General features: G+C 45.2%; 1 protein-coding gene across 4 annotated transcripts; it reads right to left on the minus strand.

Annotated features, from left to right (window-relative positions):
- Nucleotides 1-8,294: 8,294 nt before the first annotated feature.
- LOC119660190 (protein bride of sevenless) lies at nt 8,295-39,209 on the minus strand. Of its 4 annotated transcripts, none has more exons than XM_038068607.1 (7): nt 39,125-39,209; nt 38,539-38,842; nt 23,478-23,699; nt 18,599-18,949; nt 10,440-10,889; nt 8,883-10,321; nt 8,295-8,828 (listed from the first exon to the last, which is right to left on the minus strand). In XM_038068607.1, the coding sequence occupies exons 3-7, from the start codon at nt 23,506-23,508 to the stop codon at nt 8,574-8,576; spliced, it is 2,526 nt and encodes an 841-aa protein (XP_037924535.1). In that variant the 5' UTR covers nt 23,509-23,699; nt 38,539-38,842; nt 39,125-39,209; the 3' UTR covers nt 8,295-8,573. The 4 variants fall into 4 exon arrangements, with proteins under 4 accessions (XP_037924535.1, XP_037924533.1, XP_037924534.1 ...); XM_038068605.1 differs by having other exon boundaries at nt 38,898-39,203; XM_038068606.1 differs by having other exon boundaries at nt 38,621-39,203.
- Nucleotides 39,210-60,948: the final 21,739 nt, after the last annotated feature.

The following is a 60,948-nucleotide window of genomic DNA, read 5'->3' on the forward strand; positions in this document are numbered from 1 at the left end:
TAAATAATTTAACCCTGGTCTTGATAATTTCAACCTTAAGGAGATTTAAGGTCAGACGCCAAATCTGCGAAAACATTCATCATTAAAGAGTATTTCTACAATAATAAAGTCACTAAATAGTTGTTTATTACAAATTAATTTCACGCCTGCTATCTATTTGATAGACGGGCATGGAACCACTTGAATGGACCTAGGGTTCCTCCACCCCATCTATCGAAATAATCTGTGATGTGCTCCATGATTTGCGAAAGATCGAGCGCTCCCCATAATTTCATTATAAAGGACCACATAATTCTTCCTTCTTTTCCTATCACGCAGTAGTCCAGTGGCAGACTCCACGAGTCCTTCTTGCCTTTCCGTGCATATGTGCCATTTGGAAAGTTCCCCTAACAGTTACGTTTCCCAAAATAAATCCTATTGATTTTCACGCTAGGAAAACATTATCTCAGCACTTTGCCGTTTCGCAGGATCCTCGGAGGTTCAGTCACTTCGTTCAGTCCAAAGAATGCTTTCGGGTAAGCTCATAAATTATTTTCAGTATAAATTCGAGACCATAAAGTAGGGAGACTGAAGATTTAACTAAACGTGAGGATACTTACCCACAGTTTAGTTGGGACGACATTTCATTTAATTTGGGGTGGATTAAGTGATTAGTGGGACAGCCTCCATATTTGCGGCCGTTCACTGCAGGCGATTTTATTGACAATTTAGAGGCTAATTTTTCAATTATCACGTTTGTTGTAAATTTAAATTTTGGTTTCATCATCATTTGTTCCAGTTTATGGCCAGAAGGTCGTGTTGTCACTGGTAATGTTTGTTTACAGGGAAATTGCCAGGACGTGGAAAGGGTCAAATGGGTAGGGGACGGAACATAAAGTGAATTGAATGGCTATTAAATTAGTCGTATAATTTGCTGAACAGCATCAGGGATTAGCAGTAACAAAGTGGTTTTAATTTACTTTTCCTTCTGATGTTTTCGTCGTTAATGGGTAGTCGAAATTGCTCCTGTTGGCACTTACGCCATTTGTAGAAGAGCGTAGTGCTATCAACCTTTGGAAACTGTCACTGATGACAGCAGCTTCCTTTTTGATTCATTCTCCATCGTTAGAATATACTTCATCAGACCTGATCTTGGCAATCACATTTAAAACGCAAGATAGGAAGCTATCACTCCCATTCAGTGCATCAACGTGAAAGCCCCAATTTCGTTGTTGATCTCCAATAACGACATCCAATCAATCATTATCTGCTTAGATCCACAATTGATAAGTCCGCCCGTCAATAAATTTCAAAATTTGCTGCTACTGTTTTCTAAACATTTTGCATGAGATTATGGTAATAACCATTATCGTGAACAACATGGACGTTTCCACATCGCCATCGACATCTCCTCCTTGCATGCGTCAGATAGCAGGCATCGTGTAAAAGACATGAAGTACCCAACAGTCTGGTCCCCATCCGTAAAGTGATAAATCTTTCGTAAATCTGCAAAGTAGTTTGGAGCTAGAGGCTAAAGTATCTCGCTATCTATCATCAGCACGGAAATCACGTCGTGTGATGAATACTTCAAAACTTCAGATACGTATCACCGAATCGATGTTGGAACTGGAAGTTTTTTTGTGAAAATCTGTCTCAGGAAGCCAGAGTACGTGAAAAGCGATTGGTGTCAAGGAACTAATAGAAAAGATTGAAAATGATATTAAAGTGAAAATGGAAAGTCGTTTCATGGCAAGTGCCGTCCGCACATCTTTTGCTGAAAAAGAATGAAGTCTTGATTTGATTTTTTAAAAGGATGAGAAGATGGTATGGTTCATTAATTGGAGTTGAAGAAGAAGTCTGTACATTTCTTTGCCTTCCGCAAAGCCTATCGTCAACTGTGAATGCAGTATCCAACTATCGCTAACGATAAAGTGGACTCCGGACATCAAATTGATATCAAGATTCTAGGACAGGACAGAGAGGATCTCGTTATCCAGTAACCAAGATTTCTAATACAGACAAGTTATGAGATACGGAATAGATTCTAGGCGGAGCGTCCTGAAGTGGTGTCTGATAACACCTTGATGAGGTATTGAGTTCCATAGAAACATCGGTGGAAGTTTGTAAATCTCATCAGATTGCACCGCTCTTCCATGATCCACCATAGGGTATGGTGGTCATGCAGGAGCCCCGGATTGGAGACAAAAAATCGTCAAAGAGCTCCAAATTTATTTCACAGCACTAAAAGCAACAAAAGGGAAAAGCCTCACCAGGAAGAGCGCTCATGCATTACAATATCTAAGGCATACCATCCCATCGAGAATGCCCCCTTGGGACAGCTGTGGAACAGGGGCAGGACACCAACCTTCCATTTCCCAAGCTCGGAGATCTTTAACGGTTGAAAACCCTACTAACCGACAACGGGGCTTTCAGAGGACTGGAGCGTGTCAGAACAGAGATCCTGTTCAAATAAATGTTGAATACTTTCTTCTCTGTCTAAATCACCAACCGTTTCACAGACCCTAGATACATCAACTGCAGGAAGTTTAGCTGAAATATTCAAAATAAATTCCTTAGCGCACGAATTGGCAACAGAAAGCCAAAGGTCGGAACTCTGGAAAACACGTTCGAAAAAAATTTTAACTGCAGGGACAGCCTTCTATGGAAATACAGCAAAAAAGTATTACCACCTTTACGAAGTCCGGAAGGAACTGATCAGGGAGGTTTTCAACATCTGCTAAAGGCAAAATACTCTCATACAAGGCTTACCTGAGGAAGTGCAAACTGGCACTCAAGGCCGCCAAGAAGCGAGGAGGAGGGTTTGAGACAACATACTCTGTACTATCCTCAGTAAAACAAAAATAAAATGCTGAGATCAGGGAAAGAGCTAAATAGAGTAGTTGGAGTTATTCGACTATGTTAAATCCTACCTGATCCCTCTTGGTGAGAGGTCCCGCGACGAGCCGACCAAGAAAATGCATACAATGTCATTACGAACAAGATAATTGGATTGAGTCACAAGCCTCGGAGAAATGCTAGGGTGTCCACCTCAGTCGACGCGGCAGGACGGACCCCGGTCATGTCGAGAAATGGGCAAGGGTTCTTGACGCATGGACGGCGTCAGGACTTAAGAAAGTTAGTCCGAACAATACATGTCTGCACGCTAAATCTTGGTACCCTAACTAGAAAGACCGAGGAACTCGCAAGAGCCCTTCGGAAAAGGCCGATGGTCTGGTGCCAAAAGGTGCAACATTAAACGCGAACACGGTAAAAATGGCTATGAACTCTCTCTCACACTCAATATGGTGTTGGCATTGCCATCTCAGAGGGTTTCCGTCATCCTATTAAAGAAGAAGAACAATTTGATGATCGGTTGATGAAGTTCACTATTATATCAGCTGATCGCACTATTCACTTCTTCACCGCGTACGTACCACAGACAGGTCGACCTGATGCCGAGAAAGATGCGTCCTGGCAACTTCTTGATTAAAAGACTTGTCACGTGCCTGCTGACGACTATATCATCATTGCCGGCGACCTTAATGGTGAAAAGCAGACGGTAACAGGTGCCATGGGGGAAAGGGGTTCGAAACGCGCAATGAGAGTGACAAGCGTATAATCGATTCTGTGGACACCCATGACCTGGTACTTATGAATAAATGGTTCATCAAACGATTGTCTCATCTTCCTACATTTTATAGTGGGAATAGCAAAACGTAAATCGACTATATTCTCATAAGACGAAGAAAAGAAAAATGATTTCACTAACACGATTATCGACCATTACAAATGTGAAAGAATCGTAAAACCAAGTTAAATACACGATCCACAAAGCGGCCTCTGGAACCCTTGGCGTCACCAAGCGGTACATCAACCGAGATACTTGGTTTTGGAATGACGATGTTAAAATGAAGGTCCATGAAAAGAAACGCCTCTACCACAAGTTTCTCGACGATAAAACGCTCGCCAAATTACAAATTTATAAGAATGCCAACCGGAAAGCAAAGAAAGCAAACTCTATACTATAAACTAGACACTCGTGATGACGAGAGAGATCTGTATCGACTTGTCAAAAGCCGAAACGAACGCTCACGGGATATCGAACACTTTTGTTGCGTTAATAATAAGGACGCTACTTTGCTTACCAATCGTCGGGCCGCGACAGATAGATGGCGAGAATACTTCGAGCAGATTTCAACTCAAGAATTTGTTCATCCTCCACTTTCACAATCATTTCCGACATTTGGAACAGTTTCACCTGTCGGTGTAAATATGAAACTCAGAGGTGGCGGTGAGGAAGACGGGGCGGCAACCCTGTTGGCCAAACCAAAACAAGTGGCCAAGAGAACCTCCATAGTGGTGGCACCGGGAGACGCTGTACTTATTTTGGCTTGCCAGCCGTGATGCAGTAGGCGAATGCTCCGAAGGCCTAATCAGGGCGATCAGACCCGAGTCTGGACGGGGACTCATCTGAAGTGGCAAATTGGTCACGAAACCTTACCAGGGGTATACTGGTACCATGGGAACCCAGATAGCCCCTGGACTCTAATACTTCGGATGAACTCCCGTTGTATGTGAGTACAGCTCGGTTGTTTACGGTTGGCCCCCTAGTGAGAGTTTCATGGGGGTTGTAGCTATGCTCAAGCAAGAAGGGACCTTCGGGCCTCAGCGTGGTGTTGCGTTTCAACACGGGTGCTGTACTCCTTAGTTCGGTAGAGATTTAGGTAGGTCTTGCATCCAGCAGTATAAATGTTAAGCCATGCACTTGGTATAGACTGGCATCGTTGCTGCTTGTCTCAGCGGGGCTTTGATTGTGGTCACAAAATCAATCCGTGTCCTAAGAAGACTGTGGGATTAAGTCTTCCAGGCAGGTGCTCACGTAAAACCCTCAAGGACTTAACTGTCAGCGCAACTGAAGTCGAAAAAGCAATAAAACGAATGAAATCTGGAAAGCGAATAGCTGGGACCCAACAGTGTGGCTCAGGGAATTCTTTAATCGGGTTATTGAGGAAGGTAGAACACCATCTGACTGACAAGAAAGTACCACTGTCCTAATATGGAAAAAGAAAGGTAGTCCAACAGAATGTTCAAATTACCGTCCATACCATGAAGATTTTTGAACGCACTCTTGACAACCATATTCACGAAATCATTGAAGTAACCGTGAATTTGCCAGAAACTGCGGAACTACTGACGCAATACACGTTGCGCGGTTAATCATGGAGAAACACCGTGAGAAGCATCGCCCTCACATTGCGTTTCTTGAGCTAGAGAAAGCATTTGACCGTGTGCCGCACGAACCCATCTAGTATGCTCTACGACAACGCCTAGTGCCAAAAGAGCTCATGCGCTGGGTTCAATTGCTCTAGCCCGATCCGAAAGTTCGAAGTGGGGCGGGTATATCAAAACCGCTACGTATACCTGTTGGTGTTCATCAAGGAAGCGTCATCTCACCACTCCTCTTTGTTCTTGTTATAGACGCCGTCACACGGGATATCCATCCAACATCCAGCGCCTTATACACTGCTTTATACAGGTAATGCTTTCCTAGCACCTAATAGCAAAAATTACTTCGAGACACTTGTCCAAAAATGTAATGATCGCCTCATGCAATGCGGTCTCAGATTGAATGTGAATAAAACAGAGTTTTTGACGACCGGTCCTTATGAAAAAGGCACAATCACTGTCAGCGGGAGTGATTTACCCAGAACTGAGTGATTTAAATACCTTGGCTCAACGCTATCAGTCAATGGAGAACTGCGGAATGAAACTGCTTCACGTATTAACGCAACCTGGATGAAGTGGCGTTCCACACCTGGTGTTTTTTTAGGTCAACATATCAACGAACGTCTCAAATCTAAAATTTACCGTAATGTCGTCCGTCCAGTCGCCCTCTATGCTTCTGAGTGTTGGCCGACTACATGGGACAATGAACGGCGATTTGCGGTAATAAGGATGAAGATGTTGTGCTGGACTAGTGTCATGACATCCGAAATGAGGATATCAACAATCGTTATGGGATTGCACCGACCATGGAAAAATTCAATGGTATGGTCATGTAATTCGTGCTAACGAGAATTCACTTGCTAAGATTGGTCTGAACATCGATGTGGATGGTAAGGGACAAAAAGGCGGCGAAAACGGTGACTTGATACACTGACTGGGGATTTAAAAGTCTCGAGATTGCATCCAGATCGGGCATTTGATAAAATAAAGTGGCGAACCCGATCACCTCGAACCGACCCCGCTTGTGACTGAAGAGAAAGCCGAAGATAACAATGATAACGGACTGCGAATTAGTCAATTACCAGTGTCACACGAAATGGTTGTTGGAAGTTCCTGATCTGTGCGGAAAGCGGTTCACAAACAAACGTGGGGACGCAACCACTTTCAACTAAATTAACCACGTTTTGAAGGTCAGTCCATATAGGGGAGTTAACATAGAGTCAGATCACTATCTGGATTGCATGGTACTCCGATAACAACACTGCCTAAAATTCCCTCTGACAACCAGATGAGAGTTAACACTGAAATCATCCCCAGCACAACCCTCTGAAACAGCTATAAAGGGAAAATGGATGCCGCAATAGCTGCAGTCAACAGAGACCCTGGAGGCGAAATATCAACGAATAATCTTCGCAATCACCTGAAGAACGTTATCACTGCACACCCGCAAGAAAAGTTGGAATGGCCGGTACGACGATGACTGTAAGCTAGTATTGCAACGGAGGAATGCTGCATACCGAGTAACGTTGCATTCTCAAAAAACACATGCATGCGCAGAGACTTACCACGAATTCCGTTAACCGGAGTAGCTACTTCCTGGATGGAAAAAGAAAGCCTTAGAGAAGCAGCAGGTCTGTGAACTCGAAAAGTACAGGGAGCAACCGCACCAGACGCGGACGTTTTACCAACAAGTCAGTAGGATGAAGCTGAACGCTTCATCATCAACAACGGTCTAAGACAAGGGGATGGCCTATCATCTGCCGTCTTTTACCTGGCTCTGAAGAAAGTGATTCACGATGCAGATGCCAATGCAAGAGACACCATCCTCTTCAAGTCCACTCAACTACTGGCCTATGCTGACGATATTGACATTATGGGAAGAGCAACCCGAGATATACAGTCTACCTTCATCCAGATCGATCAGGCGGCGCGAGATCTCGGGCTGCACATTAGTGAAGGCAAGACAAGGTACATGTGGCAATATTAGCGTCAAAAGCCAAAGAACCAACAGGTCAAGCGAAAACATCCAATCTAGAGTGGAAGATCACAACCGATAACAGCTACGACGATCAAATCCGCGCACGGTTGGTGACAGCCAGTCTATTTCACCACAAGGTCAAAGCTCTTACTGTACAAGACAGTGATCTTGCCAGTCCTCATGTGTTCCTTGGAAACCTAGGTTCTTAGCAAGAAAAATTGGAAACTCTTGGCCGCGTTTCGGAGAAGAATCCTCCGAAAACTGTTTGGCCCCTAGATGAGAATGGACGAATCTGTAGCCTACGTAACGACGAAATCTATGAGCGATACCATGACCGTCCGTTTGTGAATAAAATCCGACTAAACAGGTTGCGTTGAGCGGGTCACCTAGTCCATATGGATGAGGATGATCCAGCCAGGGAAGTCTATAAACGCAATATGTATATTAGAAAAACAAGACGAGACAGACCCAGCCTGAGATGGAGCGATGGGATAGGTCAGGACGCAGACAGCTTTTAGGGATATCGAATTGGTAGGCCTCGGTGCGAAACGGGGATGTCTAGAGTTCCTTATTAAGGCAGCCCTAGACCGGATACTGGTTTCTGCGTATGATGTATCGACCTGATAAAGTTCGCGAAGGTCGCTAGGTTGCAATATAGCCGAGCTAATATCGATCGATTTTACTGATCGTAATTCTTCTGGAGACGAGTGAGCTCTGACAGTCGTCAGCCCCCTGTTTTCACTTTGGATTTATGTTTTCGGTTCGCCACTCAAAGCGGCGAAGCTCCTCAGGGCAAGGTGCTTCCAGGAGGAATACCTTTAGTTCTCACAAGCTGAGGTGTTTTTCAAAACGAGACAAATACGGCACTGATGTCAAGGGCAAAAACCGAAATCACCAACACGTCCTGGGTCTGCTTTTCCGAAGCTCGCAACGAATAGAAGATGTAAGCAATCCTCAAGCTTCCCGACCAGAAATCTGTGTTTCCTAATTTATTCGTATATATATCATATAACTGGTGACAAATCAGCAGAACAAACGAAAGCGGAGTAGTCTTTATAGATATTGAGGTAAAAGACACCGCAAGCCTTTGCCAAAAAAATAAAAATTCATCTTAAGAACTTGCATAAATAATATTTATTAATCTACTTAAAGATATGCAAATCGTGACTAGATTTCCAACCTAGAGATGACTGGATACAAGATTATCTAAGAAATATGATATTAAAACGATGAAAATTCAATAATAAATATGATTTCTGGGGACTAAAATCGACATCTTGATATTTTCTCATAAATCAAATTAATTTAACGTAAATCATTGTTATTTAGAATTAATTTGGTGGTACGAATTTTCTCCTTAAAATAATTTTAGTTAGGTATTTGGTGTACTTTAGAATCTGGTGATCTTATTTGGCGACGGTGGCAATGAGGACTGAGAGCTCGAATAGCTTCGTCTCATATTTGCTGTGTTATTATTACGTAAATTGCCAAACAGTTGGCGACGTCCGGCACTGGTTACTCCACCACCCCTTAAGGGTAAGGTTGGCATTTCGCTGGGAGACTGAACATGCCCAGTAATCTCACACATTCCATCTTCTCGCGAAGAACAGTGACGCATCGCTGGATTAACGCATTCATATACGCTCTGAAACCAAAATATTGAAAATTTATCTAGAAAGCTGATATCGCTAGTCATTACCTGTTCTGATGCATATTGATTCTGCGCGAATGCCAACGAAGTCAACGATGGAAGTGCTTGTGCAATATCCGATCTTTCAATCCCGCGCACTATCAAGAACGACCGGGGTATTAGTATCCCCGATAAGATAGCCCAGCCTGTAGCTTGCGCGCCAAGTGGCAGGGCAGCGTCCCTCCACTCATCCCCGATCACACTCATCGGGATCCACACTAGCCAGATTATAAGAATTAAAATGCTCCCCACCACCAGCAGAATTCCTTCTTTATAGTTCCGCTGCGAGTGCACTATCAACGGAGATAGAATCACAGTGAAAATCAGGAGCAACAAATCATAAGCTAACAACCCCCACAGCCAATGTCCATAAAATAAATTTTCACAGGACACGCTTTCATTTGCTATGTGCATCACAATCAGGAGTTGGGTGGATAGGCCGATCTGTACGAGGGTACTGAAGAGGCAAATAACACTTTGAATGTACCCGTTCACATGCGACAAGAAGCCTCCTTCGCTTCCTATGGACGCGAGCATCATTGCCCGGCTCAATAGCAATGAGAAGGTCAGACAATAGCATAGGGTCACTAGAAAAATTCTCACTGCACACAGAGTGTTCATGGTATCCGCATCGTCGAATGTGATTTGTGCATTTTTATGGTCCGCCACGTATTCTATAGAGAACGGCACAAACGACCCGAACTGAATCACTAATGCAAGCAATAGCATTATCGTGCTCATTGGATTTCCCTCGAATACATCCCCAATGGTAATCCTGATCACAATAAAAATCAAAATAGCGATAGCGACGATGACGCCTAAAACACATGCCGTCAGCCCCGCAGCAACCCAAGCTTCAGGCTTAATTCGCCAGTACATAACCGACTCTCCCTCAAACAGGAACGGATATTTCTTGTTAGTCCCATCCGCATAAAGGCACGTGAATACTTGACCGAATTTATGTTTGACCTCCTGCACCACCCCGCCTCCGTCCACTATATTATAGACCACATTCTGGATGTTCGATAAGAAGTTCAACATTGCAATCGGATGCAGTTGCACAGAAACCTCTGTGCCATTTTTCTTGAGAACAACCTTCTGGAACATTTGAAAAGTCATATAGTGCTCCAGGCTGCGAAGTTTCAACATATCCGTTATATTCTTGGGACGATAGGAATGACGGTCGGCCTCCCAGTCATCGACGAAATTCATAAAATGACCACATAATTCCAAGTCAAAGACTCCTTGGGTTTTGTTGCAGTTCGCTCGAAGAGAGTCATTTAGCCGCTTTGTCAAATGCAGGAGAGGGCCACCCATGGCTAACAACTCCGATGAAAGGATATTCTTGCCCATTAGCTGGGCGTCCAGAGGTGTATCCGTGCTGTTATCGTTTAACGGCTGCAATTCAACCTCGGACTCCATGAGCACGTATGAGTTACTGGGGAGGTCTGCAAAGTCAGAAATAAATCACTTCAATCATTTCTACGAGTAATAGCTGGTCTACAAAGAAGTCCATTATATTTCATGCTCGAGGGCAGCTCAAAGCAATAGGAACAAGGACATTACCTGCAATGAATGACTTGTCTGTCCTTCCTGTGGGTATCACAAATATGGTCCCGTTCTCCTTGAAGTTCGCTATGAGCCTATTTCCTATGACGAGGTAAATGTTGTCGCGTGTTCGAAAGTACATCAAACACAAATGTTGGTTTCTGGCCGCTTCCATGAATTCGTTGTAGTCGTCAGGATTTTCTGCCAGAATTTCGACCGAAGCAGTTTTGTTGGTCCACGGCATTGAGTATAGCAAACTGGTGGCTTTTTCGAATAGCAATGTTCGCGATGAGGGGAGGGGCCATATATTATAACCCAGGTCCAGGATGAGGTCCTCCACTCTCTCAAACAGCTCCTTGTCAATGAAAATTCCTAGAGGATATGTGACACAATCGTTCAGATACTCCACTTCTTGGATAAGAATTTGTTCAAGGAATTCGAACTCGCGAACTTCTATGGCTCGTACTCCTGAAAAATGAAAAATGTCGTTTCAGTTCTTTCTCGTTTAATTTTAAATAATATTTACACTTATGTGTCCCGTTTTTCTCGCAAAGGATATACACATGTAGTTTAGCTTTGTTTACTAGGGGAACCTCAACACAATCGTCATTGACGCATATGAGGCCAGCTGTCCGGCTAAGACAGTTAACTCACCAAGGGATGTACCATGGTGGAACAAGAACCTGGCCAGAATGACAACAGAGGCACGAAAACTCTTCAACCGGGCAAAACAAACCGGGCACTGGCAGAGGTATAAAAATGCACTGACGTATAGCAACGCGATCAGGAAAGCGAAACGGAACAGCTTCAGGGAATTCTGTGAAGGGATCATACAGATCACAGAAGCAACCAGGCTGTACAAGGCTGTAGCCAAAGACGGGGCAATATCCTCTGTCTGCTTTAAAAAGAAATATGGGACATTTACCGAGAATGAGGAGGACACCCGCTTCTCAAAACTCATTTCCCGGGGTCCTACCCCACGGTGGCAGGCGACAACATTCTGCCTGACACCCCAATAACGAATAAAAGGGGAAGGAAGGGGAACTGGAAGCTAGCAAAAGAAGTATGCTCAGAAGCTAGTGTAAGGTGGGCAGTGGGAACTTTTAAAGCACTGAAATCTCCCGGAGTAGATGGCATTTTCCCAGCACTTATCCAGAGAGGCCTAGGAATTATCTTAGAGGCTCTTCTAAGGGTGGTAAAGGGGATACTGGGATACATACCAAGGGCATGGAGACGGGCAAAAGTGGGTAAAAAGGATCCTTTTCACCCTAAATCTTCCAGACCAATTTGCCTAACATCGTTCGTACTCAAAACTCAAATATTAGAACTAACGTTATAAAGCTTACCGGGCAGGACGATCAACTAAAACTGCTCTGTATCAACTGACAGAGGTACTACGAGATGCCACAAAAACAAAAGAAATTGCACTGTGTGCGTTTTTGAATATCGAAGGAGCATTCGACAACACATCGCACACAAAGATACAAGATTCCCTGAGCCGCAAGGGAGTGGAAAACACCCTGGCATTCTGGATGGGCAAAATGCTAGAAGGCTGGCAAATAGAAGTACCGACCCCACAGGGTGGGGTACTATCGCCGCTGATGTGAAGTATGGTAGTGGATGAACTCCTGGACGTGTTAACAAATACTGGAATACAAGTCCAGGGTTACGCGGACGACATTGTTTTAATCTGTAAGGGCAAATATGAAGATACCCTATGTGATAGAAACCAAACTGGATTAAGGGTTACTAATGCCTGGTGTAGGAAGGTGGGGCTGTGAATCGACCCAGCCAAAACCACCATAGCACCATTCACTAGGAGGCGTAAACTTGATCACCTGAGAGCCATAATATTACATGATATGGAGGTGAAACGAGGAACAGAGGTCAAATATTTGGGAATTACACTAGACCAAAAATTACTCGGCAAACACTTGTCGAAAAGCCACGAGAGCTCTGATGACTTGCAGATACATAGTAGGAAAAAAATGGTTTTGCCGCCCGAAGATACTACTTTGGATATATACTGCAATAGTAAGGCCAATTGTTATCTATGGAGCGGTAATCTGGACAGAAAGAACCAAACTCAGTACACAGGCCAGGGAATTACATAAGCTCCAAAGGCTGGCTTGCGTGGGTAGCAGTGGGGCAATGAGGACATGCCCAACGGCATCCCTGCCGGTCCTTCTGGGATTAACCCCTCTCCACCTGCGCATACAGATGCAGGCAAGGAGGGCTATATTCAGGATGGCCGGGAGTATCAGTGAGGCGGCGAGCTGCCTAAATCGAAGGAAAATTGATATTCTTTCTAGGCGGTATCCCGATAAGAAGTTTGAAACACGTTGGAGTAACAAGGCAAACTGGGAGAGCGTGACTGCGACATACGGCTTAAACCAGCAACTGATTACTTGGTACACTGACGGATCCCTCACAGCAGAGGGAGCGGGTGCCGGTGTCATTGGTCCAAGGAAAATGTACTTTGAGCCAATGGCCAGGTACATTAGCATATTCCAGGCGGAAATATACGCCATAGACAAATGCACCTCCTTTAATCTGCAAAGGAACTATGGGGGCAGAACATAGCTATTCTCACTGATAGCCAAGCAGCGATCAAGGCACTTAGGTTCAACCAGGTGAACTCTAAACTGGTATGAGAATGTCTTGAGAGACTGAATACACTCAGCTCGTCCAACAAGGTCTGGATACTTTGGGTTCCAGGCCATGCTGGGCTGGAAGGCAATGAGGCAGCGGACGAACTTGCCAAGAAGGGAGCAGGGACACCTTTACACGAGCCAGAACCATTCTGTGGAATCGGAAACGGTTTCGTGGCTATGAACCTAAGAAATGAAGAGGAACGGTTGAGAGAACTATACTGGGCGGGCCTACCAGGGATGGAGCAGTCCAGGGTGCTTATTGGGGGATACGAACCCATACCCACAAAAGATTGCTTAAACCTCACCAAAAAGAACCTCCGAATCATAATGTGAATTCTGACTGGTCATTGTCGGCTGAACTATCACCTAGGAAAGCTAGGAATATCTTCGGACACTGCCTGCAGATTTTGTGAGGAAGATGACGAAACCTCTATACATGTCCTGAGACAGTGTCCGCCACTTGTGCAAAGTAGGTCGAGGCTTCTGGGAGAACACTTAATACCAGATGCACAGCTGAAAGATCTGGAAGTAGGGAACATACTAAAGTTCCTAATGGTTATAGACCTGCTTGATCAATAGGTACACTATAAACAGTAAAAGGGGCACAATAGTTAAGGACGCGGTGCGACTTTCCCTTAACAGAATAATAATACAGCTCCAACCACTCATGCCTTTGTTTGGCCCATTATACCATCCGCGTAAACCAGCTATTCAATAGTTTCCCGCCTACAGCGTTCACGGACTTTCGCGAATCTGAGAACATTCTCCAGAGGCAGAGAGTGAAGAAAACCTTACCAAAATGTTATCGTGTGAAATCTGAGGAGGCCGAAGAGCTGTATATCAATTGAAGGGCTGTCTCTTCCTCCTCCTCATATTCGCTGCATATGGCTGAGAACATCACTCCGATGTTTTCCATGTGGTAGTTTAAGGAGCATTGTCCCGTCAAAAGCCCTACCGGGGTTTCCGTGTCCCAGTTCTTGAGGAACAACAAAAATGCCATTAGCGACCCCAAGTTCTTTCACAACAGCAGAGCTCAGCAAGAGTTCAAATTTCTTCATTCGGGTGCGTGAGTCTTTAGATGTCTAGAGTACTCTTCGAATTTGATCAAGGAGAAATATAAAAATAAACATCGCTTTCTATATTTAACACAACACTGTTAATTATTTTGCAATAAACTTAAAATGAACATCTTTTTGTCTAAATTAAAAGGACTTTCTCGGTCGGAAGTCTGTAACTTCAAATTCAATTGTAAAATTACACATCAAATGAATGCTACGAGTTTTAGTAAAGAAAACACTAACAACTCGTGAACGGTTGTGAATTGACTCCAATTATTTTCTATTCTGTCAAAATAATTGATAAAGGATTACTTCCCCATGGAGAACGCCAGTGGTGGCATCTGTCAGTCGAATTGACAACATTTGAAATAAATTTCGAATGTTGTTAACCCTGCTGCGACACATCACTCCGCCCCTAGATGAAACCTAGGAGTTTCAGCGACTGAACCCGGAAATGCGTTCCCCATCATTCGGCGAAGCGAACGCGACGTTGATTTGGGGTGTAAACGGGCTTGAGCCTGGATAAGGAGACAGCCTTCTTGTGACCCCCGATCTCGAACTGGAAGAAATGCTCTCCCCGCTCGAGAACGCGATACGAGCCTTGGTATGGAGCCTGCAGCGACTTCCGGACAGCATCCGTCCTGACCAGGACGTGCATGCATGCGTCCGGTTCCTTGGGAGCGCAGGCAGGTGCGGATATGTGTCGGGTGGGAGGTGTGAGTTTAAGGCGGTGGAGATTGTTTTTCAGCAGGCATAGCAAACCCGAACCTGTGAGACCCGATCTCTTGTCGAAGACCGGATCACTTGGGAACCTTGGGTTCTCCCCGTATACCAGTTCCGCGGGGCTGCCAGCAAATTCGTCGCGGCGGGTTGTTCGGAAGCCAAGTAGGACGAGAGGCAAGACTTGAGTCCAGGACGAATCGTCGCGGGCCATAATGGCAGCTTTCAGCGTCCAGTGCCAATGCTCTAGCATCCCATTGGATTGCAGGTAGTTCGGGTAGCCGTAGTTCGCTCGCGTTTGAATCTCAAGAGTTTGCCTAACTCCGAGAAAAGGGTGAACTCAAATTGCATTCCCTGGTCAGTGTTGATCACTGCAGGGACACCAAAGCGAGGGATCCACTCTCGACAGAGGGCTTCGGCACAAGATGCCCCGTCATGTCCTTCAGAGGTATTGTCTAAGGCCATCGCGTAAACCTGTCGATGATTGTGAGGCAATACTTGAAACCGTGCAAGTCTCGCAAAGAGCCTGTGATGTCGAGGTGTAAGGTGTGGAAACGCTCGGTAGCGCGGGGAAATGAGCCCACTTTTTTTCTTACATTCCTGGTGACTTTACACTTCTGGCACGCGATGCACTCTTTGGCCCAGAAGTTTACGTCCTTGTTCATGGAGGGCCAGAAGTAGTTTTCGGTGACCAGCCGATTTTATTGTCCTGATGCCTGGATGCGCTAAGTCGTGAACTGCGTGGAAGACTTCCTTGCGATAGGTACCCGGAATGTATGGCCGGGGTCTCTTTTCCGAGTATTTGCAGTAGAGAGAGAGGTTCGAGCCGAAGATGGGCAACTCCCGAAATTCGTATTTGGGGTTGGATTTGAGGCTCTGAAGTACTGCGTCATCTTCCTGCGCCTTGGCGATAGCCGAGAAGTCGAGTAAAGATGGGATGTTAACCTCGAAGACACGTGACAAAGCGTCAGCAACTATCTTGTCCTTGCCGGACACGTGCTGTATGTCAGACGTGAACTAGCTTATACAGCTCAGGTGTCGAAGCTGACGAGGGGACGCATTGTCGGGCTTTCAAAGCATACGTGAGAGGCTTATGGTCCGTGAACACTGTGAACAGCCTGCCTACAAGGGAGAAGCGGAAGTATTTAATGCTTAAGTACGCTACCAGCAGTTCTCGATCATAGGTGCTGTAATTCCGTTGAGCGGGGTTCAACTGTTTTGAGAAGAAGCTCAACGGCTGCCAGACTTTCACTTTTTGATGAAGAGCAGCACCTACTGCAATGTCAGAGGCGTCAACAAAAACGGCTAGGGATGCATCTTGTCGAGAAAATGCCAAGAGTGTAGCATCAACTAGTTGTAGTCGGGACTTGTGAAACGCGCGGACAGCCTTTTCAAACCACACAATCTCTCGTGTGTCCTTTGTTTTGGGATCAGACAAGTACGCGTTCAAAACACTGGTACTGGCAGCCTTGGGCAGGAAACGACGATAGTAGTTTAGCATGCCCAAGAACCTCCACAAATCCTTCACAGTTTTCGGACGCTTGCACCTTGTCTGGGTCGGGCTGTATTCCGTACGGGGAAATGGATCTCCGGCCGAAGAATCTCACCTGTGTTTGAAGAAACTTACATTTATCACCATTTAGGACTAAACCGGCCTCAAGGAGACGCCGAAAAATGGATGAGTGAAATGGGATATCGGTTAGGAACAGTCTGCGCGTTTAGCTGCCCTTCACCTGCTAACAGAATCTTAATCAGTTTACAAGAACTGTTTCTTTCGAAATGTCTCACCGTAGGGTCAAAGCTCTTATTGGTCAAGGCAAAGGTCTTACCAGCCCTCATGTATTCCTCGGAAACCTTGGTCTGAACTCCTTGCTGCGCCGCTCGTGAGAAAAATCCTCCGAAGAATTTTAGGTCTGCAGCATGATGATCGACGATTATGCATTGTGGACAAAATTCGGCTCAGTAAGTTGCGATGAGTGGATCACTTAATCCACATGGGTAAAGGTGATCCAGCCTGGAAACTATGCTATCACCTTGGACGAAGTTCAATGAAGAATGAAGAATTGGAAACTCTGAATTGAGGAGGCTCTGCTTAGAGTGCTATGAAGAGGCTTGCCCTATTTCCCGAGGCCAAAGCGGTAAAATGGTTCTTTGGTGGAACCGGCAACTGCAAAAACTCAGGAAATCAACCAGGCGACTTCTAAACCGCGCTTGCAAAAGTAACAAGAACGAAGACTGCTTAAACTTCCGGAACTCACAACGTGAATATAACAGGCTAGTTAAGTGCTAGAAACGAGACTCCTTTAAAGCGTGCTGTGAGGAACTGTAAGGCGAAAGGCAGACTTCAAGGCGATGCAGAGTCTTCAAAAGGGATGTGTCGGCCAAGTTGGACTCTCTTAGAAAACCTGATAGTACTTTCATGAGCTCTAGACTGGAATCAGTACAGACCCTCTTGGAAATGCACCATCCGGGGGAATTGATGAAGGAAATGGAAGGGGGAGGGTTGATGGTTCTTGCAACCCCTTTATCGCGCTAGTGTTGAAAGGTGAACTAGAACACTGCGAAAACAGTTGTTACCTATGCAAACGTGAGAGCTGCCATACTGGCAGTATGGCTGTTGAATACTTCAAAGCACCTGACATGGATGGTGTCTATCCAGCAATGCTAACGTAAGGTATGCAACACTATTAGCGATTGCTAAGAAATATTTTTCTAGCATGTGTGGCTTTGGACTATGTGCCTACCTCTTGGCAGAAGGTTAAGGTAGTCTTCATACCGAAGCCTGGGAAAGATAACTATTCTAATCCAAAGAACTTCAGACAGTTTAGCTTGACTTCATTCTTGCTAAAAGGTTTGGAGAAACTAGTTAATCGTCACGTTGGTGGTAAGGCGCTTAGGTCGCACCCACTTAATGAAAACCAACATGCTTACTAGTGTAGACAGTCCGGTAAGTCTGTTTTTCATTTTTTGATTTCAAGGATAGAGGATGGAAGTAGTTCGAACCCCGTAACTGGCATTATACCTATGCCCTAGATAGAAACCTCGAGAAAGTTTCTCGGTTAAGACCGGACCACCACTGGCCGGTACACGTCAGGGCTCACTAAAAGTCTTCGGAGCTCTCGATGATTCCATGCCAACATTAATAGAGTGTTGTGGGCCTAGCTGCACCTAAATGGTAGTTGTTGTGTGAATCAGGAGCCAGGAGCCATTTGATCAGTATTCATGGACCCCGACGTCCTGAGCGAGCGCTGATCCGTTCGTAAGTTCTGGTATCAGCTAAGTGTAGTCAGGCCTCGGGGAATTGAGATGTCCTTCACCGGGCCCCCCTTCGAAGAAGGCAAAGAGGACTGAAATACCCGACATTGAACCGGGATGCATACTGCCAAATAAGAAGGAAATGTGACGGAGCGAGAACGCAATTCGAGTACCCTGCAGTGCTGAGCGGACAGAACCCCAGAGGGAACACATTCGGGTGTCCTGGTTAGGGCCAAAGAGAATCGCGGCAGTTTTAAAGGGCTTGTGGTCTTCAACCTTCCCGTAGAAAAACGTCTGCAAAATGGGAAAACTGCATTTCCTTCCGAAGGTAGACATGGACAATAACAGAAAATGCGTAGATATATCCCATAAACTTAGGTTCTGAACAAGGTATTATAATCGAATTCAGGCTTTGGGTATTTGGACCTAACTGCATCTCACCCTTAAATAAAAACGCTATATCTTATACTATACACGTATGTGGACTTACCGATATCAAAGCTGTTGCTTATCAAATTCACTTGATTGATGCGATTCACTACGAACATCGCCGTAATTGGATCTCGTGTGATAATCGAAATGAAGACATCCCCATCAATCCAATGCACCAAATCGTCGATAATTTCCACAGGTTCGGTGATGTTACCACCGCCCTGATTTCCATTTTTGTGGATTCGAACTCCTTCGGTACAAATGACTGGATACGCTGTCGATGTGGAGGTCGTTGTGGTGGGCGGTGGTGTCGTTGATACAGATTTCGTAGTCGGTCCTTTTTTCGTGAATTTCGTGGCAGCCTCAGTCAAATTTGTTACTTGAACGAAAATAACAAGAAACCAAATAGCTGGAAGAAAAGTTAAAATTGAAAGTTATTTTTTTTTTTAAGGAAAAGATTATTTTTGGTTCAGCCCAATAGGATTTGATGGGCCATAAAGTTCGTGGAACCCAAATGCCTATTGTGCGAAGGAAAGGAAAGGAGGGCTAACCACCATATTGCGGGTAGTAAGTTCCCGGAATTCAGGAAGGCGTTGACTGCAAGAAAAAAATGAGTTTTATTCAAATAAACCTCAGTCATTGCAGGTTCGCTCAGGACTTACTGGAGCAGTCCAGTTATGAACCTCAGATGCATGCCATCATAAGTGAATCATACAAAAACCGTGACGGTGCTGAATGGGTCACAGACTCGAGTGATGGAGCAGCGATATGGGCTTGCGGTAGCCAAACTATACAATGCTCCAGCCAGTCGGCCAGTGGTTTCGTGTGGGTGAAAATAAGCGGTGTGTACGTGTACACCTGCTACGCCCCATCCAGTCTCACATTGTCTGAATTTGAAGACATTTTAGACAACCTTGTTCTCGATGCAAGGGGACCAAGTTTAAAGGCGATTGCCGGTGACTTCAACGCTTAGGCCCTTGAGTGGGGAAGCGGCCGAAGTCTATTAGAGGCTTTTGCTCAGTTGAATTTTATTTTGGCCAATGAAGGTGATGCGGGCACCTTTCACAAAGATAGGTCTTCCTCAATCGTAAACCTGAACTTTGTCAGCCCTGCACTGGTGCATGGTATTCCTTGGCACGTTAGCGGGAGTCACACCAGCAGTGATCGCCAGGCAATCATCTTTGAACTGAGTAGGGAGCCACAGGCCGGGAAAATAGGATATCTAAAACCGAGAAGGGCATCAGCCTACTCTTCAAAAGCATTGGACCAAGGAAGCTGCTTGGAAGTGTGGCTAGGCCAACCTACTAGGGCAGGCAGTCCCACGGAGAGTGCTCTTCATGTCACACAATACGTCGCCAAGGTATGCGACGCGTCTATGCCTAGGAGGTGCTCAGTAGAAGACCCCACTACTGTGGGATAGTGAATTGGCCAGCCTTCAATCAGTCTGCCACCAAGCCAAATGAACAGCTCAGAGGTGGAAGGAAGGAGTGACCAGTATGTAGTATGCTTGCAAGATAGTCCACAAAACCCTCAAGCATTCCAGTCAGCGAAGCAAGCGGCAATGCTTTAAGAAGCTCTGCTCGGAAACGTATGTAAACGAATAGGCGAGCCCCTATAGAATTTTAAGGGGACAATTAAGACGCCGATCATCCCCCCAGATCACGTACCCTATTCTGTTGTTGAAAATCATCCAGGGGTTATTTTCCCACCAAAATAGGGGTACTGACACATTTCAGAGATCTCTGAATGTGACGGCATTAATTCAGTGAATAGGTGGTAACAAAGCTCCGGGCTTGGGCGACGTACTGAACAGAGCTCTTAAGCTCGACGCAAAATCCAGACCGGATATTTGCGCTGAATTGTTCGAGGGGATATTCCTTACAGCATGGAAGCAGCAGAAGCTGCTGCTAACGCTAGTAAACGTCCAAATTAACCATCCTCTTATAGACCCATATGTCTTCTAGGCACTATGGGGAAAATGTTGAAGCGGATAATTTACAACAGATTACCCCCGATCGTCGAGAGCCAGGGAGTTTTTTCAGATCGGCACTATGGGTTCCGTAAAGCCAGATCAACCATTAATGCCATCAAAATGGTTACTAGCATGGAGGAAAATGTAATTCACGGAAGGGGCAGTGCCAGCAAATATTGCATGGTGGTGGCCCTGGACGTGAAGAATGCATTTAATTCGGCTAATTGGAACCTTATATGAGAGTGCCTGGCCACGACTGATGTCACCTATCTCACAGCTATTGTCGATAGTTACTGGCGAGAACGGACTCTCTGGTCTGACACCGCCGACGGACCCAAGAAGTACGTTGTCCCCACGCGTGGCCCACAGGACTCCATACTTGGTCCACTACTGTGGAATATCATGTACAATGATGTACTTAACTTTCCGGTTCCGGAGGAGGCCACGGTGGTGTGTTATGCCGATGATATAGCATTGGTTGTAATCGCAAAACATCTAGACAATGTTGAGTTATACTCTGACGAAGCAATCAGTGCTGTTATATCCTGGTTGGAGCGCGCTGGTCTGGCAATTGCGAAAGAAAATCCGGAAGCGGTCCCTATCACAAAGCGCCGAAAGCAAAATTACGCCCGAATTTAAATGGGCAATCACATCGTCACCTGCAAGCCGACCATCAAATACGAACGGAGGGATAATAGATACAAAGTTAAGTTTTAAACAACAAGTGCAATATGCTTGCAACAAGAGATTCACGACGATTATGGCCCTGACAAGAATAATGCCGAACGTAGAAGGGCCACGGTATACTTGAAGGCTACCCGTTGTCAGAGTGGTGAGCTCAATCTTTCTTTATGCCATCTCTATTTGGGGAAAAGCATTTCGCATGTAATGCTCATAAACTGAGAGCGATTTGTAGGAGGGCAGCCCTAAGGGTGTGTTCTGCCTTCAAAGCCGTCTCAGATGAAGCTGCATTCGTCATCTCCGGAATAATGCCAATTGACCTCTTGGCAGATGAGAAGACGAGTATAAACAATCTGAAATCAGTGTTTCCTTTGTCAGAGACGAAGAACATCGACAGAAGGTCTGTAACTCGATGACAGGAGCGTTGCAACCACTCGGGGAAAGGTCGGCGGACACACAGGTTGATCCCTACCATCAAGGAGTGGCTAGGAAGACAGCATGCGGAGATTTATTATAATCGAATCTAGTCTTTGACGGGGCATGGAGGATGTTGCCAGTACCGCTTCAGGTTCAAATTAGACAAGTTGCCCAATTGTCAAAACTGCGAGGAAATCCCCGAGAACCCTAAGCACATAACCTTCCACTGTCCGATGTACAGGAACGAGAGGAAAAACCTAGAGCAAACTTCAGGTGAAGCACTGATACCGGAAAATGTGGGAAGGAGAATACTAACATCGCAGGAGGATCGGGATGCGAGCAACTCAATGATCGCATCAATCCAAGCCAAACTGCGAAAAGCGGTGACAATATTGGTCCTGTATTTATGGGTGTTTGCTAGCTATCCAGTCAGTTTGTTTTCGACGAAAATTTGACAGGTTTGACAGCCCGCCCACACCTTAATATTCCAGTAGGCCTCCTGACTGTCCGGTTGTTGCTTCACCGACAATCCAACTATTTCTAGGTAAAATTGTTCGTATAGAGAGCTCTGCGTCTATGTAGTCGTTAGGTATACTATAACCCTTGAGACTAGTATTATTGTATCACTGTATAACAGGTGCATGCGATGCCACAATACCCCGTCAGCCCTTGTATTCCAACAAAACATCAGACCAATGATAACCTGGAAATCTCAATGTTAAGATCATTGTGTTGCTGGCGAAATGTTTGGAGGCTGGAGGAGCAATACCGGGATCACCAAGATAAGCTCCAGAAATATATATGAGGAAGGAATCGCAATTGCTACAGGCAGCTATTTCTCAATGCTAACGCAGACCAGTGAGCCGCTGTATACTGGATTGTAAAGAACAAGATACCTCGTCAAGGGCACAAGTGACGTTCCCGTGGTTCTATTTGAAATGATTACACTGCTTTTTCTTCAACAGGAGGCAGGCGGACTTCAGCAAAGTATAACAGGACATCTCATTCCCTGAAGTTACTCAATAGGAACTGCGCGAGATCTGCTGGTGTTTTTGTGATCAACGCATCAACGAACGTCTCAAATCCAAAGTTTACCGGAGTGTCGTTCGCTCCGTTGCCCTGTATGAATCAGAGTGTTGGCCGAATATCAAAGACAATGAATGGTACCCCGCAATAATGGCGGCGACAATCTTGTATTGTATCCCTGGCGTAACGCGTTCGAAATGAGGACATCCACAATTGATATGGATGTCGATATCGTAGAAAACTTTCCCGAGAGATGTCTTCGATAGTATGGACGTGTAATTCCCGCTGAAAAGAATCGCCAAGGTTGATCTTAGCAACGAAATCGATGGGAAACAGTCAAAAAGCCGACTAGAACAGAAATAGCTTAAGTCGCTACTGAACGGGACAAAGACTGGAGGAGAAGAGATTGTCAACAAGGGAGAGTAGGCATAGTTGACGTGCTATGCACTATTCAATCGTAACTTGCAACCATATATTAGTATAATGGCCCATTTTTAGGACAAAGCGTATTCAGCTGTGAGCACATTATTTCCGCATTTCGTTCATTGAATCTCGGCCATCAGAACGTAGATATTTTGCTAAATTGAAAATTCTCGCATGGAAACCTATTTTCCGTATTAAATAATATTCAAATACCAGGAAACTACACACGACATGATGGAGGTACTTTAATCCTCTTAATTAAATTATGTAAGAATTGCAGAGAAGTGAGGCAGTTACAAAGAAAAATAAATCGTTTTAAAAACCCGACTCATATTATTCTTGAATAACAGAGTATTAGCGTATGCAAACTCCAGAGAATCTCCATTAAAATTACATATTCTTAGTGATTACTACTTACCCTTCAAACTTAACCGAAACCAGCAATTCATTTTGGCAGTTGATGATTGCTCCAGGGATGACTTTCTTTGGCTGATTTTATTAACAAACTATTTAGTACCGAATCAGTCTCATTTTTGAAGCAGTTGACCTCCAGGTCTTTTAAATTTACATCATGGTTAGAAAAGTATCACTCGTGTCATGGTTGATATCCAAAATTCATACTCTATGTGCATCCATATACCTAGAAAGAAATCATCTTTATTAGGAAAATTGATATATTTCGTCGTTTACATATATAAATTGAGCACTCTGTCCAACTCTGTTCAAAAGAAAACTAGTGTCGATGGTCGTAAAGAATACCAATTCCTGAACCTTCATTTCATAGGAAACAAATTCCATGAAAGGACATATTTCGAGAGCCTGAATTTCCGCGTCCCTTTTAGAATGCGAAGGCGGTAATGAAATATTTAAATAAAGCTCCAAGCTCCAAGTCTAGACTGAACAAAAATAAAATCCTACCCGAGGTCGACCAAATCGTATCAACCCCCGCTAAAATCATGAAGTGGATCATTCAAGCAGTGATCACTGAACCTGACTTTCAGAATACCAATCACTTTGAAATCCAAGTATTTACTGGGAATTAAACGCAAATCCCCACCCTTAACCAGCCTTCCTAACTTAGAATGCCAGTTCACTAGCCCTTTCCTACACATCTACCCGGCTTAAGACTTCATCCTTTTTTGAACCCATATTTGGGCGAACTACTTTGTCAAACTTAAAATTACCTTTAACTACTCTAAACATATATATATAAAATGTACCAACTGGTCCCCCAAGATTGGAGGTTGGGTAGGGCTGCCAACCCTATACGGAAAACCGATGTTACGAGGCCACAATAGGAGCCTCGGACAGGATGGATTTTACATCGACGAACCCGGCAACGACAACGGATTAACGATTTGCGTATTTTCTCATGTAACGGGCGCTCCCTGTACAGACGGAATGTCGCTGAGCAGCTAGCCGATACCCTGTCTCAATATAAGGCTGATGTAACAGCATTGCAAGAGATGCGATGGACAGGGACCGGTTTCCTGGAAAAGAGCCGCTAACCATATATTATAACGGCCATCCAGTAAACCATGTGCTCGGAGTAGGTTTCTCAGTCAGCCAAAAAATGAAACCTGCTGTTATCGTCTTTGAAAATATAAGTGAAAGGCTATGCACTCTGCGGATCCGAGACAAATTTAGAAACATAAGCCTCACAAACGTTCACGCCCCTAAAGAGGAGACTGCAGTGTCGGAGAAGGATACCTTCTACCAGGCAGTCGAGCGGACCCTTGAAGATAATATCAAAATCCTACTTGGAAATTTCAACAGTCAAGGAGGGAAGGAGCCCGAATTCAGGCGATACGTTGGCCCCCATAGCTTAAATAGGGATACCAATGATAACGGACTACAGATTATTCAGTTAACAGTATCGCACGAAATGGTTGTTGGAAGTACCTGGTTTGTGCGGAACGCGGAAACGTGGGCCTCTCCAGACGGGACCACTTTCAACCAAATTGACTACGTGCTGATTGAACACCGCCACCTCTTAACCTTGATGAATGTCAGGACATATAGGGAGGCCAATATAGACTCGGAGCACTATATCGTTGGCATAGTGCCCCGAGCTCGAATTACGACACCCACCTACAATCCCCTCTGACAATCAGGTGAGAGTGAATACTGAAGCCGTCCACAACACAACCCTCCGCGACACCTATAAGAGGGAAATGGATGCCGCAATAACCGCAATCAACAGAGATCCTGGTGACGAAGCATCAACAAATGATCTTCACAACCACCTGAAGAACGTTATCATTGATACTGTCACAGAGATACTTGGCCCCAGCCGCAAAAAAAGTCGGAACAGCTGGTTTGACGACAAATGTAAGCTACCTTTGGAACGGAAGAATGCCGCGTACCGAGTAATGTGGCATTCTCAAAGAACGCGGGCAAGCGTGAACTCCGGCGAGTGGAGAAGCGACTTCATAGACAGGAGAAGAAAGCCTGGGAGAACCAACAAGTCTGTGAACTAGAAAAGTACCGGGAGCAACTGCACCAAGCGTGCAAGTCAGCAGGATGAAGTCGATGCTCATCCTGCCAAGACAAAGAGTTAAATCTGATTTCCGACAGAATGGGCATATTGGAGCGATGGGTTGAGTACTTTGATGAATTGCTCAACAACCAAAATATCCGCGAGTTGGAGGTCCCGCCAACTGAAGACGACGGACAAATGCTGCCAGCACCAAGCATAGAAGAAACAGTCCGTGCAATCCACTGGTTTAAAAACCATAAGTCGCTAGGAGCCGATGGAATTACACCCCAATTGATTACATCTGGTGGTGATTGATTGCACCAAGTGGTTCATCAATTGATGCCAAAGTATGGGAGAGAGAATCAATGCCTGAAGACTGGCAGCGAGGCATTATCTGTCTCATTACATAAAAAAGGGGAATATGACGCAATGGAGCAATTGCTGAGTATCATCTATAAGATATTCTCCTCTATCTTGCTGCGCCCAGAACATCATTGGCCCATACTAAAGAGGCTTCACTCCAAGCAAATCAGCAACAGATCAGATTTTCTCTTTGCAAGCGATGGAAAAACTGCTGGAATATGGACATCAAGTGCACCATCTATTCATCGACTTTAAAGCCGCCTATGACAGCATCTTCTTTTTCTTCAGCCTTTGTCCCGTTCACAAGCGGGGCCGGCTCGTCGTGATCGGTTTCGCCATTTGGCTCTATCGAATGCCTGATCTGGGTGCAATCTCGAGGCTTTTAAATTCTAATCCAGCGTATCAAGTCACCGTTGTTTCGGCCTGCCTTTTGGTCGTTTACCATCGACTTCGATGTTCAGACCAATCTTGGCAAGTGAATTCTCGTTAGCGCGAATTGCGCGACCATACCATCGAAGACGCCTCTTTCTCGCAATATTTCCACGATCGGTGCAACTTCACAACGATCGCGGATATCCTCATTTCGGATGTGATCGAAACGTGTCACGCAAGACGGGCAACATTGCGATAAATTTTAGATTTGAAACATTCGTTGATACATCGATTACAAAGAACACCAGTTGTGGAACGCCACTTCATTCAGGTTGCGTTAATGCGTGAAGCAATTTCATAACGCAATTCTCCATTGGCTGATAGCGTTGACCCGAGGTATTTAAATCGCTCAGTTCTGGGCAGATCACTGCCGCTGACAGTGATTATGCCTGTTTCATGGGAATCGGTCGTCAAAAATTCAGTTTTGTTTAAATTCAATCTGAGACCGTGTTGCATGAGGCGATCATTCCATTTTTGGACAAGTTGCTCGAGAACATTTTTGCTATCAGATGCTAGGAAAATATCATCTGCACAAATGGGGAAGTAATCGGATCGGACAATAATTTTAATATTCTGCTAGGCTACCTTTATTTTTCCATATTAGAACAGTGGTACTTTCTTGCCAGTCAGATGGTGTTCTTCCTTCCTGAATAAGGTCCTGTGGCTTTCCCCGATTTCAACCTTTTTATTACCTCCTCGACATCAGTTGCGCTGACAGTGAAGCCCATAGTGTTTTACGTAGGCACTTGTCGTGAGACTTAATCCTACAGTTCTCTTAAGACACGGATTGATTTTGTGACCACAATCAGAGCCCCGCTGAGACAAGCAACAACGGTACCAGTCTATACCAAGTGCATGGCTTAGCATTCATACTGGTGGATGCAAGAATTACCTAAATCTCTAGCGAACTATGGAGTACGGCACCCGTGTTGAAACGCAACACCACGCCGAGGCCCGAAGGTCTCTTCTCGCTTGAGCATAACCACAACCCCCATGAAGCTCCCACTAGGGGGCCTACCGCAAATAACCGAGCTGTACTCACATACAACGGGAGTTCACGCGAAGTATGAGAGTCCAGGAGCTATCCCGGTTCACATGATACCAGTATACTCCTGGTAAGGTTTCGTGGCCGATTACCACTTCAGATGAGTCCCCGTGCAGACTCGGGTCTGATTGTCCTGATTAGGCCTTTGGAGCATTCGCCTACTGCATCACGGCTGGCAAGCCAAAATAAGTACAGCGCCCTCCTCGAGTACGTGAGAGTTGCACTGACAGATGGAACTGGTCCAAATGTCGGCAATGATTGTGGAAGTGGAGGATGACCAAATTCTTCAGTTGAAATCTGCTCGAAGTATCTCGCCACTTATCCGTTGGGGCTCCACGGTTGGTAAGCAAATTACCGTTCCTGTCATTTTCGCAACAGAAGTGTTCGATATCCACTCTCATTGTGTTACCGTCTGCCCTTTCACCCACATGACCATTAAGGTCGCCGGCAATAATAATATAGTCGTCAACAAGCACGTGACAAGTCTTTTCATCGAGAAGTTGCCAGAAGACATCTTTCTCAGAATCAGGTCGACCTGTCTGTGGTGCGTACGCGGTGAAGAAGTGAATAGTGCGATCAGGTGATATAATGGTGAGCTTCATCAGCCGATCATCAAATCGTTCGACTTCTTTGATGGCATCACGCAAACCCTCTGAGATGGCAATACCAACACCATATTGAGTGTGAGAAAGAGTTTATAGCCATTTTTACCGCGTTCGCGTTCTATGTTGCAGCTTTTGGCACCAGACCATTGGGTTTCTTGCAGTGCGCAGATATCAATGCGCCTTTTCCGAAGGGCTCTTGCAAGTTCCTCCGTCTTTCCAATTAGGATACCAGCATTTAGCGTGCAGACACGTATTTAGTCTGTCCGTCCTGCCGTCCTTTAACCTGGCCCTGGAGAAAGTGATCCGTGATGCCGATGTAAACGCGAGAGGCACCATCCTCTTCAAGTCCACCCAACTACTGGCCTACGCTGACGATATCGACACCATGGGAAGAACAACCCGGGATGTACAGTCTACCTTCATCCAGATCGAGCAGGTGGCGCGAAATCTCGAGCTAGACATTAATGAAGGCAAGACGAAGTACATGGTAGCAACGTCAGCGCCAAAACCAATAGAACAAAAGACATCATCAAATCGCACTAGTCAAACGAAAACAATGAAGATAGAAGATTACAACTTTGAGACCGTTGAAAATTTCACCTTCTAGGGCCGAAAATCACAACCGCTAAGAGCTATGACGATGAAATCTACGCACGGTTGTTGGCAGCCAACAGAGCCTATTTCAGCTTACAAAAACTGTTGCGCTAGAAACATCTCACCATAGGGTCATAGCTCCTACTTTACAAGACTATGATCTTACCAATCCTTATGTATTCATCGGAAGCTTGGATCCTTAGCAAAAAACGACTGCGAACTCTTGGCCGCGTTCGAGAGGAGAATCCTCCGAAGAATTTTTGGCCCCCTACATGAGGAAGAATGATTCCGTAGTTTAATAACGACAAAATCTCCGAGCGATACCACGACCGTCTGGTTGTGGATAAAAATCCGGCTCAACAGGTTGCGGTGGGCGGATCAATTAACCTGTATGGATGAGGATGATCCATTCCGAAAAATATATAAAGGCAACATCTATAGTAGAAAAAGAAGACGAGGAAGACCCTGCCTGAGATGGAGCGATGGCGTAGGCCAGAACGCCAGGCAGCTTTTAGGGATTTCGAATTGGTGGACCTCGGCGCAAAACCGGGATGTCTGGAGTTCTTTATTAAGGCAGGCCTAGACCGGATACCGGTTGTTGTGCCGTTGATGATGATAATGATCTGGAGCTGCATAGCACGTCGTGCTCGTAATACCTAGATATACAGTTTTTTTACAATGAGACTAGTTTCCAGTAAAACCTTTTTTGGCTTACTACAATACGGATGGAGGTGAACATAGGCCTTATAATAGCAAAGTGAAACAAATGCCTCCGTGCCAACACAAATGCCTGCCTGCAGGGTACAAAAGCTATTTTGGGAAACGAAGAAATAGAGAGCAAAGTCACAAAACTTTCCATGGTGGTATGTTCATTTTTTTTACCGGGTACAAATTTAGCGTCCCCTGACTAATGGGATGTTGATTTAGTCTCTCTAGATACTCCTTAAGTCTGCATAGCCATCTTTCCCAGGCTTCAGTATGAAATCTACCCTAACTTTCCGCCAAAGGGTAAGCAGACTCCGTTAGACACCCTATAATATTTTTTTAGAGGTCGCTCTATACCCACCTTGCCACTCATTCAAAGCGCTTTGAAATCCTAAAAAGATAGTATAGCGGCTCTTATTATTTTTCTACCTGATACCATCGGTCTCATTCCAGACCACAGTTTTGGATTGAAGGGTTTGCAGGAAGCGTTGATGAACCAATCACCTACTTTCCCGGATGATGGACCTCTGAGAGGATCTGAACTGATTCAATTCTGTAGTTTGTGAAAGCACCACCCAGGGAGAGTCCAGTTGGACCAACTCATTCTCCATAAGTAGAGTCTCTTTTATGACTTTTAGTTTGTGACAACATGTTCTAAAGAACTCTCGTTTCCAATTTCTTACGAGCCACTATGAATTCCAGTAGTTCAGTCCAGCCTTTGTTTGTTGCAAACAAACCTTATTAAAACCAGTTCACAGTCTGTCTGTCATTTTTCCAGTTTTTGAGGAGGTGGAAATCTTCAAAAGACACTGGCCTAGCTTGTGAGATCCCTACCCCTCCACTTCCCGAGCTCACTTTCTCTTTCTCTCGACGCCTCTGTCTTTCGCAGTTTCCTCTGGATAGATGGGATCATCCTCCTGCATGCGGGCATTCTTCTCACTAAATTTTCTGGAACCAGCACATCTCCTAGAATCTTTTCTAGATTCCTCCTTTCTTCCACAAATTTTGAACAGTTGTTGTCATGGTTTAGTTGATCGGGCGAGGTATCCTGTTCAAACCTCTACAGGTATTGGCGGTATTCTCAGTGCCCCTGGGAAACTGGATAAGATTACAATTAATTTCAGCATGTCGTTTCTCTAACTATTCCTTGATGGCAGAAATCAGCCTATGTATCACCGAAACCTTTCCCGAACGTTTCCTACGCTCTTGTTATCTATTTACAGATCTCTCCCTTTTGGCGTTCTTCGTCTGCAATAAAAGAGAGGTAACCTTGATATTATATATATTTATCATTTCATCTGCCAGAATACCAATCGGCATTATTCCCGAGATGAACACAGCATCATCTGAGACAATCCTGAAGACAGAGCACACCCTGAAGGCTGTTCTTCTAAAGGCTGCACTCAGTTTTCTAGCATTGAATGTCACCTGCAATGTCTTTCCCGAAACTGAATTTGCATAGAGCAAGATCAAGCTCACCACCCTAGCTATATGCAACCTGGAAGTATATCCTGGCCCTACCATGCTCGGCATAATTCCCATCAGGGCCATAATTGCAGTGGATGCTATGTCCCAAACATACTTCGCGTATTGCCTGTAACTGAACTTCCCGTCTATCATCATTCCCACGTATTTGATAGTCGTCTTGGAAGTGATAATATGATTTCCAACTTCAATGCGGGCATAACTTCTTTTAGGGCGCTAAGGACCGCTTCCGTTTTCTCCCCCGCAAATATCAAATCAAAAGATCTGTAACCAACCCTTAACAGCATTGATCGCTTCGCGTTAGTATAACTCAGCATCTTCGAGATGGTTTGCAACCACAACTAGTGCTAGAACACCTGCGGAGACGACGTACTGCTGGAGTCCGTCACCGGTGTTATATCAGAACCTCCGTTCTTATAAATAGCTATTGATAATAGCACCGGGAATACCGATCTTGGCCAGAAATTCATTTCTTACATCCATGGCCACCACCACACAATATTTCCCCGAAATACTCATTTCATAAATTGCATCTTCGGCCAAGCCAATAACCAATTTGATAGCGTCGATGGTTGATCCGGCTTTACAGAACCCTATTCGGTATGGCATGTAGATACGGGAATTTACGTCCTATCCTACGGCAGATCCTCAGCAGCTAGTCTCTGGTGACTGGCGGAATTTACACCACAGCCGCTGGAAGCTGTCAGTGCCCCCTTGCTGGAGGAATAATCCCTCGATGATTTTTAACAAGAGGGTTGGACGTGTTATCTACGAAGATGACGGGCCTCTAAATCGCCCTATAACGATTCTATAGGCGCTCCCCCACGGTTTTACGTCCGCTTCCGAACAGAGCTCATTAAAACATTTCCTCTTACTTCGTTAGATGGTGAGTTTGAAGGTTCACGGACTTCCTTACAGGTGCACTCTATTTGCCCCCGATCAATTCTTCCTACCGCTTTATGAGATGCTCTTTTAGCTCAGTGGCAAGTTTGATCGACGGCTGTCCCTATTCCACTAGTAGTTGGGTCTCCTACTAGGGATTACACATCCCCTATTCTTGGACGCTTACCACATGCTTTGGCAATGCATAGTGCCACATGAACAACTCTTTATTAGATTGATCTAACTACACCTCTATGAGGATCTGCTCAAGGCTTTAGCAGACCAGTCTGAAATGTTTCTCGATTTTGAACATGGCCGTGCTCTGCATTGTGGCCCCATCCATAGCTCAAAGATTGTCTGGTAATCGCTGTGGGTATAGCCCTCACTGACGCGCCAGGACACACCACATGAGAATGCAAAGCTGACAATGGATAAGTCTATGATTGAAACAGATCTACGATTGAAACAGACCACCCTTTTCGAGTAATGCATACATCTCCTTCGATTCTCCTTCGTGTGCCCTGGCCAGAATTATACCCAGCGCCGCCAAAGCAGCTCATAAACTGCGCGCCCTTGCATTCGAATCTGTGCTACCTCATTCAAGGGCCCCAACATTGAAGTCACCAGCAATCATCTTTGGACTACCTCCCCTTGGATCGAGAAGAAGTATTTCCTCGAATTCAGGCAGTGTCAAACTTGATGGGGCGTAGCAGCTGTACGTGCGGCTTATATTTCCACCCACACAATACCGGAGGTTCGTGGTACATTGTGTGGCTTATTAACCGTATGCCTATATTGCTACTCCACTAGTCTAATCTGTAAGTCAAACGCCACCATGACAGTTTCTCTAGGTTCCGCTTATGATGGCCATGCGCAAGTGAATTCTGAGTCAACCTGCAATGATTGAGCTCAGTTTTGCATTCCAATTAGTGCCTTCCTTAATTCCGGGAATTTGCCAATTTGTCTGTCTATCCGTCCGTCTGTCTATCTGCCTGTTTGTCACACGCACTTTTCTTAGAAACAGTTGCACCCATTAACACGAAATTTGGTATGAAGGTTGGAACTGGGAAACCCCGCTCATGCAGTAAATTACATAATTGCGTATTGGAATTAAGGGCGGAGGTCTCCATATACCTAAAGGAAAAATGCAAATTGGTTTTCACCAAATAGTCATGTGGGGTATCAAATGATAGGTATCGATCATTATTGATACTGAAGGGAATGTGGAGTCTGAAAAGGGTCAATTGTTTCAATAACCCGTTGTGATCCGCGCGCATAGCATGGGGTGAGCCAGTCGGCTCCAGCCCATCGATATCCTCGATATCTTCTGACATGGCCACCGTTGCGTCGAATACTACAAGTAGTCTGGAAAAAGAGGCATTTACTTCCCAAAAACACGGAAAAATGCTTCACAAACTGATCATTCATTGGCTTATAGTAGGGTGACTACACCTGGTCGGGATATCTCGCAGGACCTAATGCTTCGTCCATTTAAGAGAAGCTCGACAATCCTACGATCTCCCCCGAAGTCAACTCCGAAGAAAGGTGGTATCCTCAAGAAGGTCAAATTCGATCCGGAGCTGATGGACCTTGGGGAAAGGGTCAGCCGAATCAGAGGCTCCTGAAAAGGAGATTCCACGCTGGAGCTGAAGAAGTCTCCGAACAAAACGACTGTTAATTTTCTCCGCAAGGACGAGAAGTCCTTAGGGGAAGAGACATAAGTAGAGGCCAGAAAGCAAGAGATAAGAGCATTGATGAAATCATGACCAAGGATATCCGCGAGGCCTTAGAAAAGCAGTTCGGACCACTCGGTTTGCAAGATCCGCAATCAGAAAACTGAAGAAAGCATACGAAGGCACGCAAATAGCAACTATAAGCTTATCAGCTGAAACAGCGTTCAAACTGCTAGCGGCTGGTAAGGTAACACTAGGTTGGGCCGTTTGCCCACTCAGGCACAGGTGTCTCTCGAGCGCTGCTTTAGACGCCTTGAATTTGACAACATATCAGCGAAAAGCACCGGTGACTGTGATAGGGCAAAAAGATACAGAAAATGTGGCCAAGAAGGTATGTCCAGGGAGTGCACGATTGAGCCCGAATGTATGCTTTGCAAAAGGAGAAAGGGTGTCGACTGTCAGCACGTTGCAGACAGCAGCAGATGCTCAGTGCTTAGGAGAGCCTTGGATGCAGTAAAGAAATGAGATTGGATTGGATTAGATTGGATTCTTCAGGGCGAAGATAGTTGGCATTTACATACAGGGTGCGGCAGCATAACTTCCTTTTTAAAATGCGCGCCACTCAGTTGATGTGATAGCGGAGCGCTAGTGGTCTCGTTCAAGAGGGGATACTGTAAAGTTTTGTCCCGACGTGGTTCAGTCGCCATCATGCGTTGGAATAGTGAGGAGCGTGCCTTTGCCGTTGAGGTTTACTTTTCAAGCGGATGTTCGGTTATTGCAAAACAGCGTGCATTTCGCAGTCGCTTTAATTTAGCCCCGTTGGCTCTCGTCCCAGACCGCAAATCAATTGCTACACGGATCACTACATTCAGACAAACTGCAAGTGCGACAAAAGGAAAAACTGGAGTCCCTCGGCCCGTTAGATCACCTGAGAACATTGAAGCAGTGAGAGCGTCAATGTTGCGATCGTCACGGCGTTCTGCGCGCAAACACGCATCTGCCCTTCGACTATCCGATCGTTCTGTGAGAAGAATTCTTCGTGATGATCTTCATTTTCATCCCTATAAGATGGCGATAGTGCAAGAACTTTCAGAACGTGACTTCAATTCTCGGATGAACGCGTGTGAGCTTCTTCTTGATGTCGTTCCCGAGGGTGCTATTGTTTTTTTAGCGATGAAGCCCATTTTCATTTGTGTGGGTCGGTTAACAAACAAAACATGTGCTACTGGGCTGACACCAATTCTCGAGAATTGCATCAAAAGCCTTTGCATTCACCCAAAGTCACAGTGTGGTGTACAATTTCCTCAGCTGGAATTATTGGTCCCTGGTTTTTTGAGGAAAATGAGGTTACAGTGACAGTGAATTCGGACCGGTATGTAAACATACTACAGAATTTTTTTTTCCCACGGCTAGAAAATTTGGATTTGGGGGACACTTGGTTCCAACAAGACGGTGCAACAGCATACACTTCAAGAGCATCGATGGCTGTTTTGAGGGAACACTTTCCAGAACGCCTTATCTCAATTAGAGGCGATTTGGAATGGCCGGCACGCTCTCCCGATCTGTCCCCTTGTGATTTTTTTCTATGGGGTTTTTTGAAATCTCGTGTTTATGTGAACCGTCCAAGAACCCTAGAAGATTTGAAGACCAACATCCAAGAAGAAATTGCCAACATAACACCTGCTATGCTAACAAGAGTCATGACAAACGCCAGAAATCGGTTTACGCAATGTATGGAGAATGGGGGACGTCACCTAACAGATTTGATCTTCAAAACAATGTAAATAAACACCTCAGACATCTACCTACATTATAAAAAATAAATAAATATTTTCCGATGCATACAATAGTTTTTATTGCGTTTTGAAAAAAGGAAGTTATGCTGCCGCACCCTGTACTAATAATGGTGGTCAAGGGTAGGTCCCAGGGCGAAACGTCGATTGGTACCCACGATGGAGCATAAAACCTGGAAAATGCCTGCTGAAACAACACCAACAGCTCTACTACCAAACCCTATCTCCACTTCCGCGTGGTGACCGCTGGGAGCTCTTTCGCAACGAAAAGCTACAGACGGAGAAGGATGAAGGCGAGTCTCCCGCGCCTAAAAACGGGACAAATTGTACAAACTGGTCCCCCAGGTTGGGGGTTGGGTAGGGCTGACAACTCTACATGGAAGAAAACTTGTTACAAAGCCACAACAGGAGCCTCGGATTGGACGGATTATACAACGACGAACCCTTGCCGGGTTCTCCGGGACAACGGAGTAACGATTTTCTCATGGAACGTGTGCTCCCTGCACAGACCGAACGCGGCTAAGCAGCTAGCCGATACCCTGTCCCAATATAAGGCTGATGTAACAGCGTTGAAAGAGATGCGATGGACAAGGACCGGTTTCCTAGAGAAGAGCCGCTACACCATATATTATAGCGGTCATCCAGTAAACCATGTACTCGGAGTAGGTTTCTTAGTCAGCCAAAAAATGAAACCTGCTGTTATCGGCTTTGAAAACATAAGCGAACGGCTATGCACTCTGCGCTTGCGAGGCAAGTTTAGAAATATAAGCCTCATTAACGTTCACGCCCCTACAGAGAAGACTGCAGAGTCGGAGAAGGATACCTTCTACGAGGCAGTAGAACGAACCCTCGAAGCATGTAACAGGCAAGTAGGGAAGGAGCCGTATTCAGGCAATACGTTGGTTCCCATAGCTTACACGAAAAAACAAATGATAACGGATTGCCGATTATTCAATTAGCAGGGTCACATGAAATGGTTGTTGAAAGTACCTGGTTTGCGCCGAAAGCGGTCCACAAACATACGTGGGCCTCTCCAGACGGGACCACTTTCAACCAAATTGACCACGTGTTGATCGAACCACGTCACCTCTCAGCCTTGATGTCAGAACATGTAGGGGGCCAATATAGACTCGGATCACTATCTCGTTGGCATGGCGTTCCGAGCTCGAATAACAATACCACCTAGAATCCCCTCTGACAATCAGGTGAGAGTGAACACTGAAGCCATCCACAACACAGTCCTCCGCGACACTTATAAGAGGGAAATGGATGCCGCAATAACCGCAGTCAACAGAGGACCTGGAGATGAAGCATCGACAAATGATCTTCACAATCACCTGAAGAACGTTATCATGGATACGGCCACAAACATACTTGGCCCCAGCCGCAAAAAGCAGTCGGAACGGCTGGTTTGACGATGAATGTAAGCTAGCAACGGAACGGAAGAATGCTGCATACCGAGTAATGTTGCATTCTTAAAGAACACCGGCACGCGCAGAGACTTATCACCAACTCCGTTGAGCGGAGAAACGACTTCACAGACGGAAAAAGGAAGCCTGGGAGAACCAACAACTCTGTGAACTAGAAAAGTACAGGGAGCAACCGCACCAGGCGCGGAAGTTTTACCAACAAGTCAGCAGGATGAAGCCCTAGACACCTCGATGCTTATCCTGCCGAGACAAAGAGGGAAATCTGATTTCCGACAGAATGGGCATATTGGAGCGATGGGTTGAGTACTTTGATGAGCTACTGAACAACCAGAACATCGGCGAGTTGGAGGTCCCGCCAACTGAAGACGACGGACAAATACTGCCACCACCAAGTTTAGGAGAAACAGTCCGTGCAATTCATGGGCTAAAAAATCATAAGTCGCCAGGAGCCGATGGAATTACAGCCGAACTGATTAAATATGGAGACGGCCAGTTACACCAAGTGGTTCATCAACTTATGCTCAAGGTGTGGGACAGCGAATCAATGCCTGACGATTGGCAACGAGGCATTATCTGTCTCATACATAAAAAGGGAGATATCATACAGTGCAGCAATTACAGAGGTGTCAAGTTGCTAAGTACCATCTATAAGACATTCTCAACATCAAACCGCACTGGTCAAACACGAAGAAGAAGAAGGATAGGATAATACAACTTTGAGACCGTTGACAATTTCTCCTATCTAGGGTCAAAAATCACAACCGATAACAGCTACGATGATGAAATCCGCGCACGGTTGTTGTCAGCAAACAAAGCCTATTTCAGCTTACAAAGACTGTTCCGTTCGAAACGTCTCACCATAGGGTCAAAGCTCTTACTGTACAAGACTATGATCTTGCCAGTCTTCATGTATTCCTCGGAAACTTGGGTTCTTATCAAGAAAAATTGCGAACTCTTGGCCGCGTTCGAGAGAAGAATCCTCCGAAGAATTTTTGGCCCCCTACATGAGGATGGACGATTCCGTAGCCTACACAATGACGAAATCTATGAGCGGTACCATGACCGTCCCGTTGTGGATAAAATCCGGGTCAATAGGTTACTGTGGGCGGGTCACTGAATGCGTATAGATGAGGACGATCCCACCCGGAATGTCTATAAGGGCAATATCTATGGTAGAAAAAGAAGGCGAGGCAGACCCTGCCTAAGATGGAACGATGGCGTAAGTCAGGACGCCAAACACCTTTTAGGGATATCGAATTGGTGGACCTCGGCGCAAAACCGGGATGTCTGGAGTTCCTTATTAAGGCAGGCCTAGACCGGATACCGGTGATGATTTTGTAATACATCGGCACCTAGAGTGCCAAACTGGCACTGAGAGCCAACTGAGTATATGGTACTTCTCAGAAAATTATCTAACAGACAAATATACCATCCTCTGCATAGAACTACTGGACATCCTTAGCATAACTATGGGACATCACTGCAATTGATCAAGGATTACGCATATTGTATCGGAAAGAGAAGTAACATAAACCGTCATAAATTAATCCTTCCGGGAACAGACCATTTCACTGCAACTTGTCAAAGCAAGAGATACGCATACAAAATACAGCTATACCATAAAAGGGATCAGCCAACCTGCAGAATCCGGGACACTACGGAGCTGAAGAAATATGTAAAGCAAATGTTGAAAAATCAGTACCGCCACCATACGACCCTACTGGCAAATTTTTATGGGTTACAAGGTTCCAAGGTTCCTTCTGGTATTTTTCGCAGTAGTTAACAGATGATCCGAGTATTCCGTATTTCTAGGATATTATGTTTGTGCTACACAAATATTTCCAAGGCACAGGTGTTCACTGGAAACTTGTATGCGTAAGACCAATGCATGTCAAATCCTACCAAATGGCACGTAATCCTTGCGTTGGTCCTAACTTAATGCTCAATAAAAATGATTCATTTATGACCAACGTATTCCTTAAATTATAGTTACCATTGGAACAACTGAAAGCGATTACAATAGTCCAAACTGCATAAAACTCGGTATCACGTAGGTAATAATCACTAGCATTCACCTGGAGTTAATAATCACTTGTTTACACTGAATGCAAATTCAGGTGCAAATTGCATTAGGCATAACATATCCATGCGACGAAACCGCACTTCCACCCAAAGGCCCTTCGGAAAATTGATTATTTATTTTGCACCGAACGCTCACTCCACGGAAACTTGAATTTTCTCAGACCATGAAAAACTATTTGATAACTGTCAGACTTTTCACTATTTTCCCTGGTTTTCTGTAAAGAAAATTTTACGTAAATAACATCGTTTTGTCAATACTGGGTTAGTTACGATTAAAACCAATTTGCTTCACGGTTCGATAGGTTTCAGCTCAATTCGATTCGATTCACTAATCGGGAAGGCAAAAGATTCTGAGCGAGGCCAGATGGATCCCAAATACGAAGTCAATGCGTCTAATGAGTGTTTTCCGGCTACCTAACCTCCCTGAGGCCTAATAATTGAAAATCTGTCTTCCAAAGGGCACTTATAAAAAACCAATTGATGGATCTTGACTGCACCTTCAAAATCAAATTAGAAACACAACGGATAGTCACCACCTGGTTCGCGCTATTGTCTTGGAAGGCACACCGCTTTGTTATGTCGCTACAAATCGACTGGTTGTTATGGAAATTCACATAGCGGACGGCCTACCCCCATCGGCTCAGACTCTTGTACATAATTATGTTTAAGGTGGTAAATAAACATTCTTTTCCACATTTCAGCTTCAATATTTCTTATATCTGAAAAAAGCACCCTTCATGCTTCCCATAGTACGCTACATTCCATCCCTCTTGTAATATTCGATACAAAGGGTGGACAGGTGCCACTTGATTCAATAGACCACATGTGAAAAAGGTAATCGGACGACGGCCTAGCAAAATTTTGAAGTTACTTTCTGTCCGGCACCTACAAATTTTGAGATTCATTGGTCCGGAAAATAAAACTATGTCCGTGGGTGGAGTACTAAATCCGTTGCCAGACGCTTGTACTGTGCAAAGATATCCTATTAGCGTTCGAACGGTTACGTTTTGAACCCTAGTGAACTCCACTATTAAAAGTGTGTCAATGCGATTAGCACTGGTTTCGATTGCGACCGCATACCTAATTAGTGGAAAAACAAGAAAGAGGAAAAAGAAAGGGTTGGAAAATGAGAATAGCGTCGTAAGTGCTAATTTTTTGATTAGGTACACTCTCTACATAGGTGTAGATATGTCTGACAATATTTTGCTGGATTATTCGAGAATTGCTTTGCATCTGAGTTGATTTAGTTAACTTTTTTATAAAGAAATCTAAGATTTAAGGAAGACTTTTATCGCTCTGCGTGCAATTTCAAGGATTTTCACTAGAATAAATCTGGACGAGAACCGACTTGATGTAAAGTGCAATGCCCCGTTCAGTCTTCTTCCCTTCTCTGGATCCAGTCATCCCTATCATATCTAGGCCAAGTCTCGCGATCTCTTTCAACGTCATCATCAACCGGTATCTGGTCTGGGCCTGCCTTAATAAAGAACTCCAGACATCTCCATATCCCTAAAAACTGTCTGGCGTCCTGACTCACGCCATTGCTCCATCTCAGGCAAGGTCTGCCTCGTCTTCTTTTTCTACCATAGATATTGCTCTTATAGACTTTCCGGGCTGGATCATTCTCATGTTGAGCCGGATTTTATCCACAACCTGACGGTCATCCCTATGTAAGGGGCCAAAAATTCTTCGAAGGATTCTTCTCTCGAACGCGGCCAAGAGTTCGCAATTTTTCTTGCTAAGAACCTAAGTCTCAGAGGAATACATAAGGGCTGGTAAGATCATTGTCTTGTATAGTAAGAGCTTTGATCCTATGGTGAGACGTTTCGAGGGGAACACTTGTGTAAGGCTGCATACTGCTGGCTTGTTGGTAAAACTTCCGTGCTTGGTGCGGTTGCTCTCTGTACTTTTCGAATTCACAGACCTATTAGTTCTCCCAGGCTTCCTTTTTCCGTCTGTGAAGTCGTTTCTCCGCTCGCCGATTACAGCAATCTTCCTTTCCCTTGGTAGTTTACATTCGTCATCAAACGAGCCGTTCCGACTTTTTTTGCGGCTGAGGCCAAGTATGTTTGTGGCCGTATTTATAATAACGTTCTTCAGGTGGTTGCGAAGATCATTTGTTGATGCTTCATCTCCAGGATCTCTGTTGACTGTGGTTATTGCGGCATCCATTTTCCTCTTATAGGTGTTGCAGATCGCTGTGTTGTGAATGGCTTCAGTGTTAACTGTCGAGCTCGGAGCACCATGCCAACGAGATAGTGATCCGAATCTATATTGGCCCCCTCCTATATGTTCTGACATTCATCAAGGCTGAGAGATGGCGGCGTTCGATCAACACGTGGTCAATTTGGTTGAAAGTGGTCCCGTCTGGAGAGGCCCACGTATAATTGTGGACCGCTATCCACGCAAACCACGTACTTCCAACAACCATTTCGTGTGACACTGCTAATTGAATAATCCGCAATCCGTTATCATTTGTATTTTGATAAGTAAGCTATGGGAACCAACGTATCGCCTGAATACGGGCTGCGTCCCTACTTGACTGTTAAAATCCCCAAGTATAACATCTGAGATAGTCTTCGAGGATTCGTTCTACTGCCTCGTAGAAGGTATTCTTCTCCGACTCTACAGTCTTCTCTGTAAGGGCGTGAACGTTAATGAGGCTTAATTTCTCTCGCAGGCGCAGAGTGCACAGCCGTTCCCTTATATTTTTAAAGACGATAACAGCAGGTTTCATTTTTTGGGTGACTAAGAAACCTACTCCGAGCACATGGTTTACTGGATGACCGCTATAATATATCGTGTAGTGCCAGGAAACTGGTCCCTGCCCAACGCATCTCCTGTAACTCTGTTACATCAGCCCTATATTGGAACAGGGTATCGGCTAGCTTCTAGGTAGCTTCATCTCTGTACAGGGAGCGCGCGTTCCATGAGAAAATGCGCAAATCGTTATTCCTTTGTCATTGGCGGGTTCGTCGTTGTGTTATCCGTCCAGTCCGAAGCTCCTGTTGTGGCTTCGTAACTTCGGTTTTCCGTGTAGAGTTGTGTACCCTAAGCCAAGATACAAAAGCATATAATTGAATTCCTTGAGCGCCTTCAGTTTCATATAAAATCCTTACCCTGGTGACCAGGCTAGCCAGGCTGACATTTCTCCCCGACTATTTGTAGCACCGAAATATGGACTCAACAAATACACAAAAACGAAGGATGGAAGAAAAGGCCGTGGTGCCAGACGCGTCAGGGGACAAGCTACTGACATCCAGCCAGGAGACAGTAGCCATCGGGGGCACTAGAGGCGGTGTCAGCTGTAGCACCGTCGTGCTGAAACTAACCGCAGGGCCTCCATGGGCAAGTTGACAGACGCTCTACTGATTTCCAGCTCAGAATCGACTGTTGTCGAACTGAGTGTAGCGAGTACCAACCATAATACTTCTTAAACGAACTTTCGACATAAGTGAGGACTGACAAAAATGTCGGTCGCCGGAAACCGACTAAGAATCGGAGCTGCACTAGAGTCCTACTCAAGAACCAGTACCGGAGGACCGTATATATTCCAGGAATGATTACAAAGAATAAGAAAACCAGCACTGCTGCCTAGCGGAATGAAAGAGATCACGTTATATAGCAGGTAATTGTAGAAAAATGTAACTGCAAACACCTGGGAGACCAGCAACAAACAAAACCCACCGCCTTCAAACGCAGTCGATCTCTAGACGAGATCAAGCAACACCCCTTTTCGAGGTCACAAGCGCAAAAGCCAAAGTGTTCCGCACCGCGAAATCGGGTGACCTTCCTAGATCGAGTCGACGCCGCCAAAGGGCTGTTGGAGGAGATGAAAATTTACGATCCGACGGGAACTGACAAACCGCCTACCCTAGCAGATCATGCTAAGAGCAGCGCAAATCAATCTGCAGCGCTTGAAGTGTGCCTCAGTAAATCTTCTGGTCTTCCTCCTAAAGGAAGCGCAGAGAGGCGACCCCCAACACCAAAGGTGCAACGTTGATTGGGACAGACCTAGAACATGTATCCTCACCAAGAAGAGTCCGCACGCTTTTCTGTATCGAATGGGAGCAGACGGGAGCGGAGAACGTCTATATTTCTTCGCCTAAAATGAGCCACGACCCATCAGAGGAACTACAACATTTGATGCCCATCATCGAAACAACAAAAAGGCAATCTGTTGATAGGCTGCGAAGAAAATTCAAGGCATACGCTATGGGTCAGCACGAAAATCAACGGAAGGGGTGAGTCATCTATCAGTGGATAGCAGAGACAACACACCAACCTTTCATTGCTCCACCAAATCGATATCCCTCAAAGCTGTCTGCGTCCTGACCTACGCCATCGCTCCATCTCAGGCAAGGTCTGTCTCGTCTTCTTTTTCCACCATAGATACTGCCCTTATAGACTTTCATGACTGGATCATCCTCATCCATACGAATTGGGTGACCCCCCAACGCAACCTGTTGAGCCGAATTTTATCCACAACGAGACAGTCATGGTATCGCTCATAGATTTTATTGTTATCTAGGCTACGGATTCGTCCATCCTCATGTAGGCGGCCAATTTTAGGAGGATTCTTCGCTCGAACGCGGCTAAGAGTTCGCAATTTTTTTTTTTCTTGCTAAAACCCCAAGATTATAGTCTTGTACAGTAAGAGCTTCGACTCTGTGGTGAGACATTTCGGGCGATTCGATGTTTTTCGTTCTTTGATTTTTAGCGCTGACGTTACCACCATGTACTCCGTCTTGCCTTCATTAATGTACAGCCCGAGATTTCGCGCCACCTTCTCGATCTGGATGAAGGCAGACTATACATCTCGGGTTGCTCTTCCCATCAAGTCAATATCGTCAGCGTAGGCTAGTAGTTGGGTAGACTTAAAGAGGATGATACCTCTCGCATTTACATCGGCATCGGGAATAACTTTCTCCAGGGTCAAATTAAAGAGAACACATGATAGGGCATCCCCTTGTCTCAGACCGTTGTTGACGTTAAATGGTCATGACAGTGATCCTGCTGCTTTTATTTGTCCTCGCACATTGGTCAGACTCAGCCTAGTCAGTTTTATCAATTTCGTTGGGATATCGAATTCTCTCATGGCCACACCATACAGTTTTACTATGCCTATGCTGTCATAGGCGCTTTAAAGTCGATGAAAAGATGATGCACCGGATGTCTATATTCCAACAGTTTTTCCATTGCTTGCCAAAGATGATATGTTGCTAATTTGCCTGGAGTGAAGCCCCTTTGGTATGGGCCAACGATGTTCTGGACATATGGGGCTATCCGGCCTAGCAAGATAGAGGAAAATATCTTACAGATGGTACTCAGCAACGTGATACCTCTATAATTGCTGCACTGCGTGATATCCCCCTTTTTATGTAGGCAGACAATGCCTCTTTGCCAGTTGTCAGGCATAGATTCGCTCTCCCATACTTCACAACATCAGCATCATCAAAATACTCAACCCATCGCTCCAATATGCTCATTCCGTCGGAAATCAGAACTCCCTGTTTGTTTCGGCAGGATGAGCATCGAGGTGTATAAGGCTTCATCCTACTGACTTTTGGTAAAACTTCCGCGCCTGGTGAATACCGGCTGCGTCCCTACTTAACTGTTCAAATCTTCAAGTATGATTTTGATATCTTACTTGGAACAGGCTTCGAGGGTCCTCTCAACTGCATCGTAGCAGGTATCCTTCTCCGCCTCTGCACTCTCCTCTATATGGGCGTGAACTTTTATGAGGCTTATATTTCTAAACTTGCCTCGCAAACGCAGAGTGCATTGACTTTCACCTTCAAATATTTGATAACCGGCTTTGATACGACCGTAATCCATCGACTTTCACTTTCACGGTGTTATTTTTCCTGCGGTTGGTTATTAAGTCCGCTTCCGTTTTCGCGTCTGCTTTTTCTAGCCAGACTTTACCGTTCTTGCTGTTTCCGTCACATAGACCTCGACATCTTCTGGGTCATTTGCTGGAATAACCAGTGCTATGTCATCAGCAAAACCGACAATTATATTATATATAATATTCTACAACAGGAAACCAAGTACCGACCCCTGTGGTACCTTTTCTGTGACAATGTACTCTTTGGGGCACTCATCCGTCCCGTACCAGAGAGTCATCTCTAAGAGGTAGCTTTCCACCAAAATTCGCTAAATACCCGGGAACACCTATGTCAGCCAACGCCCCTTTAATTCTGTTTCAGTTGGCCGAGTTGAATGCGTTTTTGACATCCAGCGCTAACACGGCACAGCAGCCGCAGGAAATCAATGCGCCCCTTGTTAAGTTTATTACCATGCTAATTGCGTCCATCGTGGAGTGGATACGCCGAAAAACAAACCACAATGAGAAGGAGTCTGTTGTAGATGACTTTCTCCATCATCTTCCCCATTATACCTAGTAGCCAGATAGGATGATACGATGCTGGGTTTCCAGGTGGCTTGCCAGGTTTCGGAAGCAACGCCAACTTTTACTTTTCCACTGGATAGAGAATGTTCCTTCTTTTAGCCGCCCCTCGAAGGTTTTGGCGAAAACGTCAGGCCTGGTTTTCACTACCAGTTTCAAAGCTTGGTTGGGGATGCCAAACATGTTCTCTCACATTTCCCCCAACACATATTTCCAGCAGCTCCTTCACACTTACTGGGAGTATTATGCCCTCATTTATCTGGACAGCCGTTTGCTTTACCCTATTTTCATGGTGGGGGTGATCTCCTCTCCAAGAAGGATTTATGTCGGCATGATCACACAACTGTTTGAGGTAGTTCTTTTTGCTCCTCCGAATGGCTTCCTTTAGGCGACCAGGCAGTTGTCTCTGTGCCTCTTCTCGATCGCCGCCACCGGGCTTTCCCCTGAGCCTCTGGCCAACCCTACTTGCGCGGAAACATACGGTTCGCAAGCTTGCGATGTTGTTGTTTCACCAGTTGAGTTGCCTACTGGGGAGCAATCGCCTTCTAGGCATAGTAGCGTCGCATGCTTCCGTCACCCATCGGGTGATTTGGGTGGCACATACCATTCAGGGATATGTCGAGCTTGAGTGCCGCCGAAAACGTGTTTCCCTCAAAAGCTCTCGATATCCAGCCGAGCATACCGCTCTTTTTCTTTTTTTCAATCCGCCCTTGATTTCCATGCAAATTGCCTGGTGGTCACTGTGATTTTAGTCCTCACTGACATGCCAAGCGATTCTACAAGCTAAAGCCAGCCGCAAACGCTTCGAGGAGAACACGCCCCCTAAGTTACTACGTTAGTTATCCAGGTGCCACATTAAAAAGTCGACGCATTAAAATCGGCTACTATTATAGACGGCCAACGTCCACTTACATCCAAAACCAGAGCGGCAAGGATCTACTCATACTCGGCAAGTATAGCGCTGGGTGGAGCAGCAGGTGTAGATCTGGACGCCTTTCACCTTCGCTCTGATGAAGCCCTCCTCCGTGTGCCTCATTATTTCCTCGGAAGCTTGTTCTTCCTAAGCCCATAGCGCTGCTTGGCCCGTTTGGTACCCCGTGGTTTCGATATGGGTACTTAATTTAGCCACATCGATGTTTTTCTCGCGGGTGGTTTGCAAGAATAGATCCTGCCGCCTCGCAGTGGCTGAGGTTGATTTGTATCAACCTCATCTGCGATTTTTATTAAAGGCTCTTCTGTATTTCGGCCACCTGCTGCTGCCTGCAATGTACCGATAGTCCACACCCTCCATCACTTTACACAGTGGGCAATTTGGGTCAGGTCCGCAGTCCTGCATTGCTTCGACCTGTCATTTGGACTAGTGCAGGATGGAAATCCAAATTAATAAGGCAGCTAATAGGCAGGTGTACAATACTTTCTAAATATACGCTACTAATTTTCCGTCTCAATGATTCCAGTGTCCTTTAAACTTTCACATTGTGAAGAGTATCCTTAATTATTTACAAAAATGATCCCTTTAAATACTTGGTATCCCTTCAAGCATAACAAGCGGAAATTCGAGCCATTTGTCAAGGGTCACATGTAATCATATGAAAATATAGTCCCACCTGTAAAATACATTTTCTTTGCTGCGCGTAATATTTTTTTGAAAATAATATGTCGGTTGAATGCATTCTAGCTCTCAAACTGTTTGCTTCCACAGTGTACTAAGCTCTAACCCCGGTAAAAATCTAAACTACGTAGGTAGTTCCACCTATCCTCAACATCAATGTACTATTATCATCGAGTGGCAGAGTTTTCCAACTTAGCGAATCCCCCAAAGCTCCATTGCAAGCCCCAAAAAGCTGATGGAGCCATTTTTTCAATTCTACGTCATGCTCCGAACCACCCACACCTAAAGCAAAACTCTTCATCAACCCATCTCCACCCACCGCCTACACACGTGCTACTCCCATGAAACCACGTCAGAGCTATAAAGTCGATAATTGACGTCTGATTTCGAAGGCTTTTAGCTCCCCTGGAACGCTCCCGGTGTATCGCCTTCTAGGTTTTCGGCCCTCCACTTTCAGATTCATCTTCATTTTCCACTTTCCTCTGTTTCCACTCGCCGACTTGATTCCATCCGTTTCTTGTTTTTACACACTCCGTGCAAATTGTATTTCGCTTCATAGCGACCTTGCTTACTTGTGGCGCGTTATTCATATCCTTGCGCCTTGCATACACATACGAATACCAAGATTTACAGATACAGGATATTTGAAGGTTCATATTACGCTTTTCGCAGGGAGAGAAGAGGGAGCCGTAGCAGATAGTACGGACTAGGACACTCAATGTTTTGTGTACGCTACTGTGCATAGATGTTGAACGATGCGTGATGGAACCAATTATTAAGTAATTTAATCCTTTAGAAAGGGAGGAGAGCGCAAAAAACAAGTGGAAAGAATTTTTAATGTGGGAGTTGATTTATGTATGAATGGTGAATAAATTAAAGTCATAGACATCGACAACGATGTAATGTGGTCTATAAATAGCGAAATGAAATTTGAAATGGCCTGCAGGAGGCGGACAGGCCATTGCGGAGTGATTGTCCTGTGCAATAGTCATTTATCTCATGAATGTGACATGCCCGCTTTTACAGACTACCACTCGTCCGGTTTGTCTAGTTTCACGTTGCACTTTTACCCACTTGAATTAATTCTCAATAAGCGAGCATTATCCTTCTATTGGAATGTACATATTTGATGATGCATAGACCACAATTTCATTCAAAACGTATGCTGAATTTAGACCCCGAAGAAGTAGCCAGAAAAACGGATCAGGACATTTTTTAGAAGCCACTAGCTGGGCGCTTCAGGAATGAAAGATTTTGTGTATTTCTTATATAAGAATATTTGGGTGAGCATTTATCCCGTCTGCACTTAGCTCGGCATTCACAGTTTCCACTTTCCCTCCAAATTTCCTGAGAAAAGTGTCTGCGACAGATAGAAAGACAGACAGACAGACGAACAAAAAAAGCCAAGTGCGTGCTATCAGATCGATGTATTTTGAAGCACGAAACGAGCTACACTGCTCTCAGAAAAAAAAGGTTACAGTGGAAGTAGCAACGCAAACGTCACGAACTCGGACTAGAGCTGATAATCTAGCAGTGGATCGCCTTCGTGAAAAAAAATAGTAGAGTCCTGCAAACGGCATAGGGACGCTAATATAGAATCCCCAGAGCGGACTCCAAGGCGTAAGAAAGGCAAAGTACAGCAAGTGCAATCAGCAAACTTTCCCGGTGAACCAAACCATCAGGAGATACGCGTCAGTGACTCTACGTGGACTAAAGTAGAGCGAAAAGGTAGGCCACAAAAGAAGTCACGGCCCAATGCGCTTATTATAAAATCAACAAGCGACCTGACATATGCAGAAATCTTACGGAAAGTAAAAACAGACAGTTCCCTCTTGGACTTGGGTGAACACGTGAACCGTATAAGACGCACGCAGAAAGGCGATTTGCTCCTTGAGCTTAGGCCAGGAGAGAGTAAGTCCCACGATTTACATAAGAAGATCGAGTCATCACTGGGCAAAGTAGCTGCGGTAAAGGTGAGCCAGGACTCAATGCTAATTGAACGCAAGGACCTGGATGAGATCACCACAAAAGCGGAAATCTGCGAGGCCTTAAAGACTCAACTCGAGCTAGATTCGATCCTTGAGTCCAATGTGATAAGGCTCCGAAAAGCATATGGTGGTACTCAGACGGCCACAATAGCGCTACCATTCGAAGCAGCAAAAAAGGCCGTTACTGTTGGCAAAATACGCGTCGGCTGGGTCAGCTGTCGACTGCGAGAACAGATATCGCCAAAGAGGTTCTTTTTTTTTGGGAGTAGGGTAGGTGAATGCATTTACGCACAGAGTGTTGGACTCCCGCAACAGCACCCTGGCAGACTACCAACTAAACACCTCCTCTCCCCGCTCTCCCCGCTTTGGGAGCCTTCAAGTCAGGGAATTCTTTTCACCAACGGGAGGGGTGGAGAGGGGAGGAAGGGAGTTGTTGTTAGTTCAGGGAAGCCCTTACCGTCCGATCCCTCTGCCGAACGAGTTCAATCTTCTTCGTAGTAAGAAGAGCCCGAACAAAATGCGCAATACGATTCCAACTGCCAGCGCTATTCAGTATCTCTCTGACAATGTTGTTTGGAGAGAGCTCCCCTGTGCCTGCATAAAGCTGCTGGCGGAGGCCGTCCCACCTCTCGCAAGAGGAAAAGGTGTGTTCAGCGTCATCCGCCACTCCATTGCAGAACACACAATCAGGAGATCGCGCCTTCCCAATCCTGTGCAGGTAAGACTGAAAACCTCCATGCCCACTTAGAAGTTGGGTAAGGAAGTAATCAATCTCACCGTGCTTTCTGTTCAACCACGGGTCTAATTTGTCGATGAGCCGCGCAGTCCACTTGCCCCTTAGCTCATTTTGCCAAGAAAGTTGCCACTCGCTAAGGGTGCGTTGACGTTCTTCACGGGCAACCACTTCTCTTAAGTTTTCGCCCTTACGGCGATAGATAGCTTTGCGCTCCTTGGCAAGGAGGGCAACGGGGATCACTCCCGCAATCACCATCACAGCCGGTTCGGAGACGGTGCGATAAGCAGACGCCACTCGCAAAGCTCCCCGCCTCTGCACTTGAGCGAGGCGTTTACGATGCGCCTCCTTGTCAAAGGCATCAGCCCATACCTCCGCACCATAGAGAAAGACGGACTGCGTTGCTCCCATGAGGAGACGTTTCCTAGTTGATATAGGGCCTCCGACATTCGCCATTAGCCGACTCAAGGCCGCGACTCCAGCTGCAGTCCTGTCCGCTGCTGCTTTGATTTGCTCGAAGAAGCTCATCTTCGAGTCGAGCATTAAACCAAGGTATTTGATCGCTGGTTTTGACTCTATAGTCAACTCGCCGATCGATATGGGACGCAAGGTCGGGATTCTCCCTCTGGTCAGGATGACTACTTCGGTTTTTTCTAGCGCAAGGTGGAGGTGTTTCAAATGCCTAGAATTTGGACACATCTCGAGAAACTGTTCAAGCAAGTACGATAGATCTAAGTTGTGCCGAAGATGTGGAGAAGAAGGGCATGTTGCCAAGGAGTCCAATGCGAATCCTAAATGCCTGCTAACACAAGAGGGTAACGTCGATCATATCACAGGCAGTTACAGATGTCCGGCGTTTAAAAAGGCGAATTCAACTTTTCGCAAATGAAATTCCTACAGCTGAATTTAAACCATTGTCAGGCAGCTCAGGAGCTACTTTGTGTGCTGGAACATGAAATTGACGTTGTCATTATATGCGAATATCACAAAGCCTTCCACAGTGGTGTCTTTGTATCAGACAGAAGCGGCAAAGCGGCAATCTGGACTTGCGGAAACCGAGCGATCGAAAATACGAGCAATAGGATAGAAGACGGATTTGCACGAGGTGTGAAGGTAGGCGGCATTCACGTATTCAGCTACTACGCTGCGCCGAGCCTCACGCTAGATGAATTCGCACTGATGTTGGAAAAGTTAGCTTCCGAAGAAAGCCGCCACAACCCAATAATAATAGCTGGCGATTTTAACGCTTGGGCCGAAGATTGGGGAAGTCGCGAAACAAACGCTAGAGGCCGCATATTGCTCGAAGTATTTTCACGTCTGAACGTTGTTCTGGCAAATACTGGCGGCGTCAATACTTTTCGGAGACGTGATATGGGATCGGTAATAGACCTCACCTTTATTAGCGATTCATTATCTAAGGATCTCCAATGGCAGGTGAGCGAGGAATATATGCACAGTGACTATCAGGCTATCATCTTCCAGATGGAGCGTACAACAGGAGGCAAGCGAATCAAGAACACTGCAGTATCGGGTTGGACATCCAAAAAACTTGATGAAGAAATGTTCGAGGAAATACTTCTGCAGGAAGCGATGCCGGTGGGAAATGCACGAGAAAAGGTGACGCAGGTCCTTGAAAAGTTAAAGCCTGTGACGCCGCACGCTACTCAAAAAACGAATGATCATCTTCTCGTGGAATTCCGAAATAGAAGAAGTTCGTAAAGTCTGCCTTAAAGCCAGAAGACACAGCCAACGTAGCAGAAACCGGTCTAAGTCTGAAGAGTTGCACAACCAATATAAGAAGGCGAGGAAAGAATTGCAAGCAGCCATCTCTAGAAGTAAAACTAAACATTTCAAGAGGTTCTGCAAGGAAGCGAACTTCGACCCATGGGGAGGTGCATACAAGGCAGTTATGGCAACGATCAAGGGAAAGCGCTCACCGCCGATCACCAACTCTGATTTGCTTCGCATACGTTTCAAGTGAGTCGAACCTACCTTCCCGAGGTAACCACGAAAGAAGTCCTGGAAGCCGCGAAGAAGAATGCCGAAAATAAAGTCCCAGGCTTAGGCGGTATTCCGAATAAAGCACTGACAGTGGCCGTCGAGACAGTTCCAAGGTGGTTCTCTGAAACATTTACCACGTGCCTCATAGATGGGATTTTCCCGGAAGGGTGGCGGAAACAGAAGCTTGTGCTAATCCCGAAGCCAAATAAACCTTTGGGTGATCCTTCGTCTTATAGACCTATATGCCTGCTAAGTTATGGAACCGTCCGCGCCGTCGGCATCTTTTAACGACCAGCATAAATCCTGGTCCTAAATAATAATAAACGAAGATGCATCTGCGCATCTTCTTTCTTCCGTATGACCCTCATAAATATTTCGGTCTTTATAATTTTCCATATCTCGTCATACCCGACTCAGGTCAAATGTTTTCTTTCACAACATGTCCTGTTGTTGAATAATAAACGAAGATGCATTTGCGCATCTTCGTTGCTCAGAATAACCCTAATAAAAGGATTGGATTTTACGTAGATAAGAACCATATGTGTTATGTATTTTCATAGAAGATAAGGAACATATGTATATTATAAGGAAATATAGAAACGAGGTGACCGAGAAGGAACCTCAGACTTGTTTCGATATTACAGTACGGAACTACTAAAAGAAACAAATGTGTAACAAATACACACTAAGTGTTGTTACTTAACTTGCTATACGGCATCGGTAAACTTTTCGAACGGGTCATCTTCAATAGGATTATACCAATCACAGAAAGGGAGGGTGGTCTCTCAGACAGGCAGTTCAGATTCCGAAAGGCAAGATCTACTGTCAATGCCATCAGCACAGTGACGGCAATTGCGGAAAAAGCAATGGAGGCCAATAAATTTTGCGCGGTAGTTACTCTCGACAAGTGAAGCAAAATAATTGCGGCTTTAGCCAAATTGGGCGCTCCTAAATATCTGGTGCACATAGTCATGCAATTTCTCCAGGAGAGAATATTGTTTTACGATTCAGACGATGAACCGAAGACGTATACAACAACCTGCGGGGTTCCACAAGGATCTGTCCTCGGTCCTCTCCTGTGGATAATAACGTATGACGGAATTTTAAAGTTGCAACTACCCAAAGGAGTGACAATCATTGGCTTCGCAGACGATATCGGAGTAACTATCGTCGCACAAGACATTGATGAGATCGAGGTACTCACAAACAAGGCAATTTTTGAAATCAGGTCTTGGCTAGAGGAAGCTGGTCTGATACTCGCGGAGCATAAAACCGAGGCAGTTTTGATTACAAAGCGAAGGAAGTAGACGTCGATAAAAATCAGGATTGGAGAACACATAATACAGTCGCAGCCAACGCTTAGGTACCTAGGAGTCATGGTTGACCAAAGACTGAAATTCAAGTCTCACCTTGAAAATTTAGCAACCAATGCTTCCGGAATGGCTACATTGTTGGCAAGAATGTTGCCAAATATAGGTGGTCCTAGGCAAAGCCGTCGGCTCCTGATCTCGAGTGTTGTTAGCTCCATCTTGCTTTATGCAGCTCCAGTCTGAGCATCGTCTTTGAAGGTGGAAGGAAACAAAAGAAAAATCGCAGCCCCATACCGACTGAGCGCATTACGTACGTCATGCGCTTACCGTCCAAATTCAGATGAAGCAGCTTGTGTGATAGCCGGCATGATCAACATCGACATCTTGGCGAACGAAGGCCGACGCCTTTATGACCCATCATATACAATCGGTGAGTCCTATACCAATCGTCGACAATTGGCACGAAGTGATTCTATTTTGGAATGGCAAAAAAGGTGGGATGATTCACCTAAAGGACCCTGGACACACAGGATTATTCCAGATGTCTTTAAATGGATCAAGTGAAGGCACGGTGAGGTTAGTTACCACCTAACTCAATTCCTAAGTGGACGCGGAGGGTACCGTGCATACCATTATCGCTTCGGTCGTGACGACTCCCCGTATTCCCCGACATGCGTGATGATTCCGGAAGATGCGGAGCAGGTTGTTTTTAACTGCCCGCGGTTCGCTGCACACAGAGCGGAGGCAGAAATTGACGCCGAGGCACGGTTGGCACCCGAGAATATCGTAGACCACATGCTAGCGTCTGAAACATCTTGGAGGGCGGTGGACAAATTAATGAAGGCGATCCAGAATCTGCTGAGGAGGGAGGAGCTTCGGAGGAAAGTTACAAATAACGACAGAAGCCGCAGTTCATAACTGATCCTGCCCCGCGATGTAATACCGAAATGGCAGTCCCACGGGGTGAGCGAAGGAGAAGGAGGGAAGTCTTAGTGAGTAAAAGTCTCACATAACCGTATGACAGGAATCAGCGGTAGGTTTTGAACCTTTCCACCTTCCAAAGTATAAAAAAAAAGACAGACGAACAAACAGACAAGGAGATGCTTAAACCGATCACATCCCTACATTGAACACCCATAACAAGAGCGCAGAAGAATCCACCCAGGGGAAAATCGTTGGCATCAAAAGCCGTAGTGACTCTTTAGGAAAAGCTGAACGATTATGACATCAATATTCGAGGTGGTAAAAGACTCGCGCTAAACAAGCTCCCAATGTCCGGAAATTTGCGGAAAGACGAATGGAGATCACCCTGGAGAAAAAGGCTAAGGAACAGAAGTCCTGGAAGAGTTATTTTTCCTTTTGTTTAGAGCGAGTTGTCGGAATTTATTAAAGACAAACGTGCGTCAAGCAATCAAGCATATGGTGAGAACCATCAGTGTTCTACACAACAAATCACAGTAATATACGAAAGAATCAAAGGAGAGTCCTAAAATTACTCCTTCGACGCAGGTGACACCCAACCGTATACTTGTGGATGGGCAAAGAATACAGAGCGTTCGAGAAAAGGAAGACGAAAGAAGAAAAACAAAAGGGGGTACCGCCCACTTTGAGAAAGATTCCTAAAACTTCGCAAGGCAGGCAAATAATGCGTAAAACCCTAGCGCTGGCAAGGAAACCGATGTCCGATCAAAAGGTATACAACGATTAGACTAAGGTTGGGCCAAAAAGCCTAAAAAGAAGACGGTTAGCACGGATAGTATGTCCTAGGCATACATACTAGGAAAGGTGAAACCTAACTCTGGTCTCAAAGATTAAGGGGAAATGTAAACAGAGGAACCAAAAGAGGATCTCATACTGGAGCTGCAAAAGGTCCGAACAGAACAACGTTTAAGGCTTCCGCAGCCAGGACAAAAATTTATTTGGGGAAAGTGCTGCCGTGCTGCTTAAAAGCATGAAATCGCTAAACAGTGCAAGGACCTAGACGAAGTCACCTTTATGACAGAAATCCTTATTGCCTCAGCAGAACAATTCAAGCTGCACGACTTGCAGGAGGCATCCATTGTAATCCTCAGAAGCACGTATGGAGGCACACACATGACGACCATCTGGCTGCTAACAGAGACAACACGTAAGCTACTGAATGTCCGGTAAATCCCTATTGGATGAGCAGTATGTCTCCTTGGGGTGCAAATCTCATTGAAGAAATGCTTCAAGTGTCTCTTGAACGGACTTCGGGCGAGGACATGTACAAATGCGATTAATCCGTGGGAAAACGGGTCACATTGCCCAATAATATCACAAGAATCCCAAATGCATATTATGCGATGAAAAAAAATGCGATTTATCCAAATTATGATCAATCAATGTAGTGTCGCTCAAGATCTACTCTCTCAGATCACCCAGTGTCGCTCAAGGCCTGCTCTCTCAGATCACCCACAGATCGGAGGTGCTATGATAAAGAAACCCTATAGTAGCCCTAACTATAATGTGTGGGTAACCGATCCTACTGTTAGGAGACTTTGTGATTATCCAGGGACCAAGCCATACACGAATGCACAAGGTAGCCCAGAAGCGGGTTCGTATGAACAAAAATAAACGACATATACTCCTATGGTTGCTATGCTCCTCCAAGCCTGACGTTGGATGAATTTGAGAACATATTGAACAAGGGCAAACGAATGGAGGCCTAAAGTCATCGTTGGTAACTTAAATGCATGGATCATAGAATGGGGGAATTCACTGACGAATGCAAATAAATAAAATGCTGAATTTAGGGAAAGAGATAAATAAAGTATAGTTGGAGTTATTTCACTATGGAATACATGATCTCTCTTGATGACAGGTCCCGCGATAGATCGACCAATAAAATGCATCCATTGTCATTTGAAACAACATGATCGCAGTGAGTAACAAGCCTCGTAAAAATGCTAGCGCGTCCACCTCAGTGGACGTGACAGGACGGATCCTGATCCTGACGAGAAATGGGCAAGGGCTCTGGACACATGGACGGCGTCAGGACGTAAATAAGTTAGTCCGAACAAAACAAATACGTGTTTGAACGGTAAATGTTGGCACCCCAACTGGAAAATCTCAAGAACTAGCAAGATCCCTTCGGAAAAAGCGCATTGATATCTGCGCTCTGCAAAAAACCCGATTGTCTGGTGCCAAACACTGCAACATAGAATGCTATAAACTTCTTTATTTTGATAGCCCATATGCACCACAGACAGGTCGACCTGACTCCGAGAAAGATGCCTTCTGGCAACTTCCCGATCAAAAGACTTGTAACGTCCCCTGCTCACGATTATATCCGGCAGACGGTAACAGGTGCCATGGGGGAAAGAGGTTTGGAGCGCGCAATGAGGGTGGTGAGCGTATAATCGATTTTGCGGACACCCATGACCTTGTACTTATGAATACATGGTTCATCAAACTATTGGCTCATCTTCCTCCACTTTATAGTGGGAACAGTAAAACGCAAATCGACCGTCACTGATTGCGAAGCCATTCCCTCTGAGACCATCGTACCTCAATATCGGCCGTTGATTGCCATCCTGCGAATTAAGCCACTGATGAAACAGCGTGTGGAACGCACTGGCCTGCCGCGGATTAAATGGTGACGATTTCGTGAGAAGAAGGAAGAAATGATCTCATTTACGCGATTACCAACAATTACAGATGTGAAAAAAACTTGGAGTCAAATGAAAGACACGATCCACAAAGCGGCCCCTGCAACCCATCAACCGAGATACTTCAAATGACGATGTTGTAATGAAGGTCCGTGAAAAGAAACGCCTCTATCACAAGTTTCTCGACGATAAAACGCTCGCCTACTAGCAAATTTATAAGCATGCCAACCGGGAAGTAAAGAAAGCGATCGCTGTCACCCGAGCGTCCCATTACAAAAATCTTTAAATTGGACACTCGGGTTGGCAAGAGAAATCTGTGTCGACTTGCCAAAAGCCGCAGAGCGAACAGATTTCAACTGAAGAATTTGCTCATCTTCCACAAATATTGCTGACATTTGGAGCAGTTCTACCTGTCAGCACAACTGAACTCGAGGAAGGAATAAAACGAATGAAATCGGGGGAAGCAACAGGACCTGACGACATCGCATCTGGGCGCTGAAACGTGAAGAGCTGGGACCCAACACTGTAGCTCAGTGAATGCTTTAATCGGGTTATTCAGGAAAGTATAACACCATCTGACTGGCGAGAAAGTACCACCGTTCCAATATGGAAAAAGAAAGGTAGTCCAGCAGAATGCTCAAATTACCGGCCGATCCGGTTACTTCCTCATACCATGAAGATTGTTGACAGCATTCTTGATAACCATATTCGTGAAATTGTTGAAATAACCATGAATCAAGCCGGATTTTTCAAGAAATACAGAACTACTAAAGCAATACACGCTGGGCAGTTACTCATGGAGAAACACCGTGAGAAAGATCGCCCTCTGTAGATTGCGTTTATTGATCTAGATAAAGCGTTTGACCATGTGCCACACGAACACTTAGTACCAGAAGAACTCGTGCGCTGGGTTCAACTGCTCTACCAAGATCCAAAAAGTATAGTTTGAAGTGTGACGGGTGTATTAAAACCGCTTCGTGTCTAAGTTGGTGTTCATCCTACTCACTGGACATCCATCCGCCCTATACACTGCTTTCTGCAGATGATATTTTCATCCTATCAGGTAGGTATAATCACTGTCAGCTACAGTGACCTGCCCAGAACTGAGCGATTTAAATGGCTCGGGTCAATGCTATTAGCCAATGGAGAACTGCGTTATGAAATTACTTCACGCATTAACGCAACCTAGATGAAGTGACGTTTCGCAACTGGTGTTATTTGTGATCGACGAACGTCTCAGATCTAAAATTTATCGCAATGTCGTCCGTCCTGTCACTGTTATAGTTCTAAATGTTGGCCGGCTATAAAAAACAATGAACGCGTCTTATGGTAATGGAGACGAAGATGTTGCGTTGAACTAGTGGCGTGACACATTTTGATGACATTCGAAATGATGATATCTGCGATCAATATAGGGTTGCACCGATCGGGGAAAAGCTGCGAGAGAGGGTCTTCGATGGTATGGTCACGTACTTCGCACTAACGAGAATTCACTTGCCAGGATTGGTTTGAACATCAAAGTCGATGGTAAACGACCAAAAGGCCAGCCGAAACACGGGAGGCTTGATACGCTGGATGGGGATTTGAAAGCCTCTAGACTGCATCCATATCAGGCATTTAATTGAACCAAATGGCGGAACCGATCACGACGAGCCGACCCCGCTTGTGAGAGAGCGTTATCATTAATACGGCCACAAACATACTTGGCCCCAGCCGTAAGAAGGGTCAATTTGACGATGAATGTAAACTAGCAAAGGAACGAAAGAATGCCGCACGCCCCACAAACTTATCACGAAGTCCGTTGAGAGGAGAAGTGACTTCACAGATGGAAAAAGCAAGCCTAGGAGAACCACCAGATCTGTGAACTCGAAAAGTACAGAGAGCAATCGCACCAGGCGCGCCAGTTTTACCAAAAAGTCAGCAGGATGAAGCCTTGTACACCTCGGTGCTCATCCTGCCGAGACAAAAAGGGGAATCTGATTTCCGACAGGGGCATATTGGAGCGACCAACCAAAATATCGGTGAGTTGGAAGTCCCGCCAATTGAAGACAACGGACAAATGCTGCCACCACGAACCATGGAAGAAACAGTCCGTGCAATGCACCGGCTTAAAAAACATTAGTCGCCAGGAGCCGATGGTATTAATTGAATTGGAAGCGACCAACTACAACAAACGGGTCATCAACTCATGCTCAGGTATGGGACAACGAATCATCAACAAGGCATTATCTGCCCCATATATCAAAAGAGAGATATCAAGCAGTGCAGCAATTATAGAGGTATCACGTTGCTGAATACCATCTGTAATATATTCTCCGGTATCGTGCTAGGCCGAATAGCTCCATACGCATAGAACATCGTTGGATTCACTCCAGACTAATCAACAACAGATCAAATTTTCTCTCTCCAGCAAGCGATGGAAAACCTTTGGGAATATGGACATCAGTTGCACCATCTTTTCATCGACCTTTAAGCCGCCTATGATAGCATAGCCAGGGTAAAGCTGTACACGGCCATGAGAGTTCGGCATCACGACGAAATTGATAAGACTGATTAGGCTGACCTCACTTTCGAGACCATTTAAAATCAACAACGGTCTAAGACAACGGGATGCTTATCATGCGTCCTCTTTAATGTAACCCTGCAGAAAGTGATTCACGATGCAGACGTAAATGCAAGAGGCACCATCCTCTTCAATCCCAACTACCTACTGGCCTACGCTGACGATCTTGCCATTATGAGAAGAACAATCCAATATATACAGTCTACCTTTACTCAGATCGACCAACAACCAACACCATCGAACCTCATTCATTTGACGAAAAAAAAAATAAAGAGAATAATAACTCCGCCGTAGCCGGTCCCAAGCCCGGTTGTGAAAGGAGGAGGGATGGATAGATTCAGTCTGAAACGCTGTACGCCATCGGGTTGGAGGTGGGTGGGGTGAGGAAAGTGCAGGAACTTTGCAGTCTTCCAAATTACTCATTGAAGAAGCTACTCTACACCTGGCAGTTGGATATAAAATGCAAATATGAGAAGAGGAAGGAATTTAAGGTCCGGTATGAATAACCGGTGGGAGTCGTCTGACTTGGTGACTGGGTCGCGCTCCCATATTGGGCAGCACGGCGTCTCGACCAGGTGGTTGTAGTTCTCATAATATTGTTAGTTACAGGTATTGCACCTAAATCCCTCACGGCTTCACTTGATGTCCTGGGACTTTCGCACAATTTGGTTCAAACCATGCAGAAGTACACCATTTTGCATATGTACTCGATGTTGCGGGGAGTTCTAAACGGATTCTCCCATTGACCTACCACCGGCCACCACCACTAGTGTCCCTTTAGTTTTTAAGTAGGTAGAATCGTCCAAGCCTAAATGCTTGGCACTTAGCGCTGGTATTAGGTAAAATCCAAAACCTGGCGAGATTGTGGCAACTCGGAATCAGGGCATTGAACTTCATTCAAGATCGTAACGGTACTCCAGGCCCGGTTCGAGAGAAGAATCTTCCGAAGAATTTTTGGCACCCTACATGAGGATGGAGGATTCCGGAGACTTGGGTTTTTAGCAAGAAAAATTGCAAACTTTTGGCCGCGTTCGAGGGAAGAATCCTCCGAAGAATGTTCGGCTTCTTCCAAGATGATGGACGATTCCATAGGCTACATAATGACGAAATCTATGAGCGATACATATTATGGTGGGCGGGTTACTTAATCCTTGTGGATGAGTATGATCCAACCCGAAAAGTTTATAAGGACATTACCTATAGTGGGGAAAGAAGACGAGGCAGATGCTGCCTAAGATAGAGCAACGGCGTAGGTCACCTCGGCGCAAAACCGGGGTGCCTGCAGTTCCTTACTAAGTTAGGCCTAGACCGGATACCGGTTGTTGCGCCGTTGATGATGATGAAAGGTCGCAGTCATGACATCAGTACCTATTCGAAGTGTAGTTAACGTTTCGGTATCAGCAAATTTTCGAAATTTGCAGGTTGTGAGCCCACAAATGTTTATCCCCTCTGGAACCCTAACTCACGGGGCTAAATTAGATTTAAAAATATAATCTAAGATACATCCGAACATTACTTGACCTCAACTTATCTACGGTAATGTTCCCAAAAAGTAAATAGGAAGCAGTTTCAAAAACGCATCAAGGAACTGCACAAAGTTAGTTTTTGAGGCATTTGCCCTCATCTATTAAAACGTAAGCAATGAAACATAAGTTCTTCAAATAAAATCGTTCTAAAAAGCGGTTTCACCAACAAATCCACTCTAGGAGTACATTGAAAATATAGTCGTTTATTGATGGCCTATTAGAAGTGAGCGGTCATGTTTGCCTCGTAATAAAGGAAGGATTCAAAAGCAGAAAAAAACGCATGGAACTCACAAGACAAGACTTGGACCAGAATCCTAGACGCCAGCAGGTCTTGGGTTTAACCGAACTGCATATGCAAAAAAAAAACACTTTCTTACACTCAACATGACTAGGGTCCTACATTAATGTAGCCTTCGCTAACCTCTCACCACCCTGCACATGAATTCCCTGCTTCAAAAATGAACGACGCAGTTTCTGAGTTCTACTAGCGCGTGAATCCTTTATAGATTTCACCACTTGAATTAGTTGACCATCATTACACCAAATT

This window comes from Hermetia illucens, chromosome 6 (genome assembly GCF_905115235.1).
Source record: "Hermetia illucens chromosome 6, iHerIll2.2.curated.20191125, whole genome shotgun sequence".
In the NCBI taxonomy this organism is placed as follows: Eukaryota; Metazoa; Arthropoda; class Insecta; order Diptera; family Stratiomyidae; genus Hermetia; species Hermetia illucens.

Coding starts and splice junctions, on each gene's coding strand:
- LOC119660190 (XM_038068607.1), bottom strand. CDS start 23,508: ATGAATTGCTGGTTTCGGTTAAGTTTGAAGG. Junction 10,322..10,439: donor AGACAAGTCATTCATTGCAG/GTAATGTCCTTG, acceptor CTGACTTTGCAG/ACCTCCCCAGTAACTCATAC. Junction 8,829..8,882: donor ATCAATATGCATCAGAACAG/GTAATGACTAGC, acceptor TTTTGGTTTCAG/AGCGTATATGAATGCGTTAA.